Source organism: Macaca fascicularis, chromosome 20 (assembly GCF_037993035.2).
Source record: "Macaca fascicularis isolate 582-1 chromosome 20, T2T-MFA8v1.1".
In the NCBI taxonomy this organism is placed as follows: domain Eukaryota; kingdom Metazoa; phylum Chordata; class Mammalia; order Primates; family Cercopithecidae; genus Macaca; species Macaca fascicularis.
Genome location: NC_088394.1, coordinates 5,980,416 through 6,052,504, shown reverse-complemented (window position 1 = coordinate 6,052,504; position 72,089 = coordinate 5,980,416). Strand labels below are relative to the sequence as shown.

Here is a 72,089-nt window from a genome sequence, read left to right as displayed (position 1 = left end):
CGGCCTCTCGGCGGAGCTGGGGCGTCTGAGCGCGGGCTCGGTGCGTCCGCGCGGCGCGGAGCCGGGCATCGGGGCCGGCGCGGGCTCCTTCGCGGGCCGCTCCTGGCTCTCTGGCGCCCTCTGCTGGACTCTCGCGAGCACCGCGGACACTCCGGGCCCGAGCCTGCGCCGCGCTTACCTGCCCCGGCCCAGGCTGTCGCTGTCCCCTGCCGGTGGTCAGGCCCTGCACCTCCTCCCCGCCCCAGCCAGGTTGCATCCTCATGGTCTCCCTGCCTCAAGGAGGAGGGAAGAGAAGGGACGCCCCGAGAGGGTGGACATCGGCCACAACCACCTTGTCTGCTCTTACCCTGTGTCTTGCATTATTTGGAGGTGGTGGGAAAACCGAGGCTGCTCAAAACTCGTGGAGAATTCCGCCTGCAGGATGACATGAATGCATCTTCAATAGCCTGCCAATAGATATTTTTTGAGCGTCACTGTGGACCAGGCGCGGTGATGGGGGAGGGGATATTGTGGTGAACATGACAGGCATTGCCTTCACCCAGTGGGGCTCAGCGCTGGGTGAGAAGGCATTGAGAATGCACATTGTCAGTTGGGCAAAAGGAGGCCAAGGAGAAGTGCTGGGTGCATGGGAACTGAAAAACACAGGAGGCTCAGCAGGTCTTGGAGCTGGGAGAGAACAGTAGCGGCGGTTGTTCCAAAGGAAGCAACAGCTGAGAAATGTCTCAGAGTTGTTCTCAGCCCAGTGCAGGGTGTTCAGGCAGAGGGAATAGCGTGTGCAAAAGCCCAGAGGCTGGGAAAGAAGCAGAGGGAGGACTGTGAGGCTGCAGCGTGCTGAGCAAGGGGAGAGAGGTGTGGTGGGCAGACAGATTGGCTGGGACCCCACCGTGCGGGGACAGAGGAGATAGGGGATCCTTGCGGGCCCCCAGCCAGGGCTCAGGCACAAAGACAATGCAGGTGGGCAAAGGGAGGAGACGTGGAGAAATATCTTGGAGGCAAGCACCGATGAATGAGCCCAGGATGCACCCTTAGTGTCAGTGTGGAGCTCCTTCCTTGGCTGTGTGATGAGCTGAACCGGGGGTATTTTCTGGACATTGAGGTGCTACACCCAGAGTCCAGGACAGGCTAAGTGGGCACCAGCAGCTCGTGGCCTACCTCAAAAGCAGGAGAGACAGGGGAGGCCGGGGAGGCCAGGGAGCCAGTGGAGGAAGGAGACACTGGGGAGGCTGTGTCCTTTCCACGATTCTGCCCAGGATCCTAGGCCCCTGTACTCCCTGAGCTCTCCCACCCCAATCGCTGGAACCATGTTGCACAATTGTCTCCCCACTAAGCCCCCGATGGCTGCCCCTACCCTGCTGTGCTCCCTATTTCATCCCTAACAGCTCTCACAGTGGGCAGCACATAGTAGGTGCTCAGGACACACTGGTGGGAGAACACATGGATGTGCTCAGCACCTTCCTCTCTCCTCCAGCTCTCCCCTGTCCCGAAATAATTCTGATAATGACACACAGGCTTTGAGACCCTCTTCTATTACTTCTCATATGCTAATCCATCTATACCTCACAGCAGCCCTGGGGGTGGGTGTTATTAGGGTGCCCATTTTACAGAGGAGGAGACTGAGGCATAAAGAGAGTAAATGACATAGGCACACTACAGGGGCTGGGGCCAAGTGACCGCAGCACTCAATCCCCAAAGGCAAGGGGGACGCAATTACCATAAAGGACAGCAGACTCAAAGCTGCAACCCGAATAGCCTGACTCGCAGACCTGCGGTACCCCCTGATCGTGGCGTTCCTAGAAGTGAAATAGATAAGAAGCCTGCCACATTTGTACTCGATCTGTGTTTGCAGAAGCGTTCTAGGTCAGGTGAGCAGAAGTCTAACCTGAATCATAAAAACAGAGCCACAGTCCCCAGTCGATTCCCAGACATAAGCCAGTTCACAGACCCGGAGTCCCTTGTCTGAATGGGAAGCCAGGTCCCCTCCAGAAAGGACTCTGCTCCACTGCCAAAAATTTATACTTTCTCCCAGCCTGCCCTCAAAGGAATATGCAGCCTTTTACCAGGATAACTGAACAGGGGAATAGGAACTAATGAGACCTGTGCAGGATCACTGGACACAAGCTCTGAACTGGCACTAGGGCGAGATGAGGGTCTACCAGTCAGAATAGGCATTTTGGAGGTCAGGTGAATGTTAGTACAAGTTCATGTCATGGTAGATCCATTGGGTCTCCAAACCCATCCTCTGGTTATATACAAAGTGGCAATGCTGACATTGAAATTCAGGGCATCCAACATAGCGGCTGTTCCCTTACTCATGAAACATTCTGACATCTCTGGAAACAGAACCACAATTCAGGGTTCCAGTCCACACCCACGCAGCCTGACCCAATTCCAGTGCCCAAGGTCACAGTGTCAACCCCATCTTTTGCAGCATTTAAACTACGCAGGAAAATTAGGGACAATTAAAAGGACATGGGCCACCAGCTAGTCATAGACTCTCTCTGGTATGTATCATAAATATTTGCCTTCCTGAGGTTCAATTTGGACAGACTTTGTCCCAGTCTGCAGCATACCTTGACATGATCGGCTTATCTATTCGTCTCTTCTTTTTTTTTTTTTTTCCAGACAGGATCTCACTCCCTTGCCCAGGCTGGAGCGCAGTGGCACAATCATGGTTCATTGCAGCCTCAACCTCCTGGACTCCATCAATCATCAATACTCAACCTCCTGAGTACCTGGGACTACAGGCATGCACCACCAAGCCCAGCTAATTTTTGTGGGTTTTGTAGAGGTAGGGTTTCTCTGTGTTGTCCAGGCTGGTCTTGAACTCCTTGGCTCAAGCGATCTGCTCATGTTGGCCTCTGAAAGTGCTGGGATTACAGGTGTGAGCCACTGCACCCAGCCTCCTCTTCCTCTTGATGGTGAATTCTGTAAGGGCAAAGGCTCATTCATTTTTGTTGTTTAATGAATAGGCTTTATTTTTTAGAATAGCTTAAGCTTTACAAAAAAATGAGCGGAAAGTATAGTGCTCCCATATGTGCCCTCAAATCCTCCCATCCCGTTTCCCCTGTTGTTAACATGTGGCTTTAATGTACTACATTTGTTGCAGTTGATGGGTCCATATTGATATATTATTGTGAAGTCCGTAGTTTAGGTTTCTCTCCTGGTGTGTTGCACATTCTTTGGATGGATGTGATCATCCACCATTGTATCCACCATTACAGTGTCACACAGAATAGTCTCAATGCCCTAAAAATCTCCTGTGCTAAGCTGGTTCATTCTTGAATCTCCATTGCTTTTGCATTGTGCCAAGCCCTCAGCTGGGGCATGTGGCTGTTGAAGGGATGGATATTGCAAAAACTGCTGCCAAATGTTTCCATCCTGGACGAGTAAAGGAAAGTGGCCCTGATGTTTTAAAAGGCCTGACATCAAAAGAAAGGGTGTGAGTTTACCAGGCCACTGGGATTAGCCCCCCAAGGGACCATTTCCTCAACTTGATCCGATGATCAAGGCAGCAGAAGGTCCAGAACAAAGGGGATCCCTTTTACTCTGACCTAGGACAAATGTCTGTAAATTCTTCGAGAGCTCAGAAAATGTCAACATCTGGGCCAACAGACAAAAGTGGAAATGTCAGCCGGGCGCGGTGGCTCACGCCTGTAATCTCAACCCTTTGGGAGGCCAAGGCGGGCAGATCATGAGGTCAAGAGATCGAGACCATCCTGGCTAACACGGTGAAACCCTGTCTCTACTAAAAATACAAAAAATTAGCCGGGCGTATTGGCGGGTGCCTGTACTCCCAGCTACTGGGGAGGCTGAGGCAGGAGAATGGTGTGAACCCGGGAGGCGGAGCTTGCAGTGAGCCAAGATCGCGCCACCGCACTTCAGCCTGGGCGACAGAGCGACACTCAGTCTCAGGAAAAAAAAAAAAAAAAAAGTGGAAATGTCTGAGAAAAAAATAGTTCTTTTTCTATCAGTCTAAGAGTAGAATTCTCACCACCTCAGGTGCAGATGTAATAAATAAGTAATAAAGCAGCAAGCAGAAGTGATGGAAACCATGAAAAAGATTGTGGATTATCTGAAGGAAGACACGGCTTCTGCATCAGTGGGGTCTTTAGACTCCCGCCATAACCCCCACACCCACAGAGAAGATGCGTCTGACCCCAGTGAGTACCTGGGTCCCGCCACAAGTAGACCCCAAGATGATTATTCCAGTGCAAGAGGTTTACTTGGGGGTGATGCTGGGAAACCCTGGTGATAGCCTGGGGATATGGGATGAATATGGAGAAGGGAAGACAGCTGTAAAAGGTTAACCTCTCGGTGACTCCTGTGGGCATCCCAGGACTTAATCCAACCGAGAGAGCATGTAGAAGGTGCACCTCAGACATCCCGCCTAGGTCTGCAGGAGCTGGGCCATTCCTACCCGAAAACTCACCAGGCACAACTCAGAGATACTCCTTAGAGGGTCTTAATTTCCAAGTACTTTCAACAAAGTGGCATTGGTGGCCACAGAGAGCTTCAGGCAAAAGTGGCCGGTGTGCACAGGAATAGTAAGGCCACTGAGAACATCTGCTATGGACCCAAACTCAGACATAACCAGGCTGACTCCAGCCAGACACGGAGCAGGGTGGCATCAGAAGGATGGCAGAGCAGTGACAAGGACACTTCTTGGGCAGGTCTCGAGGACGTCTGGATTCTCCCCTTCCACCGTGGAGCTAGAAGGCAGGTAGCTCAGCCAGGGCACTGCAGGCCGAACTCCAATCGAGTCTAGGCTTCAGCCTTTGTAACTGCATTAGCTCAGGCAGGGGCTGGACCTCTAGAAACCTCAGTTTCTTCATCTGTGAAATGGGCATCACGACAGTACCTGGTAGGATTGTTACGAGAATTTAACAAAATTATGCATGTAAAGCTCTAATCCTGACACCTAATAAAGGTTCAAAAATTGTTTGTTTTTAAGTATCATTAACCCAGGTACTTTTTTTTTTTTTTTTTTTTTTTTTTGAGACAGAGTCTCACCCTGTCACCCAGGCTGGAGTGCAATCTCGGCTCACTGTAACCTCTGCTTCCCGGGTTCAAGAGATTCTCCTGCCTCAGCCTCCCGAGTAGCTGGGATTACAGGTTTGCGCCACCACACCCGGCTAATTTTTTGTATCTTTAGTAGAGGTAGGGTTTCACCATGTTGGCCAGGCTGGTCTTGAACTCCTGACCTTGTGATCTGTCCGCCTCGGCCTCCCACAGTGCTAGGATTACAGGCGTGCGCCACCGCGCCCGGCCGGCCCACGTACCTTGCTTACAAAGCAGGTGAGGCTCATCCTGAAGTTGGATGAGATCCTGGGGAAGAGGAGGAGGGAGACTGAATGCTGATGAGGCTGTGCGTCAAGGTTGGGAAGTTGCAGGCAAGGGCCGGGGAACAGCTGCAGCTCACTGTGCAGCCAGATCGGCCATTAGAAGCTTCGAGACCCATATCTTAAGCTGGTCATGAATTAGGGCGTGAGGAAAATAAACCCCAAGGCTTGGCTTCCCCGCTGAAATCCCTCTTGAAAACTTTTAGTCGTTTAGGAGGTGAGGGGAGAAACCCAGCAGTTAGAACTACCCTCTTCCCACAAACGCCTGCCTTAGATTCTCAGTTGAGTCCCCAAGACTATCCGGATGAGACAGTTGCTCTCCCAGAGCTCCCGCCCGTCCACCCTACACAGGTGACCCCATAAGAGTAGACCCCTGAACTCAAAGTGTAGCTGCTTCCTCTCCAATGAGAAATCCCAGTGGGGGTAATGATTTACCCCACACACACACGCCCATAATTTCTTCAGGCAACTGCCCACAATTGACTCCTGATACCATCTGCAAACCACCTCCTGAGTGGTCTTTAGCGGCTGGCCATGACCCCAAAGCCAGCCGTACCCCCAAAATACTGAACTGACAAGTCAGCATTTCTGTGGCCCTGCATGGCTGCTGAGAATTCCATGAGTCCCATCTTACTTTCCATCTTACTGGGGCCAGGGTGCCTCACTCTTCCCAGCCCATACTCCCAGATGCCTGCCTATCTCTGCTTATAGTTTCTCAGCTTTCACCTGATTTGGAACATGTTTGTCTCTGTGTGGCCAGCACCTGTAAATTACACAGGGATTACAGCTTCCCCAGGGTCATCAACAAGCTTTGTGTCAGCCCAACCATGGTGCTGCTGGAAATTGATTGATTGATTGATTTTTTTTTTTTTTTTTTTTTTTTTTAGAGACAGGGTCTCACTCTGTCTGTCGCCCTGTGCCCAGGCTGGAGTGTGCAGTGGTGCAATCTCAGCTCACTGCAGCCCTGCAGTCTCTGCTTCCTAAGGTTTAAGTGATCCTCCTGCCTCAGTCTCCCAAGTAGCTGGGACCACAGAGGCATGTCAAGATGCTTGACTAATTTTTTTTTTATTTTTTGTAAAGACAGGGTCCCTCCCTGTGTTGCCCAGGCTAGTCTGAAACTTCTGGGCTTGAGCAATCCTCCTGCTTCAGCCTCCCAAAGTTCTGGGATTACAGGCATGAGCCACCACACCTGGCCCTATTTTTAATGTTAAATTTTATTGTTAACTATCAAGATGCAAATAACACTCCAGTGTGATTCCAGGTTTGAAAATGTCACTTTTTACCCATTTTACCTTTAAATCTGGGATGTGACTAGAATCTCATGTTTTATTCTTCTCCTCCCAATGATTATTGCAATCTAGCTCTTCATCTACTTAAATGATTCATGTAAAGGGATATCTGAGGGTCTCTCCTGCATCCTAGCACCTAATTTTTTTCCTCCTCAGCTTTAAACCTACTTAGTGAGCAGACATCTGCAGGGACAAGAGAACAAACATCAGACATCAGCATTTATCTAAACCATGGCTGCGAGCCCTTCTGAGAGGCATCTTGGGTATTTGGGCACATGGATATTTGTCTTGATTATCTGAATCTCCCCTCCTCTTGTTCTCCTGAAATGGGCACGATCAGGCCGGGTACGGTGGTTCACGCCTGTAATCCCAGCACTTGGGGAGGCCGAGGCGGGCAGATCACACGAGGTCAGGAGTTCAAGACCAGCCTGGCCAACCTGGTGAAACCCCGTCTCTACTAAAAATACAAAAATTAGCTGGGCGTGGTGGCACACGCCTGTAGTCCCAGCTACTCAGGAGGCTGAGGCAGGAGAATTGCTTGAATCCAGGAGGCAGAGGTTGCAGTGAGCCAAGACCCCGCCATTGTACTCCAGCCTGAGCAACTAGCGTGAAACTGTCTTAATAAAAAGAAGAAGAAGAAGAAGAAGAAGAAGAAGAAGAAGAAGAAGAAGGAGGAGGAGGAGGAGGAGGAGGAGGAGGAGGAGGAGGAGGAGGAGGAGGAGGAGGAGGAGGAGGAGAGGAGGGGGAAGAGGAGGGGGAAGAGGAAGGAGAAGAAGAAAAGAAGAAGAAGAAGAAGGGGGAGGGGGAGGGGGAGGGGGAGGGAATGGGCATGGGCTGTGTCTCATTGTTTCCTGCCGTGGGGTGCTGATTGCTGCAGGAGCCTTTTAATACATGCAACAGCTCTTCCAACAAAGACAAATCCCTGCCTTCTCTCCGATGTCGCTGCACTGTAAATTGCAGTTTAGAGAAGAGAGCGTTAAAGGCAATGCCCACACAGCCAGTGTGTGTATGAGACAGCACTGGGGAAGGAGGAAGGCCCCTTCAACCCAACACCATCCTGTCTTCACCCATCAGACAGCCTCAAATGGGGCCAAGGACAGCCATGGGATGAGAACAGTGAGTCCCAGAACAGGCAGAGATTCTGGGCTCAGAAGCTTCTGTACGGATCCACAACAAAGCACTCTTGGGACTCTCAGACTCTCCACATCTCACCATCACCAGAGTTCAATTTTTTTTTATTTATTTGTAAGAGTCAGGTTCTCACTCTGTCACCCAGGATGGAGTGCAGTGGTGCAAATGTAGCTTACTGAAGCCTTGGACTCCTGGGCTCAAGCGATCCTCCCGCCTTGGCCTCCCAAAGTGCTAGAACTACAGACATGAGTCACTGTGCCTGGCTGGGAGCTTGACTTTTAAGAACCCACTTTTGTGGGTCACATTTTTTCCTAGAAAATTGTATTTAATGTATTGTGTGAAGAAGCCATTAAGATGGGTTGTTCTGGGCAATGAGATAAAAACCCATTATAGTTCACTGAATTATTGAACCCTGAGAGGGAGATGTGATTCTGGACCCATGACCCCTCAAAAAGGCAAGAACCACCAAACTGTGCATTTATGCCAATATTTGATATACCTTGATCTTGGATATGACCAAAGAAAGGAGGAAAGGGAAAATGTCCTATTTTGGGTGCCTACACTGTGTGGGGGCACTTTGTGTGACCTCTCTTATTTCTTTCTTGAGCTACTGAAGTGACTATTATCAACAGCCCCATTTTTCACATAATGAAACTGAGGACAGGAAGCACATATTAGTTCCCAATGCTTTCTAGTTGACAAGAGGCACGGTAATGTAGGGACAGAGGAAAAGTGTCCTTTCTGCCCATGGAAGGCTCACTGAAATGACTGATAAATAAACAATACACAGGAGAAAAAAAAGGCATACCTATTTCTTGGTGTGTATATGGACATGGGAGTCCTGCAAATATGAGGCTCAAAGAGAGACCAGGTCATTGAGGCTTAAATACTATTTTCTTAGGGGGAAGGGAAATAAAGGGCCTGGAGGTAATTTTAGGGACAGTATGTAATTTCTAAGGAAAATTTATGAGCCCAAAGAACAATGGCCTGGGACAACATCCCTCAGAACTCTAGGGGAAGTGGTGGGAAGGTGAGGGGCAGAAGTTCACTGTGAGCAAAGGTTGTCTTATTATGCAGATAAGGTCTCCCAGGTAATCTCTTAGAGCTGCCCTCAGAAGAATAGATGAAAATCTGTCTCAGCATGGTGACGACTTTTAGTCTCTTCTCTTCTCTGGTGGTTATTCGATGAGATTCCCAGGGAGGGGGTCTTAAGACAATTGCATTTCTTTTGGAAAGAAGTTTCTTTAGTCAAATAAAATTTCAGAGAGACTCCCTCCCTGTGTTTGAGAAAAGAAAGAGGATCAGAGATGGGGAGCAGGGGTAAGTCAAAGAGACCTTGGTTCTGAGACTTATTTCTGAGGCCTTCCTATTTCAGTTCAAAGCATTCAGTACGTCAAAGTGCCAAATTTTGAGTTATCATTTCCTGAGCCACAACAGTAATATCAGTAAAATAATAATAGCTGATATTCACTATTTGCAATAGCAAAGACATAGAATCCACCTAAATGCCCATCAATGATAGATTACATAAAGAAAATGTGGTACATATCCACCATGGAATACTATGCAGCCATAAAAAGGAATGAGATTATGTCATTTGCAGGGACATGGTTGGAGCTGGAAGCTGTTATCCTCAGCAAACTAACACAGGAAGAGAAAACCAAACTCCACATGTTCTCACTTATGAGTGGGAACTGAATCATGAGGACACATGAACACTTGGGGGGAACAACACACACTGGGGCCTGTTGGTGGAAGAGGCAGAGCATCAGGAAGAATAGCTAATGGCTGCTGGACTTGATACAAAGGTAATGGAATGATCTGTGCAACAAACCACCATTGCACACATTTACCTATATAACAGACCTGCATGTGTTGCACATGTACCTCTAAACTTCAAATAGAAGTTGAAGAAAAAATAATAGCTGATATTTTTTAAATCTTACTCTGTGTCAGGCACTGTTCTAAACAGTCTATGTATATTATTTCATTTAATCATCCTTATAGGCCAGGCACAGTGGCTCATGCCTGTAATCCCAGAACTTTGGGAGGCCAAGGCAAGTGGATGACATAAGCCCAGGAGTTGGAGTTTGAGACCAGCCTGGGCAATATAATGAGACCTCATCTCTAAAAAATACAAAAATTACACAGGAGTGGTGGCACGCACCTCTGGTCCCACCTACTAGGGAGGCTGAGGCAGGAAGATCACTTGAACCTTGGAGGTGGAGGTTGCAGTGAGTGCTGATTGCATCACTACACTCCAGCCTTGACGACAGTGAGACCCTGTCTCAGTAAGAAATAAAAATAAATAATCTTTTTTACAACCCATTAAGGTGGATATTGTTATTATTCCCATTTTACATATAAGGAAGATGAAGCTCTGAGAAGTTCAACAACTGGTCCAAGGTCACCCAGCTAGTAAAGGATAGAGCTGGGACTCGCATCTCACTGGTCTGCCTCAAGCCCACGCTCATAACCTCTCAAAGACACTTACCTTCCAGAACTTTCTGGGGAATCACTATAAGATCAAGTTGACTGCTTAGGACCAGCAAGGACCATGGTGCATTGTGTAATAATTTCAGGGTGGAGATTAACAAAAAGCCTTACCCTTCATTCTGTCATCTTCCAATACCAGTCACAACCCAGGGTCCTCCACATCTGCATCAGTAACAAAACAAGAAGAAACCTCACCCAAGACCACAGTGAGGGTCAGAAATGACTTCAATGCAGGCATGTCTGGCTCCTGAGCCTGAGCTCTGAGGCACCATGCAGCCACATGCCCATCATCTTCTACTCCTGCATGGAAATCCCTGAGCTTCGTGGAAGCCAGCAAGATCCCAGAAGTCCCTGTGAAGCACAGAAGGCAGACAGCAAACCCTTGGTTACCCCCAGAAGATTAAACTAGAGCAAACCAAATAGGCAACCACGGGGATTCAGGAACACCCTTGATCATCAAAACAGAGTAAAAAATCCCCCATCCCCTTGGGCTGAGCTAGAAGCCAAGGCCTCAGAAGACAGGACAGAAGCATCTTTCATTGTCCCTCCCACAGAGCTACCAGCCTCCTGCACTGCGAGCAAAGCTATGGTGTCCCCATGGGCAAGGCTGCCTATGTCTGTGCCCCAGCTACGCTGCCCTGCTGTTTTATAGGCACAAGTAAGATGATATCCCAAGCAATCCCTCCAACATGGAGTAAAATTCATGTAGTAATAATCCCTGTTCTTATGCATACACATACACACACACATGCACACATAATTTAAGCCTCCTCGGGAAGTGAACAAAAATGCTGGCCAAAAAAAAAAAAAAAAAGCTGTGTGTCTCCCCAACATGAACCTGTAGCATTGGCATTTGACCCCTAATCTAGGCAGGAGTTAGCATCCTATCAGCCACCCCCCCTTCTCTCTCCTTCTCTCTTATCTCTCTCTCTCTCTCTCTCTCTCTCCTTCTCTTTCTCTCGCTTTCTCTTCCTCCCTCCCTCCCTCATCTCTTTCTCTCTCTCTCCCTGCCTCTGCATCTCTGTTTCTCTCTCCCTCCCTTTCTCTCTCTCTCTCTCTCTCCCTCTGTTTCTCTCTCTTCCTTCCTCCCTCCCTCATCTTTCTCTCTCTCTCCCTGCCTCTGCATCTCTGTTTCTCTCTCCCTCCCTTTCTCTTTTTCTCTCACTCTCCGTTTCTCTCTCTTCCTCCCTCCCTGTCTCTCCCTCCCTCCCTCTCTCTTACTCCCTCCTTTTTTCTTTCTCCTTTCCTCCCTCCCTCTCTTTGTCTCCCTCCCTCCATTCCTCTCTCTCTTCCTCTCTCTATCCCTTTTTCCCTCCCTCTCTCCCTCCTTTCTCTTTCTCTCTCTTTCTCTCTCTCTGTTTCTCTCTCCCTCCCTCTCCCCCACCTCTCTCTCTCTCTCTCTCTCTCTCTCTCTCTTTCTCTCTGTGTGTGTGTGTGTGTGTGTGTGTGTGTGTGTGTGTGTGTGTGTGTGTGTGTGTCATATTTCTTGCTGGCTGTGTTGCTGCCTCCAAGTCCTTTGCAGGGCACTTGTACTTCAGCACCACGGCCAGAGCACATTTCCCCTTTCCCTCCCAGGCAGTGGATGATTGCAGATTTCTGAGACTTCCCCTCCTCCCCCTCCATCCCTCTCACTCCCACTTGCTCCCTCCTCTGTACCCCTTCTTCCTTTCTCTCTTTTCCTCCTCTTGCTTTGGTGCTGTTGAACACACCTGTAGTGATGACAAAGGTGTGCCCAAGGCGGGAAGCTTCTATGACAGATACAGGGACACCACCCAGCTGGCCAAGAAAATACAGCTTATGCGGGTCCTAGGCACAAGCACCACCTGGGAACATCTTGTCTGGGTTCTGATGTCTGACTGATTTGGGCACCAAGCCCCTGGAAAAGAGACAAAGAACCAAAAGGGTTCAATACTGAAGTCCACACTGTACACATTGGTCCCAGGCTGCACTAACTCAAAACATGACATGTCCTATCCTAGTCCAGGGCAGGGAAAACACTGGAGAACAAAAAGGCTAGGAAATAAGGACGTGGTTGGGTGCACTGGCTCATGCCTGTAACCCCAGAACTTTGTGGGGGCGGCCAAGGTGGGAAGATCATATGACCCAGGATTTCCAGACAAGCCTGGGTAACATAATACAAAAATTAGCCAGATGTGATGGCATGTGCTTATAGTCCCAGCTACTCAGGAGGCTGAGTGGGGAGGATCACTTGAGCCAGGGAGGTCGAGGCTGCAGTGAGCCATGGCTGCACCACTATACTCCAGCTTGAGTGACAGAGGGAGACCCTGTCTCACCAAAAAAAAAAGAAAAAAAAAAGTAAGGATTCACATTCTTTCTTACTGCCCACATTTTACTTCTCTCTCTTACTCCTACTTGCAACTTGAAAAGGAGAGTCTGTGTTTTGTACACCCAAATGTGCATACTGTGCTGTGTGTGCATATATGCTGAAGGTGAGGGGTGGGGGTTAGACAGAGAGAGGTGTCCATGAACAATCCTAGTAGCAAAATGAGAGGCAGGCCAGGTCAGTCTGCAAGCGGAATACAGAGCAGCAGACATTTATCCAATGGGGAAGAGGCTCATTCATTTCTTCTGTGCAAATAATGAAAAAAGAACTAACATTTGTGAGCAACTGATATGGCCAGGCACTGTTGATTGCTTTGTATGCCTCATGCCATCCAGTCGTGACACCTTGATGAGGCAGGCACTGTTCTCATTACACAGATGAGAATGCTGAGGCTCAGAGTGACTGAGCAACGTGACCAGGGATCAGGATCACACAGCTACTAAGTGGCAGACATATACATGAGGGTACAGAAGGCAAGCGCAACATAAAGAAAAGAAACTCATCCTGTTTGAGAAGTTACACGAATTCGAGTGCAGCAAATGTAGAGATTATTTTTCCCCTCTCTTCTGATCTCAACAAAGAATTTTTATGAAGACAGTGCTGATTGTTTATTCTCTATGAGTGCGAAGTACCAACATAAAGGAAAGTGACTTCAATTAAACCATACATGGGCCGGGCATGGTGGCTCACACCTGTAATCCCAGCACTTTGGGAGGCTGAGGTGGGCGGATCACCTGATGTCAGGAGTTTGAGACAAGCCTGGCCAATATGGCAAAACCCTGTCTCTACTAAAAACATAAAAATTAGCCAGGTGTGGTAGAATGCATCTGTAATCCCAGCTACTGGGGAGGCTAAAGCAGGAGAATTGATTGAACCCTGGAGGCGGAGGTTGCAGTGAGCCGAGATCACGCCATTGCATTCCAGCTTGGGTGACAGAGGGAGACTCTGTCTGAAGAAAAAAAGAAAATTAAAGCATACATGACTTTAGTTGGATAAATGTCAGGCCTTACCATCAGGGTCATTTGGGGTTAGTCGGTTGGTTCATTTTGTTTATAAGCTGGGACATGGCTCCTGTGATGAAAGCAGCACAGGAGAAGGAAGTTGGGAGACTTAAATTTGAATTCTGAGTCTTCCGCTAATTTGAGGGTGACCTTGGGCAAGCTGCTCCAGTTTCTTGGGTTCTAGCCACCCATCCTTCTACTGCCAAAAAGGAGGGGCTCTGAGCAGGTTATCTGATGATCCTTCCAGCTATGACATCAGCTTATGTTCCCAAAAGCTGCTGTACGATGAGGTCTCCTGCCCTTCAGGAGCCAAAACAAAAGACATACTGGACCATTTCATCTCCACCAGGAGCTTAAGGGACGTTGGAGGCCACGTCTAACCTCAGTCCCCCAGGAAAATGCTGTCTGAGCCTGCCCAGAGTGCAAGCGGCCCCCAATCCCTTCGGAAGCCAGCCACACACCGCCCCACTTCAGGTGCCCATCCATCAGCTGGGTTTCCTGGGGAAACAGAGCTCATTCTTAAGCTCTCTTTTATGGCTTTTACCCAGAATTGATTTGAATAAATCAGTCTAATGCTCTCTCTACAATGGAACCAATTGTAAAAGAGCTTTATTTGCTCAGCTTTGAAAGCAGGTTGGAGCTGCCTTCTTCCCACTGCAAGACTGATGGAGAAAAAGGAAGCACACTCAGTGAATTTGACAAAGGAGAATTCCTCGAAAGGGGTGGGAGGGAGCCAAAGCCCCCCACCCAAGGATTCCCCAGCAAAGGGAACCCACACTTGCAGGACCCACGCCTGGAGAAAGAGGCCAGAGGTGACCAAATGGGATTTATCTGCGCCTGATGCTAATACCGATACCTACTATGGTCAGCTACAGGCTTAGGGAAGCAAGTCGTCCCTGACAACGTCTGTTCCCCGCTTCTTCCTCTCTCAAGACACAGCAAGAGCTAAACTCTCCTGAGCTTTTCTGACGCTCCAGGCACTGTGCCAAGTCTCAAGGGCACCTCCAATCCAACGATCCCAAACACAAGGGTTTTCTTTCCACTCTGCAAATGCCCTCAATGTTTTGCTTACCCCAGAGCCTTTGCGAGCCCTGTTCCCTCTGCCTCTCTCCAACTCCTACACATACGCCCGTGTCTGTAAGCCTGGCTCCTCCTCCTTCATACCTCTTCCAATTCCACTTCCTCCTAAGGGCATTTCCCAAACACTGCAGTATAAATGAGGTTCTCACTATTATTCTCTCAATCCTGTTCTTTTGCTCCTGAACCACTTTATAGCACAGAGGCAAGATGGTGTTTTATTCAGAGACACAGGTTTGGGAGCCAGAGGCCTGTGGAGCCCCTGCTACTCCTCTTATTAGCTGAGGACCTTGGACACATACTTAATTTTTCTGTGCCTTAGTTTACTCAGCTGTAAAATGGGGATTATAAAAGCACCCATGTCTTGGGGCTGCAGTAAGGATTAACTGAGCTGACACCCTGTCAAGGGCCCAGAAACGTACCTGGCATGTAGAAAGTCCTCAGTAAACGTTTGTTATTATTTCTGCTGCGACTGTTTGATTTACCTCTACTCCCCACCAGCCTGTGCACATCATGAGCTGACAGCCGGATCCTTCTGTTCATCAAAACAACCCCAGGGCCGAGTTCAGTGCCCGGCACACATAGGTACTAAAAAAAAAAATGTATGTTGAATGAATGGAAATTTCCTTTGTTTTGTTATGTTTGCTTCATACGCACTTCAAAGAGACCAAGTGGAAATGGCATTGATTTTTATCATTTTATAGATGAAAAACACTGAGTCTGGAAACCTCAATGTATCCAAGCCTGGCTGATCGAGCGTCCAAGCAAGGCAAAAGCCCATGCGCAGTGCTTTTCCCACCAGGGGACAAGAAATAGAAACCTCAAACTGCCCCTTCACCCTCAGGGACCACTGGGACTCCGCTGAGGTCACTCCCAGCTTGGCTGAGGCCACCGCACCTCAGCAGTGAAGAGGTTACAGTTCAGCCCAGTGTCTGGGGAATGAGGCTTCTAGGGCTGTCTGCAAACTTGCCCCACCTGCCCTCCCAGGGGATCTTGATGGGTTGCAATGAGCAAACTAAAAGCTCTGGCTGACAGTGCATGAGGTGAGGGCCACGAAGTCAGTGATGCTGAGGCTGAGGACCAAGAGCTCGAAGAGTCCTCTCTCCCTGCAGCAAGAATGAACATATTGACCAGAGGGACCCATTACCCACAAAGGAAGGACAGCCTTGCATCCAGAGGAGCGCACTCAGGAAGCAGCTTGACCCCCATAGGCAAGTAGAGGTGGGGACCACAGAGACTTTTGTGCACTATTATCCCAGTGTTCTTGGCAAAGGGCTGCCCTTGATAGCCATCTCTTGAATGACTGCACGAATACACTGGTGGTTGAATGAATCAAGGGTTGAATACATGGATCACAGCAATAATAAAAAACCTATCTGTTGGCCAGACATGGTGGCTCACGCCTGTAATCTCAGCACTTTGGGAGGCCAAGGCAGGTGGATCGCTTGAGCCCAGGAGTTTGAGACCAGCCTGGGCAACATGGCAAAACCCCATCTCTATTAAAAATACAAAAATTAGCCGGGCACCCACCTGTAATCCCAGGTACTTGGGAGGCTGAGACACGAGAATCGCTTAAGCCTGGGATGCAGAGGTTACAGTGAGCTGAGATCTCACCACTGCACTCCAGCCTGAATGACAGAGCGAGACTCTGTCTAAAAAAAAAAAAAAAAAAAAAAAAAAAAAACCTATCTGTGTCCAGCTTCATCCTTCCTCCTCATCAGAATCCTGATTTTGGGAGTAGTATATCATAATGGCTAACAGGGTAGACTTTGAATCCAGCCTGCCCGAGTTCAAATCCAAGCTTCACCACTCACTATGTGACATTGAACAAGTTATCTAACCCTTCTGTGCCTTGGTTTCCCCACCTGCAAAATGGAGAGGCTAATCCCTTCCTAATGGAATTGTGCGGTTTAGTTGAGTTTATATATAAATTACTTGCAACAGTGTCTGGCATGTAGTAAGTGCTCAAAATATGTGCTAGCTGTTACTGTTGCCATACTGGCTTTTGTCCGTATGTTTATTATTTTCAGCCTTATTTGATTTGCCTCTTGCTATAAGCTTCCTTGAGCCCTTCTGGGGAAGAAGCAGAATACAAATCAATTTAATAAATGAACTATTCAAATATAACATTTACAGGGTGGACTTAATCTAACAGATTTTCTCCTAATAAGACACATTTGCAAATTAAACTGTCTAATTTGGTGATATCTTTCAACACGTTAAGTGCACATGCCCTCTGCCCAGCAATCTCACTTCTGGGGACTGATCCTCGAGACACATCCACATGAGTGAGCCCAAATGGTACACGAGGAAATTTTACTGCAGCACCGTTTAGAAAAGCAAACAACCAAAACAACCGACGTGTCCATGATGGGGGTTCGGCTAAATGAATTTATGACATAGTCATAAAGCAGGATATGCGCAGCTACTAAACACTGGAGCAAGCTTTTATGCGCCAACATAGAGAGATCCTTAGGACATATGGCTTCTGAAAAAAAGAAGCTGCCCAATGTTGTATAGAGCATGACTCATTTGTGCTTCTAAATATATGTGTACTCATACTTAAACCCATACACATATGTACACATGCACACACAGATATGTACCACGGTCATTATATCTACATTTTACAGATGAAGACACTAAGACCTAGATTTTGGATTTTGTTTTTTTAACCCCAACTGACAGTCACTGTCTTTTAATTTAAAAAAAAAAAAAAAAAAAAGTACGGCCGAGCACAGTGGCTCACGCCTGTAATCTCAGCATTTTGGGAGGTGGAGGCGGGCAGATAACTTGAGGTCAGGAGTTCGAAACCAGCCTGGCCAACATGGTGAAACCCCGTCTCTACTGAAATATACAAAAATTATCCAGGTGTGGTGGCAGGAGACTTAATCCCAGCTACTTGGGAGGCAGAGACAGAAGAATCGTTTGAATCCCGGAGGCGGAGGTTTCAGTGAGTTGAGATCCAGCCATTACACTCAAACCTGGGGGATAAGAGCGAGACTTCTCTCAAAAAAAAAAAAAAAAAAAAATACAATCTACTTATATTTAGTGTAAGTGATATGCTTGATTTTGATCCTTTGATACTGCTTCATACTTCTTATTTATTTTCCTTTATTTCCTATTTTCATTTTTCCCTGGTTAGAACAAGCTATTGTTTGCTCCCTTTTCTCTTTAGGAATTGACTTTCCCTTTCCAAGCATTCATAAACATGTTTCTCTATCATTCTATGGGAAAAAGATGCCAACCCCTGCCCTCACCAAATGTTTTCATTCCTTCTTTTTCTGTCCGCCTCTTCTCAATAAGATGAGGTCTTTTTAAGGCTTCCACCAAACTCCTTCCACCACCCTCTTAGTTTTGCTGAGGAATGTTCTAACTGGAGCCGTTGGGTATTTCTGTTTTCATGGAAACAATTCAAGGCCTTGTTTCTGCCTTATGTGTTGAAACCACCCTCTTTCTCCGGATTGAGTAATACATTGAAGCTTTCCAGATTTAACCAATAAGTTAACCTGCAAACAGAAGAAACACAATTCTAAGCCAGTTTACGTTAAAATGCTGGCGACTTATGTACCCCGCAAGTTTGAGGGGATGGTCCTAGCTTCAGGCTTAGCTGCCTCTAGGTTCAAATACTGTCATCAGGGTCCGCTGTATGTCTCTCTCTTTATCCCTCAGCTCCACTTTGCCTTATTATCAGACAATCTTTATCCAGATGGACATAAGACGACAGTTCACGGTCTCAAGGCTGTGTCCTACACAAAGCCCTCAACGCCAACTTAGTAAAACGCATCTTTCCCACAACCTCTGAGAAAAGACTCATGGAAAGCCGTGATTAGCCCATTCTTAAGAGTTATCCATTCCTGGACCAATCAATGTGGCCAGAAGGATTGAGTCCTCTGATTGGATGAGGCTGAGTCATGTGACCTCCCTGAACCACATAAACTGAATCATATTGTTCTGAAAATAGGAGAAAGTGGTTTGCAAAAAAGATGAGGTGTTGGCCTACCTTGTGTACCTCGTGGTCAACAAGCATAATCTGAAGAATCCAGGAACTCACAAAGGATTCTAAGAGGTCACAAAGATTGATGCCATCAGGCCCCAAAACTTCCACAGGAGTGTCAAGAGAAAAAATACCTGGATCACTCAGGTGCCCTCTCCTCAGTTTTCCTCTGTCCAGGCTTGAAGAACTACAGCCATTTCCAAGTTCTAAAAGGACAGCTAGGGGAGTTATTTGTTTGTTTATTTGTTTGCTTTGATTTCAGAAAGATGCGAACTCCAGGATCTCTTGAGAGGCTGCCAGGTAAGAAACCATGTGGTTAAAATTCACTCTTGGAGCCTACGCTCATGATAAATGCAATCATGGCTTCATATATCTGGCATCAAGAAACAGTAATCTTTCAGCAAAAACTCTCACTTGGTGTATTTTTCTCAGGCTTGTCACAAGACCTTCCAATTTAACCCGAAGACACTCCTGAGTTAGTAGGAAGCTCAACAATATTTCTTCCCTGACAAATCCCTGTACTTCAGCTCCAGCTATCTCTGGGAATGCAAGGTGACTCCTTGTTGGGAAAATACTGCATTTGTCCCTTCCACGGTAAAGGGCTGTTGCTCATCGTATATAGTGAGGTTTTTCCAAGAAAGAGAAACATGTCCCATTTGCTCCATAACCTAAGAAGAAAACAAAACCCAGATTCGCACAAATAGAAGAAGGTTGAATTCTGCTTGTTATTCTCAGCTTTGAGACTGCATTGATTACTTCTAGACAAAAAAAAAAAAAAGTTGTTTCTAATATACAGTCACCCTGCATTAGATTTATGTACTTGAGCTTAAAAGAAGCCAAGTAAAGTTATCTGTTCTTGTTGTACCTGATTAACCTCAATACACAAATCATACTAATCAATAGTTAATTAAAAATGTGGCACTACCTCACCCCTATGCAAACGTGACCCATCTTGTATATCACTAAGTTAAAAGCCATGCTGGCCATCCTCTAAAGCAACATAGAATTGTCCAGACAAGAAAATAAACATATTTCCAAAATATTTCTATGTAAGGACCTCAAATGTAATGTTTGACTATACTTGTAACTTGGGGCCATCCCAGAGAAGCCACCTTGCAACGGCTCATTTTAGGTGTCAGTTTGACTGTATTAAGGAACACCTACAGAAAGCATTATTTGGGGGTATGCCTATGAGCACTCTGGAGGTGTTTCCAGAGGCGATTCGTGTGTGAGTCTGCTTGGACTAAGGAGGGAAGATCCACTCTCAGCGTGGGTGGGTACCATCCAATCAGTTGAGGACCCTGACAGGACAAAAACCGAGGAAAAGCAAACGTGTCTCTATCTCCTGGAGCTGGGACACACTCTCCTTCTCCTGCCCTTGGACATCAGAACATCAGGCTTCCTGATTTCCGGACTCTGGGACTTAACACCAGCAGCCCCCTGGGTTCTCAGGCTTTTGGCCTTGGACTGAGAGTTACACCATCATCTTCCCAAGTTCTGAGGCCGTTAGACGCAAGCCAGGCTACCAGCATCCCAAGGTCTCCAGCTTGTAGACAGTTTGTCGTGGGACTTCTCAGCCTTCATACTCACATGAGCCAATTCCCCCAGTAAGTCCATTTTTGTGTATCTGTTTATACATGATGGGTTCTGCCTCTCTGAAGAACCCTGACCAATACACGCCTCATTTGGTACACAGATCTTCCCAGTCTTGGAATCAGTACCTCCTTGACCATGCGGCCTGTATCCTCTGCACAGTTAAGGTTTGTGGAGATGCTCTCATGGTGATTTGAAGTACTGCGTTTCCATTTTCAAATTTTCTCCAGGCTGAGAGCCTGTGAACTCACCCTCACCCTGATCTCATCTTCACTCATGCCTTCAAAACTACAATCAAGAACAATCAGGCAGAACTGATTTATTTAGCATCTCCTGGGTTGCTGGTAACTCTTAGTGAGTCTATTTTAACTTCACACTCATTTCTGCCATAACAAAAGCATATATTTTATTGATAAATGTTTCTGTACCCCGACTTATTCCAAAGAGGACTTGAAATGGCTAGGAAAATAGTACATTGGAAATAGCTTTGTCAGAATTACCCGTTTTATGGATTCAGTTCACGGTGATTTCTTCCAGTGGCCGTGTCTGTGACCCCAACTCCCTCACTTCTTCAGGTAATAGATGCACCGAACCCCACTCTTAGCGGTAGAAGGACTCAAGTTGAGTCCATCGTAGTATCTCAAACCCCCAGTCTAAGGGTAGACAGATAACCCAAGAGAGCCAATTACGACTCTTTCCTGGGAGTTTTCAAACAAAAGCTAGGACAGGGAAGTCCATTTCCTTTCTGGCAACAAAGCCATAGGGATGAATGGCCAGGAGATTTCTGCCAAGATTCTCACCATGTACAAAAATTCCATCTACAGTAGGAGGAAAGAATCCAGGTTATAGAGATGAGAGGAAGAGAAAACGGGCAAAAGAAAGCCACCCCAATGTCTAGTTATGTCAGCCCACATATTCCCCTTTTCTGATGCAATGAGTTAGACACAGGACCCTGGAAGAACACCCCAAGAAGAGATGAAGACAAGATACTCATCACTCTGGCCTTCACTGAAGTCAGCGTTCACATGTTTTAACTGATTTAACTGACTCTCTACACCCTACCTAGCTGACAGACCTCCCTTCTCTCCTAGAGTTTTCCTCTGTAAAAACCAGACTTTCCAAAGAACTTGCTATAATCTAAACAACCAAGAATCTCACCAGCCAAGAAAAAAGGCTGTCAGACCCTGCGGCCACCCATCCTCCCCAGTTGCAGGCACTGAGGAAGCCTCTGTCCCCACTCCTTAGAGGTCTAAGCCAACCCCAGCCCAGGAAACCAGGCCATTGGGAGCACGTGATCACCCCTCTTGGTCTGCCTGGGGTTAGGTGTCTGGAAACATCGGCTTAGCATTGATGGTGGGTGCCATTAGCCAATGGGCTACCTAAAGAGAAGCAGCCCCCTGGGAGTCAGGAAAACAACCTGGGTGTTGTCCAAAGACTCTAGGCAAAAGGAAAGCATCTGAGGATCCCAAAGAAGGGAAATTTCAAAGAAGAACGGGGAGAGTCTGAGGGTGCTGCCGATGAAGATAAGCTGTCACTGCAGCCATTGTAGAAGGAACGTGCAGCCTCTGGCTAGGCATTAAAAATATCCAACCTTTGGGGACAAACAATCCCAGGTGTACCAGATGTGGTTCCCAGACCCCACCTCACTGCTAAAGAATGATTTGTAATGATCCTGGGATCAGCCCGGGGATCCACCTGCATGGCCACCAAGCCACAGCCTCCCCAGTCTCTATTAACAGTGGCTATCATGCTTGGAGTTCTTTCTGGGTGCCAGGAACTGTGCTGAGAGCTCAGCAGGCATCACAGTGTCTAATTCTTGCAATAACCCTGTGAAGTATGGATTCTATTTCTATCTCCATATCACAGATACAACTAAGATTCAGAGAAATAAAGTCACTTTTATCAAGTCAGCAGCACAGCCAGAATCCAAATGAGTTCTTCCTGACTCCAAAGCCAGGATGCTCCTCTTCCCAGATTTTCTCAGCTTCCCCCAAGAGACTGGACTCTGTCATCCACACCCACATCTTCAGGCCCTGATGGAAACATTTCCCCAATTCTCAGACTACCAAAGGTCAGAGATGAGCGCTGTCTGAAATTGTGACTGCCGGTCCCACCCACAAGATTGGACCACCTTGGAGATGATCCCCAGCCCCAAGCTTGCTCTCATCCTCCATGTGCTCTGTGCACAGTAATTCAGAATGCCGGGATTCACCATCATCTCATTAAAGCTGATATCTCAGTTTCCCCAACCCTACTCTGCTTAGTCTCCCTGCCTTTCCCCTTCAGCCCGTCCCAAGGAGGCCCAAAATGCCTCGTGGCCAAACCCACCCACATATTGACAGAGAGTCAGAGTCGCCCATCTTGAGCTCGGAGCCAAGGTCTGTGTGCTGGGCACCAAGAGGAGCACGCTTTGGCTTCCTTCCAACAAAATGTAAATACACAGCAGAGGAGAAATGAGGAGGGCCAACCCTAAGGCTGCACCAGGTCCCATAAATGACAAATGCTGTACACTCATGTCAGGAAGCCAAGGCTATAAAAGCCACAAGTGAATTAGGATGGAGTCCAAAGTGGTGATGTCATGTGAGAACATCTTCACATAGCGTCACTGCCTGGGAATGGGGCTGGAACTTGTGTCCTGGACAGCCAGAGATCTCAGACCCTGATGGAGCCTCCCACTGGGAAAAGAAGACGGAGAACAAAGCAAAAATGAGCTCCAGAGTCCCTGCTTCTCTCAAGAAAATCAGGGTGGCCGGGGAACACGAGGAAGCCACGGTGGCATGTGTTGGTCTAGGACTGACATCCCCATTAGCATCCTGATCTGTCTTGGAGAAGTCTTTGGCAGGGTGCAAATCCAAAGCCCATTCTCCATCGCCAACTCTACTCCCCAGATATTCGTGAAACCAAAGGGACCAGATCTTTCCTGGTACCGCAGGAGGGCACAGAAGACCTGGGCTCAGCCAGTCAGATGTTTGCTACCAGGGTTTTGACTCTCAAAAGACAGTTGCAAAGATGGAGTCAGCTCTGTCCCTGCTTGGATAGCTCCCACCAGCTGGTTCCAACCCTCCCACATTCCTCCTGCCCATTCCTCAAGCCTGATCTTGCAGCTGATCATCTGTGACCCCCCAAAAACCTTCTAGGAAACTCTCTCCTTCCTTCATAAATAGGATTAGCTGCTGTGGCTTTCAGCCAAGAATCCTGACTGATATACACTTCCTTTTATTCTTTGTGTTTTGTTTTCAGAGCCAGCAGCCCCAAGGATACTTCAAACAGTGGGCATTGGTGCAATTCTATAAAAAGAAACCAGAAACCATTTAAATGTGTGTCAGGAAGAAGCACTTCCAGATGTTTGAGGAAAGATGTAAGATAGCAAGGTATCGCCTGAAGCCCAGATTTGGGATCTAAGTCCTGTATTTCATACCTCAGGGCCTTTGCATATATTTTTCCCTGGTCTTTTCACTGGACTAAACCCCACCCATCATCCAGGTCTCGGTCTAAATGTCACTTCCTCTGAACAGTTATCATAATGGATCATGATACATTGATTTGTCTATTTGTTTAATGTCCTTATACCCCCATTACACTGTAAGCACCAGGAGGGAGGGAACAGGGCTGTTTTGCTCACTTGTCACTCCGCAGTGCCTGGCATAGCCTGGCATGTAATTGGCATTCCATAAGTATTTGTAAAGGAATTCACAATCCAGGGGACGCAACCACCCATCCAGTGAGTATCTTCATGGCACCCATGAGGTGGACACTATTATTATCATCCCTGTTTTACAGGTAAGAATGTGAGAAACAAGGAGTTTAAGGAATTTGCCATAAGTCACCCAGAGAAGGCAGGGTGAAGAAGGGATTTGAACCTGAGCATACTGACTCCAGAGCCCTCTTAGCTGCTCCATGGAGCGGGGGCTTTATGCAAAGTAGAGGTTCTGATCCTCTACTGTTGCAAAACAAAACAAAATTTAGTGGTTTAAAAAATACATCATTCGTTCTGCTAATAAATCTGTGCTTTGGACAGGGTTCAAAGGAAAGGGTTCATTTCTGTTCTTCCCAGGGCTTGGAGGAACCACTCTCAAGGTGAAGGTGAATCTTTTTTTTTTTTTTTTTTTTTGAGATGGAGTCTCACGCTGTTGCCCAGGCTGGAGTGCAGTGGCGCGATCTCGGCTCACTGCAAGCTCCGCCTCCTGGGTTCACGCCATTCTCCTGCCTCAGCCTCCTGAGTAGCTAGGACTACAGGCGCCCGCCACCGCGCCCGGCTAATTTTTTGTATTTTTAGTAGAGACGGGGTTTCACTGTGGTCTCGATCTCCTGACCTTGTGATCCGCCCGCCTCGGCCTCCCAAAGTGCTGGGATTACAGGCGTGAGCCACCGCGCCCGGCCTGAATCTTTTTTTTTGAGATGGAGTCTCGCTCTGTCACCTAGGCTGGAGTGCAGTGGAGCGATCTTGGCTCATTGCAGCCTCCACCTGCCAGGTTCAAGCAATACTGGATACTTCTGTGCCTCAGCCTCCTGGTTAGCTGGGATTACAGGTGCCTGCCACCAAGCCTGGCTAATTTTTGTATTTTTGTAGAGACAGGGTTTCACCATATTGGCCAGGCTGGTCTCAAACTCCCGACCTCAAGTGATCCACCAACGTTGGCCTCCCAAAGTGCTGGGATTATGGGTGTGAGCCACCACGCCCAGCCAAGGTGAATCTTTCATATGGCTGGAGAGTTGATGCTGGTGTCAGCTGAAAGCTTAGCCAGGGCTGTGCACCAGAGGGCCTTGGTTCCTCTCCACCTGGGTCTTGCCTTGTGCTGCTTGGGCTTCCTCACAGCATGGTGGCTATGTGCCAAGAATGAGAGAACCAGGAAAACATTGCACAACCTCTTCTAACCTGGCCTTTGAAGTCTCATAAAGCCACTGCCACTACATCCTATTTGTGCGAACAGTCTCAATCATGCTCAGGTTCAAGAGGAGATTGGTACTTTGCCTCTTGATGGGTGTGAGACAAGCTTCTAAAAGGACCCACAGGATGGGAGATGATATTTTGGCCATCTTCAGAGAATACAATCTGCCTCAGCAAACAGCATATTGTATGACTTCACCAGTCTGTCCTAACTTACAAACCCCACTTCAAAATTACCACCCCTGGGAACCCCACTGCAAGTTTAGAAAAATCTCTGGACTCACGAGATCAGGAGATCAAGACCATCCCGGCTAATAGGGTGAAACCCTGCCTCTATTAAAACTGCAAAAAATTAGCCGGGTATGGTGGCAAGCACCTGTAGTCTCAGCTACTCGAGAGGCTGAAGCAGGAGAATCACTTGAACCCAGGAGGGGGAAGTTGCAGTGAGCGGAGACTGCGCCACTGCACTCCAGCCTGGGTGACAGCGTGAAATTCCTTCTCAAAAAAAAAAAAGAAAGAAAGAAAAAAATCACCGGACTCAAAGAAAAGATGCTAGGAAAAGTAAATGCCACTAGAGGGGCAGGCAAGGTCGGGGGAGTCTTCCCCCACAATATTTGCATATTTTCACTTCATTTCCTTACAATGCCTGAAGCTCTACTAATTAGAAACTCATTTGAGATAACTAGTTACCAATTTAAAAATGCAAACACCTCCTAGGGCTAGCCAGAGTCCTCCAAACAGTCATGTAAATTGGTTCTGTCAAGGATTTCCTACCACCCCCTGCTGAGAGCCAGTTGCAAGGAGGGAAGGGCATTGGGTAACTTTGTTGGTAAAACCTCTTCTGGAAGAGACATTTGGGAAAAGAAGCAAATAGAGTTCAGCAGAAGAGGTAAGAAAGTAAGTTTATGTTTGGCCAGGCACCGTGGCTCACACCTGTAATCCCAGCACTTTGGGAGGCCGAGTCGGGCAGATCACGAGGTCAAGAGGTCGGACCATCCTGGCCAACATGGCGAAGCCCCGTCTCTAGTAAAACTTCAAGAATTAGCTGGGCATGATTCACACCTGTAGTCCCAGCTACTCTGGAGCCTGAGGCAGGAAAATCGCTTGAACCCGGGAGGCAGAGGTTGCAGTGGGCCGAGATCATGCCACTGCATTCCAACCCAGCGACAGAGCAAGACTCCATCTCATAAAGAAAAAAAAAAAGTAAGCTTATTTTTAAGCCTGAACAAGTGTAGTGGTTTAGGGGCTCTGCAAATATGGCCCCAATCAGGCTACAAGATGTTGTGGCAGCAACATTTACACCCAGTCACTCCTGGCCGGCTGAGCCACTTTTCAAAACACCCTTGTACAGCTGTGCAGAGCGGCTGGCCCCACCGGCAGCCGACAGAGCCATAACTCACACTGTCACCACTCCCCTCAAACCCCTTTGGTAAGCACTTTTAATCAGTGCAACAGGAATAAACATTTTCTGCAGAGCGGCAATGTGCAGGGAGGAACATGGTTCCACTCAGGCTCAGAAAGCAAAACCTCCTGGCTGTTTGCATCTATGTGAGAGCTCGCGGGAAAAGCCCTCTGTGTGGCTGCCAGCCTCACGCACTCCCCTCAACGGGTGAGTTTCTCTTTCCACGTTCATCTATGCTCTGACATGCCATCTGTCAACCACCACACCACTCTCAGTTGACATTTCAAAGCATCTTTGCCCTGTGAATGGTAACCAGCCCTGCCCTGCAAGCCCCCCGGTGACACTGAACTTAAATGAGAGAGAAAACAGGCTTCAGGGTGGATTTCAGTTCAGCATCTTGGAGTCTCTGTGTGGACATGAAATCTGTCTCCCCCGCTGTGGCCTGCATCCTTGTTTGTCATCTGGTTTCGTTGTTGGGGGCTTGGAAACTCATGGGCGCCTTTGCAATTTGTGGAGAAGCTGCACGGCCCTTCCAACAAAAGCAAGCAATAGGAACAGAAGCCCAAGGCTTCAGATCAAGGTGCAACTTAAAACAGCCTCAGTGTAAAAGCAAACAGGAGTCAGAGGGAAGCCTAAGGCAGAGTCTAGCCCCCGGGGCAGCTATAAGGCAAAGAGAAAGACAAAAAAAGAGAGAGAGAGATAGGAGGAGACATGAGGCACCCAGGCCTCTGCACCAAAATCCCTAGAAGAGAGGCTTCCTAACAATGCAGGAGGCTGAGGTGGGCACACAAAGAAGTTCAAGACTAGCCTGGGCAACATAGCGAGACCCTGTCTTTACAAAAAGTACAAAAATTAGCTGGGTGTGGTGATGCATGCCTGTGGTCCCAGCTACCCAGGAGGCTGAGGTGGGAGGATGGCTTGAACCCAGGAGGTAGAGGCTGCAGTGAGCTGAGATAGCACCACTGCACTCTAGCATGGGCAACAGAACGAGACTTCATCTCAAAAAAACTTTTTTAAATTTTGGAAAAGGATCACCCTGGCTACTTGAATGGATGATAAGAAGGTAAGAGCAGAAGCAAGGAGACCAGCAGGGAGATTCTGCTGGTGGGAGTCCACAGTGGCTCAGACCAGGCTGGCGCTGAAGACCAGCTGGATTCTATATATATTTTGACAAGGTAGTAACTCACTGACTCTTAAAGAGTGGGCTTTAGGAGACTGTATTTTTTACAACCTCTCAGAGGATTCCAGTGCAGTCTGAAGTTGAAGAACTCCTGATTCAGGTGAAGCTCCTGTTTCATCCTTGGGGAAGTACCTACTGACTTTTCTCCAAGTCACCTCAAAAGAGGTGCTAGACAAGATGTGCTCCAACGTCTGAACATGTGTGCACAGCTCTAGAGCAGACCTCAGGACACTGAGTCAAAGGTTAGGGGCAGGGAGTACAACAGTGAACAACCACCATCCTCTTTTCAATGAGCTTTGGACTTGATGAGGGAAATAAAAAGCAAAAAAAAAAAAAAAAAAAGATCATTTTCAACTCAAAATGGTAAGAGTTATGGTGACAGTATGCCTGGGGCAGTGGGAGCACATAGAAGGGGTGCGCAATTGGCCAGGTGTGGTGGCTCACGCCTGTAAGCCCAGCACTTTGGGACGCCAAGGTGGGTGGATCTCTTGAGGCCAGGAGTTCAAAACCAGCCTGGCCAACATGGTGAAATCCTGCCTTTACTAAAAATACAAAAAAATTAGCCGGGCATGGTAGTGGCCGCCTGTAATTCCAGCTACTCGGAAGGCTGAGGTGGGAGAATTTCTTGAACCCAGGAAGGGGAGATTGCAGTGAACCTAGATAGCGCCACTGCACTCCAGCCTGGGTGGTCAGAGCGAAACTCCATCTCAAAAAAAAAAAAAAAAAAAGCCGGAGGGTGGGTGGGCATCCAATCTATTTCAGGTGGTCAGAAATACTTCCCCATCAGAGGACTCCTAAGTTGAAGACTAGAAAATGGTAGGAATTAGCCAGGTCATTAGGAGAGGTGTGGAAGATCATTCCCAACAGAGGGAAGAGCATGTGCAAAAATCGAAAAGTGAGAGGGTGAGGAGCTGAGAGATGTTCATATAATTGTAAAAAGTGACTAATGTAGAGGTAAGTTGGAGCCAAATCTTAAAGGCTCTTTGTCATGTTTATCCTGAAGACAAAGGGAGACAGTAGATGTTTTTAGGCGGGGGAGTAATGATCCACTTTGTGCTATAAAAAGAGCAGTCTGGCTGTAGGAGAGTGGGAGGTGAGTAGACCGGATAGGAGGCTGCAATACACCAAGTGAGACAAGATGGTTGGCTGGACCAAGGCTGTGGCAGTGTGGATGGAGAGGAGAGGGTAGACTAACTTGACTGAGAAAGAGGGAGGAATGCAGGATGAGGCCCAGGTGTTTTAGAAGCTGGGTGGATGGTGGTGTGAATCTGACATAGTGAGCCCAGGCAGAAGAGAAATCAGGAGAGGAAAGGTAAGGTGAGGTCAATGCAAGACAGACAGCGAAGTGGAGATAACCAGTGGGTAGTTGGATTCATCAGCCTAAAGTTACACAGAGAGCTCTGGAATGGAAATAAATAGGAAAGGACTTTGGGAATAGGTGAATCCTCCCTGAATAATGTGTAGACAAAGGAGGATAGAACACAGGGGACAGAAAAAGTGAAGAGATTTGTGATTAAAACCAACCATCCGGGCCGGGCGCGGTGGCTCAAGCCTGTAATCCCAGCACTTTGGGAGGCCGAGACGGGCGGATCACGAGGTCAGGAGATCGAGACCATCCTGGTTAACACGGTGAAACCCCGTCTCTACTAAAAAATACAAAAAACTAGCCGGCCGAGGTGGCGGGCGCCTGTAGTCCCAGCTACTCGGGAGGCGGAGGCAGGAGAATGGCGTGAACCCGGGAGGCGGAGCTTGCAGTGAGCTGAGATCCGGCCACTGCACTCCAGCCTGGGTGACAGCGCGAGACTCCGTCTCAAAAAAAAAAAAAAAACCAACCATCCGTCAGACATCTTCCAATAAAACACTTGTTAGAGGTTTCCTCGGTGTGAGTTATCTAGGACCAGAACTAAAGACTATATTCACAATAAAATAACTGCTGGGAAGGTCTTAATGAAAACACTTAATGCTGCTTTTAAAGCAACAACAACAACAAAAAAAAGGTTTTAGCTACTGCACAGACCCTGGAGCAATTTTTCGGCAAGAGTCTATCAAACACGAATCTGATCTGACTCAAGGAGGTGTCATATCAAGTGTAAAAATCCAATTCCAATGTCCGTAAGAGCCTTTCCGCCAGGTACAAGACCCTAATCCAGTTGAAGTGATTCTCTATTGATTAATAGGCTGGGAATACACAGGTTGTTGGTTTTTGAGATTTCTCTCCCTGTGTCTTCATACCAGCTGTGAAAGAGTCAAAAGGCTCCCAACTGTCAAAATAAAAATGACATTTGGTCATAGAGGACACAGATTATAGGTCAATCACCTTGATGACTTTTTAACTATGAGGAGCCATTAATGTTACTGAATAAGCAAATCTGTTTGCATAACCAGATTTTTATAGGCTACTGGGAATAAAGGTTTTCCTAAGTGGGTGATTTGTACAACGATAGCCTTTGGGTCTCTGATGGAACAGCTCTGATGAGGAAATGTTCCTTTAATTATGTGGAAGGCCAATTACCACGTTATAGCCACATTGTTTTGCAGATTGCATATAATTTCACCATTTCCATAGCTTCAGCACTATAATTCTGGAGAAAATGCAGGCACCAAGAAGACACTTGAGGCACATTATGCTGGAGATAAAGATGTTTTAGAGAATTCAATTTAAGCTACAACATTAAAGTTATTTTGTTGAATAAAACATAATGCAATAATGAGCTTGTGTATGTCAACTCTATGGTGGAGGTAATAATAGCTAGAGAGAGCATGTCCCCTCTCCTCTTTTTCATGCTCATTAGAGTAATAGATAATGCTATAGAGAGAACCTTTCTCTAATATGTGCTTCATCTCAGGTTAAGCGTGTGTTGTGCAACTGTGCTTCATGAAAAAAAAAAATGGTAAAGGAACTAATTTGGGAGCCATTCACAAAAGTGCTACCACTTGATGTTATTTTATACTCTGAGATTTCTTATTCCCAGTGCCAACCAGGAATGGACTTTCTGGAGAAGCTCAGATTAATCACTCCTTATATACTTGGCACTGGGAGGTCTGTATGGAGCAAGTGAAGAAATCAGCAGAGTGAAGACAGAGGGGGAACAACATGATCAGGGAAAGGCAAAGTTACTGCAATGTTGGTTTCAATCCTGTCAGTCATGAGTGAGACCCATGACTTCCTCTCTCTAGGACTCAGTGGTTCTTATCTGTAAAGTGGAGGAATAGAAAGGCCCTTTAAAGTATTAACATTCTCTGACCTATCTGTAAAACACTTTCATTCATACTGATGGGAATCTTAACTACTTTGCCAAGAGGACATAATAATCATCAAGCTGAATGCACCAAACGACATTGCTTAAAACTATCTAAGCAAAAACTGAGAAAGTTACACAAGACAGACAAACCTCCTATAAGTGTAAGAACTCTTTAGCACATGTTTAGTGTGTCAGAGACAATGCTGTGTTCACACCATTCCTCTTCCTGGACATGCAGAAAGACTACATTTCCCAGCCTCCCTCGCAGTTAGTTTGGAACCATGGGACTGCATTTCCACCAATAGGAATGTAAGAAATCACTTCCAGGCCAAGGTATCAAAGGCAGGTGCAAGCTATGTTCCCTCTCTTCTCATCCACATGGCTACAAGTGGAAAAACTCTGAGACGGCAGAATTAAAAGATGGAAACCTCCAGGATCTCTGAATCACTGTTGGACAAGGGCCCCCAAGGAGAACCCCTGCCCTGCACCAGACTATGATACGGATGCCAACACACTGAGAGTTCAGGGTTTATTTGTTTCAGCAGCATTGTCTAGTGTTACACTAACATCCTAAGGTTTGAGAGATCTAGCATATTGTTAATTGAAGCTAGATTTCAATTACATTGAGAACCTTGATTATCTATTTAAAAATAAAAACTCTCCTAAAAAACAAATAATCCACATTCCTTTTAACCACGTGTGGCACATTTGCAAAAAAAAAAAAAAAAAACAACTGGCCACATATTAGGCCACAAAGAAGTCTCAACAAAATCCACTATACGATTGACACTGTCCAGACCACATTTTCCTGACCATAATGCAACAAAATTAGAACAGCAAGAAGATAGCTAAACACAAGCATACATTTGGAAATTAAAAATATCTTTTCATGAGTTAAAGGAGAAATCAGAATATAAATTACTAAATATTTACAACTGAATGAAAACAAAACTTTTTATATTTTTAAGTTTGATACATCGAGCTACTTGGCTTCTGCTTTCATCACATCATTGAGGAAAGCGGTGGTTGCTTATTGTACCCCTGCTTGTACTGCAGCCTGTAATGGATGAGAACCTCCCTGTTCCAGAGAGCTAAACACTGAACTAAATTGTGCTGTAACACAGCCCTGTGTTGGGGAATTGGGAGTGATCATGCAAACTCTTGCAAATTTGCACAGTGACAGAGGCAATTGTTTGGGCAGCTATTCACTACATGAAAAGTCAATTGACCAAAAGTCAGTCACTGAGCTATCTCAATACTTTCATTTTATTTTCTTTTGGTAGCAGGTTGCAATTAAAGGAGAGAAAGAAAACAAAGTGGTAAGAGTGTAAGATAATGTACACCCATGTGTAAAAGAAAATGACAAGACTGGATGACTTGTCTTCTCTTGGTTAGCTCCTTGGGCTGCATGTCTCCCTCCTCAGAGAACCTCGTTTGCCTTTGTCCAGATTCGTTAGGGCAGATAATCCAGGCACCTGCTCCCCCATGATGGAAGCCAAAGATGTCCCTGAAGCCACCTCCAGCTGCACCCTTTCCTGCATTGCCCACATGGTCACAACTCGGCCGATTACACTCCCTCTCAGAACTTTGGTCTTGAGCAAAGGGATTCGAGGGTGAAGGGACTGAAGGTCTGTCCTTCCAAAGTGGTATGTGAGCAAATGACTAAAGTTTACCTAGCCCTTCCAAGCACTTTTTTTCTTAATTTTTATTTATTTTTTTATTTTTTGAGACAGAGTCTCCGCTCTGTTGCCTAGGCTGGAGTGCAGTGGCATGATCTTGGTTCACTACAACTTCCACCTCCCGGGTTCAAGGGATTCTCCTGCCTCAGCCTCCCCAGTAGCTGAGATAACAGGCATACACCACCATGTCTGGCTAATTTTTTTGTATTTTTAGTAGAGATGGGGTTTCACCATGTTGGCCAGGCTGGTCTCGAACTCCTGGCCTCAAGGAATCCACCTGCCTCGGCCTCCCAAAGTGCTGGGATTACACGTGTGAGCCACTGTGCCCGGCCCCAAGTACTTGTTACACATCAACTCATTTAAACTTCACAGTAATACTGAGATGAGTGATATCATCGCCATCTTACAGATCAGAAAACTGAGGCAGAAAGCTGTTAAATAGCCTTCCCTACGTAGCAGAGTCAAAGATATGAACCCAGGCCAACTCCTGCACCTAACCTCCACATTGCACTTCCATCAAGGTCCTCTGGAACTGCCTGACTCCTGTCTGCTGCAAGCCTACTTCTTCAGGAGAACCTTATTTCTACAAGTTCCCCAACAGCCTTCCAATAAAGTCCCTTTTGCTTCAAATACACAGGTATTTTTCTATTGTCTACGTCCAAAAAACTTTCAATGATATATTAAGGGAGTATCAGACTGGGTATACTTGTAAATATGTGTGCTTGAAAGTGTAATTTGAAAGTGGAAGTAGAGACTTAGAGCTCCCCAACGGCTATGGGTTAGTACACGTATTAAGGTGATATGGGTTGGCTGTGTCCCTGCCCAAATCTCATCTTGTAGCTCCCACAATTCCCATGTGTCATGGGAAGGACTCGGCGGGAGATAACTGGATCATGGGGTGGGTCTTTCCCATGCTGTTCTCATGATAGTGAATAAGTCTCACGAGGTCTGACGGATTTATAAAGAGGAGTTCCTTTGCACAATTTATCTCTTACCCACCACCGTGTAAGAAGCCCCTTTGCTCTTCCTTCATCTTCTGCCATGATTGTGAGGCCTCCCCAGCTATGTGGAACCCATCCTGAAAATGCCACTAAACCTCCTTTTCTTTATAAATTACCCAGTCTCCAGTATGTCCTTATTAGCAGTGTGGGAACAGGCTATTAAATAGGGTGAATAACAAAAACAAGATGCTGTAAAAAATGACCCCAAAATTTCAGAGGCCTAACTTAATCGAGATCTGTTGATTGCTGATGTCATGGGTGGTATGCATGGGGGAGGGGCAGGGACCTCTGCTCTGCTCCATGCAGTCATTTAGGGATCAATGCTTCTTCCAGGACAGGACTTCACCGTCTTCAACACGTGGCTTCTGAGGCTGGTATGGAAGAATAAAGTGCAGAGGATCCTGGAGGAGAGATTTTTTTTATAGTCAAGTTTAAAGGTAGCATTTATTGCTTCTCACTCATATTCCACTAGCCAAAATATAATCCCATGGCCCCAGACTGAACACAAGAGGACTGGGATGTATAATCTAGCTGATGGCCCAGGAGCAAAATGAAACAGATTTGGCACACTTGACCTCTTCCCACTACAGCAAGAAAATGTATTCAGTGTTCACCATATGCCCAACACAATATTAGGCACCATGCAGGAACTTTAAGCAAATCTCTGTATGTAAAAATTTATGATTTACTTGAAAAGACAGAATACACATTTCTGAAACACATGAGAATTACCCTAAACCAACAGAACATCCAAAATCATCTAGAGGAATAATAGAAGAAATCTCCATGAAACAAGAGATAACCTTTTCATGTATTAAATTTTAAAATATGTTTAAATGCTAATACAAAATTTCTCCCCAGGGTGAGGTGAAGCCGATATACTCATACATGGCTTATGATTATATAAAATAATACAACTCTTACAGAAAGTCATCCTGAGCCATGTGCAGTGGCTCACGCCTGTAATCCCAGCACTTTGGGAGACCGAGGCAGACAGATCACTTGAGGTCAGAAGTTTGAGACCAGCCTGGCCAACATGGTAAAACCCCATCTCTACTAAAAATACCAAAATTATCCAGGCATGGTGGTGGGTGCCTGTCATTCCAGCTACTCAGGAGGCTGAGGCACAAGAATCGCTTGAACCCAGGAAGCAGAGGTTGCAGCGAGCGGAGATCATACCACTGCACTCCAGCTTCAGTGAGCAAGCAAGAACTCTGTTTCAGTGACTCACCCCTCCAATCCCAGCACTTTGGGAGGCAGAGGCGGGCTGATCCCCTGAGGTCAGGAGATCAAGACCATCCTGGCTAACACGGTGAAACCCTGTCTCTAGTAAAAATACAAAAATTAGCCGGGCGTGGTGGCGGGTGCCTGTAGTCGCAGCTACTCGGGAGGCTGAGGCAGGAGAATGATGTGAACCTGGGAGGCAGAGCTTTCAGTGAGCCGAGATCACGCCACTGCACTCCAGCATGGGCGACAGAGCGAGACTCCGTCTCAAAAAAAAAAAAATAAATAAATAAATAAATAAATAAATAAAATAATAATAATAATAATAATGTTAGATAAAAAAGTATTGAAAAAATTTTCATTGCTAATGATTTAATTATCACATTGATCCTTGAAAATTGTTGTGATGCCCTGAATTTTAGTTTATTTTCTAGAATTTTTGTCATTAAAATTTCTACAAGATAATAGCAAAGAAAATCTGTAGACTAGATTTTCTATGAAAAATTATATGAATCAGTTTTTGTATATGACAAGTGTTTCCTGAACTTATTTAATAGGTCACAGTTCAGTTCTAAATTAAATTTCACAGACCAAGTTTTAAAGTTGGCTTCTATAAAAGTAGGCAGTTAAAAAAAATTACCTTCATGTTACTTGCTGGATGTGGTAAGTAAAGATATTTATTACTGCATTATTTAAAATAGCAAAACATGGAAGCAATTTATATGTCCAACTATAGGGGAATGGTTGAATAAATAATGGCACATTCATTAAATTAAATCTAATGCAGTTATGAAAAGTCATAAGTATGAAAACCAGGGAGAATATGGAAAAAATAAGTGTAGTGTTAAGCAAAAAAAGAACTGAGAATTATGAGTAGCCTTGGATTATGATTACATCAGATAAACAACAACAAAATTATTTACAGTGAGATGGAAAGTCTTACTATCTTTCAAATATTTGTAATGGTTTCATATTACTTTTATTTTATTATTTTATTTTATTTTATTTTATTTTATTTTATTTTATTTTATTTTGAGGTGGAGTCTTGTTCTGTCACCCAGGCTGGAGTGCAGAGGTATGATCTCGGCTCACTGCAACCTGTGCCCCCCGGGTTCAAGCAATTCTTATGCCTCAGCCTCCCGACTAGCTGGGACTACAGGCACATGCCACCAAGCCCAGTTAATTTTTTGTATTTTTAGTAGAGACGGGGTTTCACCATGTTGGCCAAGCTGGTCTCTAACTTCTGACCTCAGGTGATCCACCCACCTCGGCCTCCCAAAGTGCTGGGATTACAGGCATGAGCCACCACACTGGCACCATATTACCTTTAAATAATGTTTTAGGATGCAAGGTGGCATTGTTTTAACATATAAGTAAAGGAATCACCAGGATGCACTGGGTCAGTCCCTATAGATGAGCACCAGGGTGATATGCACACACCCAAGTGTGAGGCTCCTGCTATACACTGTGTATGTGTGTGTGCGTAAAACCTTGAGGAAAATACCATTTGCCTCATCCATTTTTCCAAAGATGGTTCAAAGACAGTATTTATCACTAAATTCCTCCAAAACCTTAAAACCACATGTGTACATTTGCACTTGTGAGTCACTGAAATCCAGTTTGAGATCATTAGCAACACTGGACAGGGTGACCCAGCCTGTCAAATCATGGGGACAGGTGGGGATGTTACAGGTGGAAATGGACTGACTCACACTCAGGCTGTCACAGCCTGGTCTCAGCCTGCAGGGCTTATGCTGAGAATGGTACAGGCAGGGGAGCCAGGGACTAGTGTCCAGATGAGACATCAGGCTCCATCACCCACTGGCTGAGTCACCCAGGCAGGAGAGCTCACCTGTCTCCCTGGGCCTCTATTTCTCCATCTGCACAGCAAGTATCACAGTCACTACGGTCAAAATGTGTCCTCTAGAATTCATGTGTTAGAAACAACCCCCAAGGCAACCATGTTAGGAGGTGGGGCCTAATGGGAGGTGTTGAGGTTGTGATGGCCCCACCCTCATGAATGGATTAATGCCATTATAAAAAGGGCTTGCAGAAGTGGGTTCACTCTCAGGTGCTTTTGTCCTCATGTCTTCCATCATGTGATGATGCAGCAAGAAGGCCCTTGCCAGACACTAGTGCCTCAATCTTGGGCTTCCCAGTTTCCAGAAAAATTTCTGTCTATTATATATTACCCAGTCTTAGGTCTTCGGTTATAGAAGCAAAAAATGGACTAAGACAACAGTCCTGCCTATGGGCTCCTTGAGAATTAAAGGGAATGCAGGAGGCCCACCTATCCTTGGATTGGATCCACACATCCTGAACACATGGTAATTTCTACTGTGATGGTCTGGAGGGGTGTGACGAGTGGGTTGTTTTTCTTTTTCAAGTGTTCTGTGGTGCTTGTATACAGCTTTTCATGAAAATGTACAAGGCACAAGTCACCCATTTATCCCACTCTTTGACCTGGGGTAAATTCTGTACCCTCTCTCGGCCTCAGTGTTCTCATCTGTAGAATGGGAATGGTGGTGCGTCCCTCACAGGTTTATTGTAAGGCTAAATGAGCTAACTCATGTAGACATCTAGCACAGAGTCTGGCTCATTCTAAGTGCAAAATAAAGGCTGCTAGCTGTTGGTTTTTGCTAGGATCAAAATAATCAACTTCTACTCATTTCTATTCAGATGAATTGGCGCTTAGAAGCCAGCTTTCTACAAGATCGGGCTGGGTCAGGAAAAACAGTAAAAAGAGCAGCTAAATGCATTGAGTTCCTATGGCATGTCAGGCACTCCTATGAGTGCGCAGTGGCTCCCCCCGTCAAAGGATGGGGGAACAGAGGAATGGCCTTTGCCCAGCTCTGGCTGAGAGCTCTTGGATCAAGAATAACTGATACAGAGACATCTCACCCCTTTGCCCTGACCAGCGCCAAGAGGCCCATTGCCTATGAGACGATGACACCTATGACCCGGTTCACAGATCCAGAGCCAGTGAGGAGCTCTTGGAGCCAGATCAGGTGAAAACTAAACAGAGATGAGCAGGTGCTAGAGTAATTTTCACTGCAGGTCATAGAAACTGGCTGAAGGTAGCTCATGACAGATAAAAAGGATGTTTACTGGATAAACATCAGAGTGTCTCATGAAACCTAAGAGTGACAGTAGGGTAACCAACCATCCCAGCTTGCCCAGGACTCTCTGTTTTATTCTTGCATTTTCAGAAGCCCCTCAGTCCCAGGCAGACTGAAGCTGTTGGCGGCCCTGGAATCAGGTGCCACAGAAGTGGGACCCCTGTGGGATTCTCACCACGTCTCTCCTCCCTGCTTCCCTTTGCATGCCTCTTCTCTTTTGCCCCCAAGCATCCACCCTGCCCAGCCTCCTCTCACATGCGGTGCAAGGTGGCAGCCCCAGGCTTTGAGCCTTTCCCTTTCCCGCAGGCACTGCCAAGACAGGCTGAGAATCTCTCACCCCTAACACCAGATTTCCAGAGGAGGGAAGCGGATCGGCCAAGCCAGGCCAGGTATCCACCCAGATCTTCATCCACTGTGGCCAAGAAGAGGACCCTATGGTGGGAACTGCAGCACCTATTACCTGCTGAACACTGCTCCAGAAAACATAAGAAATGCTACCAAAAAAATGAAACAGAATAAATGGTGCCATAAATTGAATGTTTGTATCCCCATTCCATTTTTTTTTTTTTTTTTTTTTTGAAACGGAGTCACGCTCTGTCACCCAGGCTGGAGTGCAGTGGCATGATCTCGGCTCACTGCAAGCTCTGCCTCCCAGGTTCATGCCATTCTCCTGCCTCAGCCTCCCAGGTGCCCGCCACCTATCCCCGCTAATTTTTTGTATATTTAGTAGAGATAGGGTTTCACCATGTTAGCCAGGATGGTCTTGATCTCCTGACCTCGTGATCCGCCCACCTCAGCCTCCCAAAGTGCTGGGACTACAGGCGTGAGCCACTGTGCCAGGCCCCCACTCCAATTTTATATGTTGAAATCCTAACCCCAAGGTGATGGTAGGAGGTGGAGCCTTTGCGAGGGGATTAGGTCATGAGGGTGGGGCCCTCATGAATGGGATTAGTGCACTTGTCAAAGGGACCTGAGAAAGCTGCCTTGCCCCTTTCACTACTTGAGAGCATGGTGAGAAGGCACCATCTGTGAACCAGGAAGCCAGCCCTCACCAGATACCAAATCAGCTGGTGCCTTGATATTAGAATTTCCAGCCTCTAGAACCATCAGCAATAATTTATTGTTTCAGCCAGTCAGTGTACAGTATTTTTGTCATAGCAGCCTAAACTGACCAAGACAGAGAGATACAGAAAGATGGGACGTGACAGTCAAGGACAGCCTTTCCAAGGAGGCATATGTTAGTTTCCTATGGCTGCTGTGACAATTATCACAAACTGGGTGGCTTAAACAACGCACATTTATTTCCTTGTAGTTCTGTAGGCTAGAAATCCAAGATGGGCTAAAATCAAGAGGCAGGACTCTGCTCTGGGGAGAAGCCCTTTCCTTGCCTTTTACATCTTCTAGAGGCCACCCACATTCCTTGGCTCATGGTCCCTTCCTCCACCTTCAAGCCAGCAGTCATGGGTTGAGTCTTTCTCACATTGCATCTCTCTGATTCTGACTCCTCTGTCTCCCTCTTCCAACTTTCAAGCGTCCTGTGATTACACTGGGCCCACCAGAATAACCCTATTTCAAAGTCAGCTGATTAGCAACTTTAATCCATGTGCAATATGAGTTCTCTTTGCCAAGCACCGTAACATAGCCACAGGTTCTAGAGATTAGGATGTGGACATCTTCAGGGGAGAAGGGCATTACATCACCTACTACAAGGTAATACTTGAACAGAGACCCTGGAACAAGCCTGCACTGTGAAGGCTGAGTCCAAATACACCTGCCACAGTCCATCTGTGCAAGAGGCAGGGAGGGGAGAGAGGGCACAGAGAACACAGATCATTCTGAGCAGGACGGGCTTCTCCAGAGGTGTCTCCATACAGCTCCATATGGCTTCTTGGCTATGACTGGAGGTGAAGTTAACATCTGCCTCTACAGCAAACAGCACATGTCTTATCGTACGCCAAGAGGCAAAGCACAAACTCCTTCCAGGGTCCAGGGTCCCAGATGTGGTTTCTAACTCCAGACCCTTCCTAGAAGCCATTGTCAGGGGGTTAGCCCTGTGCGGCACTCATGCCCTCAGACAGAGGTGTGCAGGAAGGAGCTGTGGGCAGTGGTTCTCCCAGGAGGGAGGTAAGGAAGTAGGGAGATGTGAATGTGATGGAGAGCAGTGGTTTAGAGGTATCTGTGATGATGTTTCTTAAGAAACCCAAAAAGATCTGAAGCAAATACTGCACAATTATGTTGCTAATTGGGAAGGTGGGGTCTTTTCTTATTTTCTGCTCATTAAAAAAAAAAAAATTTAAGAGATGGTGTCCTGCTTTGTTGCATAGGCTGGTCCTGAACTCCCCTGATCCTCAGGGGATCCTCCTGCCTTCACCTCTCAAAGTGCGGGGATTACAGGCATGAGCCATAACACCCAGCCAGTCCTTTTCTATAGGTTTGAAATATTGCACAATCAAAAAGAAACTAATAAATTATCAGGGAAACACTTACAGAACACCTAAACCTCCTTCAAGGCAACATCCGGTCTGATTTTGACATTACTGAAAAGCTAAAAGCGCACCCCACTGGGAACGCAGCTGAAAATTAGACTAAGAACTCCTCAAAGAAGAGGCTTCCACGGAGACACCTTATGCAGCCCCACCCGTCCTGCTGCAGGTACACCCAGTGCCCATGGCTCCCACATCTGGCCAAGAGTTAAACTCTAGAATAGAGGTGAAGTCTGGAGGGTCTGGTTTGATATGTGTTTTTAAATTCCGTGACTCATGATACAACCAAAGGTTCTTCTCATATGAAGCACAAAAGGGAGATGAAATATGGACCCAGAAGGATGACAGCAGCTTCACTGTGCCCCACTGCAGGATGCCAGGCACACCCAGCTGCCCTGGAATAACGGCACCCTGAGGGAGGCCCTCTGCACACCTCCACCCACCCCTGTTTCATCCTGGGTTGCGGGGAGCATGCCTGAAGCCCCTATCCTTGTATCAACCCTGGAAATTAGCAGAGCCAATCTCTGATCCTTCTTGGACATCAGAAAAGCTCAAGAACCTTCCCCTCTGACATCTGAAACTCCAAAGTTCATCACAGATTTCAACCTGAATTTGGAATCTTTCAAGGCAAGTACTATCATTCCAGCCTTAAAACTAGTCATTAGCTTACTCAACAAATGGTTATTAAGCACCTACCATGTGCCGGGTGTGGCTTCATGCGCTCAGAATACAGCAGTGAGCCAAAAAGACAAAAATCACAGGTCTCATGGAGCCTATGGTATAGTTGGAGACAGATGACAAACAAGGAAAACAAGGCAATATATTAAAACACGTCAGTCAGGCACAGTGGCTCACACCTGTAATCCTAACACTTTGGAGGCCAAGGCAGGAGCATTGAGTCCCAGGAGACTGAGACCAGCCTGGGCAACATAGCGAAACCCTATCTCTACAAAAGATTAGCCAGATGTAGTGGCACACATCTACAATCCCGGCCACTCAGGAGGCTGAGATGGGAGGATCACCTGAGCCCAGGAGGTCAAGGTTGCAGTGAGCTGTGACTGCAACACTGTGCTTCAATGATAGAATAAGACCCTGTCTCAAAAAAGTATATATACACATGTATTTCAATCTATATATTTAAATCTATTTTAAATACATATAAACATATTAACATATCATTATATAATGTGTTACTATATTGTTACAGCTAATTAATATACAGTAATGTGTATATATACATATATAACTGTACATTAACACATTACATATATATGTTAGTTGGTTATTAGTTACAACTGCTAAGCGGGGAAAGTAAAGCAAGGAAGGAAAACGAGGTGGGGGAGCGAGGGGTGGTTTACAGTCCCAGCTGGGTGGCCTTTAAAGGTGACACTGAAGAAGACCAGACTGGGTGCAGTGGCTCATGCCTGTAATCCCAGCACTTTGAGGGGCAGAAGTAGGAGGACCCCCTGAGGCCAGGCGTTTGAGATCAGCCTAGGCAATACAGCAAGACTCTGTCTCTACAAAATAAAAATAAAATAAATGAGTTGAGCGTGACAGTACATGCCTGTAGTCCCAGCTACTCAGGAGACCAAGATGGGAGGATCGCTTGAGCTTAGGAGTTTGAGGCTGCAGTGAGCTATGATTGTGCCACTGCACTCCAGCCTGGGCAACAGAGTGAGACCTTATCTCAGGGGAAAAAAAAAAAAAAGAGTGAGACGGGAACCACTGGTGGCATCTGAGCGCCCGAGTGACATACCCTGATTGCTGCGTGAAGAGGAAGCACAGAAGCAGGAAGCTGGCCAGAAGTGGCTCAATAATCCCTCACGGAGAGCTGAGGGTCACAGCGTGGTGTAGCCAGGGGGCACCAGGCCGGGAGGACCACTGGGTTATGGAGGCTGGGTCATCACAGTAAAGCCCTCAGTAAACACTGGTGCAAACTGCAGCTAAGATGGGGGCTGAAGGGCGTTAGAATTTTTAGAGTGATGTTTACATTTTTGCTTTGTCCCTTCACATCCCTGTGCCTCCTTTTTCTCCATCTTGAAATGGAGCATAACATGAGCCACCCCTGAGTGATGGTCTGTGCACTCAGCTGCCCACTTCCCTAGGATGTGTTGTTAGATTCCACGACTTAAAAAGCAGGTGAGACTCAAAGAGGAGGAGTTAACTCTGCTGACCTTGACGAGGAGGGCAGCTTATCTTTCCAGGTGATACTGTCATCAATGCTGTACCCTCAGATTCAATAACAGAGAATAAATCCTTTATCAAGATATGAGTGTTGAAAAAATCACCACCTCCCCCAAAGAGCCCATCTTCCAAGAAAGCCCATCCCCACTTGGATCCTTTTTTATTACTCTCGGAAAGGTGGTGTGAAAATTTGATAAGGCAAGATATCAAAGTTCTGGCGTGTCACAGAGAGGGCTCTCGCTTGCTGATAACGTGCAGATACGGCAAGTCGAAAAGTACTTTTTTATTGCTTTGGGGCTCTCAATTTGTACCAGAGTTCCACAACTGCTGGCTGAGTCAGCCCGTTCCTAACCACTCAACCTTCCAGAACATCATCTCCGCAAACCTGCAGTGCAGCGCTAATTTCTGAGATTATCCTCTGGGTAAAAACGAACTGTCTCCTGGTGGCAGGGTGGGGTGGGTCACTACCTCCACCAAAAAAAAAAAAAGAATGGTGGCAAACAGCAGGTGCTCAGGCTCTCCTGGGTGCAGGGTTGCTGTCCCCCAAGGAACACAAGTGTTCCAAATGCAACACTCTGGGAAGGATTCTTCTCTTTGTTCACTCCTGCCCCAGGAATGTCGTTCACAGATGCTGCCATGTTTAAAAATTTTAAGTCTCTCCCTTGGAACATAGGATGTCTGAGTTTTCTTCCTCAGTAGCCAAGGTACTGCAAAGAACCCATGGAGACGTAGATGAAACACGATACCCATGAGTTGGTTGTCGTCCTCACTGGAGCTGAATGATGGGTACACAGCATGCATCGAATGAGTCTCTGCTTTCCATATATTTGAATTTTTTTTCTTTTTTTTTTTTTTGAGATGGAGTCTCACTCTGCTGCTCAGGCTGGAGTGCAGTGGTGAAATCTAGGCTCACTGCAAGCTCCACCTCCCGGGTTCACACCATTTTCCTGCCTCAGCCTCCCAAGTAGGTGGGACTACAGGCGCCAACCACCACACTCAGATAATTTTTTGTATTTTTAGTAGAGACGGGGTTTCATCATGTTAGCCAGGATGGTCTCGATCTCCTGACCTCGTGATCCACCCGCCTCAGCCTCCCAAAGTGCTGGGATTGCAGGCATGAGCCACCACGCCCGCCCATATTTGAAATTTTCTATAATTAAAAAACATTTAGGCCGGGTGCAGTGGCTCACGCCTGTAATCCTAGCACTTTGGGAGGCCAAGGCAGGTGGATCACCTGGGGTCAGGAGTTCGAGACCAGCCTGACCAACGTGGTGTAATATATATATATAAAATATATATAATATATATACACACACACACATGCACACACACACACATATACATACACATATATATTTAACCATCCTCAGAGCAAGTTCGCAATAGCTAATAAAATGACAAGTGTGCATACCCTTGGACTCAGCAATTCCACTTCTTCAGATTCATCCTGCAGACACACCAGCAAAAGTGCCACATGAAGCATTGTTCCTACCACACTCATAAGAGCAAAAGGCTGGAAACAAGCTAAATGTTCAACAAGGGGGGATTGGCTAAGTAAACGATGGCACAGAGGAATCGCGTGTGTGCCGCTGATAAAAGGAAAAGGACACTCTATGGCCTGACATGGGACAACCTCCAAGGTAGATTGAAGTGGGCAGAATCCTGGTCCCCTAAAGATCTCTGTATTCCTGTGAATATGTCACCTTATGTTACAAAAGGGACTCTGCAGATGTGATCAAGTCAAGGGTGTTAAGATGAGGACATCACCCTTGATTATCCAGTTTAACCCAATGTAATCACAAGAGTCTCTAAAAAGGGAGAAGGATCAGAATCAGAGAGAGACTTGAAGATGTCAACCTACTGGCTTCAGAGAGAAGAGGCCATGAGTCAAGCAATGCAGGCAGCCTCCAGGACTGTAAAAGGCAAGGGAACATCTTGATGTCACAGTGAGACCTATTTTAGACTTCTGGCCTCCAGAACTGTGGGGAAAAAATTAATTTGCATTGTTTTAAGACATTACATTTGTAGTAACTTGTTATTGCAGGAATAAGAAACTGACACGTAATTAAAAAGAAAAAGCAGTATGCAAAAATCTTTATCAGCTGGGTGTGGTACTTCATGCCTATAATCCCAGCACTTTGGGAGGCTGAGATGGGAGGACTGATTGACCTCAGGAGGTTGAGGCTGTGGTGAACTGTTGTGTTAGCCTGTTCTCACAATGCAAATAAAGACCTACCAGAGACTGAGTCATTCATAAAGGATAGAGGTTTCACGGACTTACAGTTCCACATGGCTAGGGAGGCCTCACAATTGTAGCAGACGGTAAAAGAGAAGCAAAGACACGTCTTACATGGCGGCAGGCAAGACAGCTTGTGCAGGGGAACTCCCATTTATAAAACCATTAGATCTCCTGAGATGTATTCACTATCATGAGAACAGTATGGAGGAAACTGCCCCCATGATTCAGTTTCCACCTGGCCCCACCCTGGACACGTGGGAATTATTACAATTCAAGGTGAGATTGAGCCAAACTATATCAACTGTGATGGCATCACTGCACTCCAGCCTGGGTGACAGAGTGAGACTCTGTCTCAAATGATTTTTTCTTTTTTTCCTGAGACAGAGAGTCTCGCTCTGTCACCCAGGCTGGAGTACAATGGCGTAATCCCGGCTCACTGCAACTTCCACCTCCTGGGTTCAAGCAATTTTCCTGCCTCAGCCTCCTGAGTAGCTTGGATTACAGGTCCCCACCACCACTCTTGGCTATTTTTTGTATTTTTAGTAGAGACAGGGTTTCACCATATTGGCCAGGCTGGTCTCGAACTCCTGACCTCAGATGATCCACCCACCTCAGCCTCCCAAAGTGCTGGGATTACAGGCATGAGCCGCCATGCCCAGCCACAAGTTTGTTTAAAAAGTGTTTATCATAAGCTATCATTTACAGGAGATGGATAGATATAAACACAGATATAGATGCTGCTACAGATACAGATGTAGATGTATGAATATACTCTGCAGAAGGAGACAAGAAACTGGCAATACTGGTGACCTGCAGAGACGAGAGCTGGCAGAGGGAGTAAAGGAGTGTAAGAATGTCTTTTCCAATGTGTACCTCTTCGCATCTTTTGATTTTTGCATCATGTGAATATTCTGGCTAGTGAAAACAGTAAAATTCCAATGACAATATTCCTTCCTCCATTACCATGACATACATATTTTCAAGACTCTTATTTAAAATGCATAGGCCTTTGGCCAGACGTGTTAGCTTATGTGTGTAATCCTAGCACTTTGGGAGGTTGAGGCAGGTGGATCACTTGAGGTCAGGAGTTCAAGACCAGCCTGGCCAATATGGTTAAACCCTATCTCTACTAAAAATACAAAAAGACAAATTAGCTGGGCATGGTGGCAGACATCTGTAATCCCAGCTACTTGGGAGGCTGAGGCAGGAGAAGCACTTGAACTCAGGAGGCAGAGGTTATAGCGAGCCAAGGTCATGCCACTGCACTCTAGCCTGGGTCTCAGAGACAGATTCTGTCTCAAAAAAAAAAAAAAAAAACAAAAACAATGTATAGCTCTGGATGCAGGGGCTCATGCCTGTAATACCAGCACTCTGGGAGACCGAGGCAGGAGGATCACTTGAGTCCAGGTGTTCAAGATCAACCTGAACAACAAAGCAAGACCCTCAACTCTACAAAAATCAAAAAATAACCAGGTGTAGGCCAGGTGCGGTGGCTCACACCTGTAATCCCAGCACTTTGGTAGGCCAAAGAGGGTGGATCACCTGAGGTCAGGAGTTCGAGACCAGTTTGGCCAACATGGTGAAACCCTGTCTCTACTAAAAATACAAAACTTTTCCGGGCGTGGTGGTGTGTGCCTGTAATCCCAGCTACCCAGGAGGCTGAGGCAGGAGAATTTGGCAGCTGAAACCCAGGAGGTGGAGGTTGTAGTGAGCCAAGATCACACCATTGCACTCTGGCCTGGGCAACAAGAGCGAAACTCCATCTCAATAAATAAATAAATAAATAAATAGCCAGGTGTGGTGGCATGCACCTGGGGTCCTACCTACTCAGGACACTGAGGCAGGAGGATCGCTTGAGCTCAGGAGGTCAAGGTTAGAGTAAGCTGTGTTCATACCACTGCACTCCAGCCTGGAGGACACAGCATGACCCTGTCTCAAAAAATTAATTAATTAATTAATTAAAATAAAATGTCTAAACTGGAGTAGCATGGAAATAGAGTTGTCAATACGACTGCTCTCCAGTGGTTGGGCTCCTGGGAAACTTGGGACACCTGGGAAGGAGAAACAAAAATTGTCTAGAAAACCTTCCTGGATTTCACTAGCTACGTGGCGTTCACCAACCCAAAGGGCTTCAGCCAGTGCCCCCTTTCAAGGCAGACTCAGAGGGGAAGCTTCTCCCCATCAATATGGAAGCCTCTCTAGTCCTCTCTGGATTCCACCCCCTCACCCAGCACATCCCAAAACGGCAGGAGGAACAGGTTCCAAAGCAGCCTCATTCTGAAGCCTGGTCTGTCCTGTAATTCTCCAAATAGGCCAGGGCTAGACTCTTCAACAGTCCTTCCTCTACCAAAAAAAACCTCTCAATTATTCCATTTTATGTATCGCCTAAGGAAGCAGAAGAGGACTAGAACAGCCCCAGGCAAAAATGCTCCCAGACCTAAAGTGATTAGCTTTATGCAAGCCATTATGCAAATTTATGGCCATTTCAAAGCTATTCAGCCTTGAGGAGACCAAGCAGAGAATGGAGAGTAGAATTCAAAAGTTGTTGATTATCCAAGTTCACTCAGATTCTAATTTGAATATTAAAACTCACAGTGATTACTATGTGGCCCGTATACCATCAGACCTTTTAAAGCTTTAGTTACACTTTGCCCAAAATCAGGGATGTAAAGAATTCAAAACACCGGCAGGAGGAACAAAGGTTGATCTCAGTGTCATCAGTCCAGGGAAGCGTTTTCTTTTCTCACCTTTGAACGCAGAGCACAGCATCAGCCAGGTCTCACCACTTATCTCCAGGATAACCAGGTGAAGGAGCCCAGACCCACCTGAGCTCAAAGGGGGTGAACCAGGGTCCACATCCAGGCCACTGAGAACTAGTGAAACGGTTGTGGGATAGGATGAGGTTTCTCTTTAAATAGCCTGATCGATTCTTTATTTTTTAATTCATAGTACCCCCTCCACCCCGTTTTCCTTTTTCTCTTCCTTTCTGGTTTTGTTATATGCCTAGACACGCCACAGTACCAGGCGTTATCAGTACCAGCTCACATTCCTTTCCTTATTTGGAAAGAAGACTAGCTCTCTAGCTCATTGCAGCCACCCCTTCCCTTTCCCTCTCTCCCTTGCGTGCCCACCTTATCTAAAAAAGTTTAAATGTTCAGCCAACCGGGATTAGTTTAGACTGTACAACCCGACCCCGGCCAGTGGGGAAAGGGTACGGGGCAGGACTTGCGTCAGGAATAAAGGCTTTCGTGCCTCTTTGTTCAGGTGTGCTCTCATTGCGACTGGCCAAGGAGAAGCATCCATTTGCGCAGAAAATCCCTTTGCTAAAAAATCCTTTGAGTGTTCAAATTTCCTTAGGATTTTGAACATTATTACCAACACCACTATTACAGAAGTTTAGAAATTATTTAGGCAGATAGTAAGGGTAACAAAGTCCTTGGTAACGTTTCCCTTTTAATAAAAAGCAGTCCTAAAATCATTTTCTTTTTTTTCTTTTTTCTTTTTCCGTTTTTTTTTGTTTGTTTTTGTTTTTTTTGAGACAGAGTCTCCCTCTGTCGCCCAGGCTGGAGTGCAGTGGCACAATCTCGGCTCACTGCAACCTCTGCCCCCCGGGTTCAAGTCATTCTCCTGCCTCAGCCTCACGTCTGGCTAATTTTTGTATTTTTAGTAGAGTCGGTTTCACCATGTTGGCGGCTAGTCTCGCACTCTTGACCTCAGGTGATCCATCCGCCTTGGCCTCCCAAAATGCTGGGATTACCGGTGTGAGCCACCGCGCTCGGCCCCAAAATCATTTTCTTTTCTAACAAAGAGCAGCCTGTAAAATCAGGCTACAGACATAGAAAGGCAAGCTAGAAGCTTGTGCGGGTGAATGCCGGCAGTTGTGCCAACAGGGAAGAGGTTACCTGGGGACTAGGCATGTTCAAAATGGCGGCTCCATTTTCCCTTTTCTTTGTAAACCACGTGTACACAGTAAGGAGCAGGCAACATGGCTGTGGCCGGGCAAAGACTCCATCTGCATAACAGAAGATCAGGGTGAGGCGGCCAGCTTCCTCAAGTGCTATGCAAATATCACATCTGGTCCAACCAATCTTTGGGCCCTATGTAAATGAGACGCCGCCTCCTCCAACCGGTCTATAAAAACCCGTGCCCTGCACCACAAAACCGGAAGTCCCGCTAGGGCGCCCCCTCTCTCTTGCAGGAGATAGGGCTATTCTCATTTCTTTTTCTTTTCTTTTTATTTTTATTTTTTGAGATGGAGACACGCTCTGTTGCCCAAACTGGAGTGGAATGGCACGACCTCGGCTCACTGCAACCTCCACCTCCCAGGTTCAAGCAACTCTTCTGCCTCAGCCTCACAAATAGCTGGGACTACAGGCACGCGCCACCACACCCAGCTAATTTTTGTATCTTTAGTAGACATGGGGTTTCACCATGTTGGCCAAGATGGTCTTGATCTCTTGACCTCGTGATCAACCCGCCTCGGCCTCCCAAAGTGATGGGATTACAGGCATGAGCCACTGCCCGGCCTCTCTCTCTTTTGCCTATTAAACCTTCTCTCCTCTGCCAGTCGTGGTGGCTCATGCCTGTAATCCTAGCACTCTGGGAGGCTGAGGCAGATGGATCACCTGAGGTCAGAAGTTCAAGACCAGCCCAGCCAACATGGCGAAATCCTGTCTCTACTAAAAATACAAAAATTAGCCAGGCATGGTGACCTGCGCCTGTAGTCCCAGCTACCTGAGAGGCTGAGGCAGGAGAACTCCTTGAACCCGAGAAGCGGAAGTTGCAGTGAGTGGAGATTGCACCACTGCACTCCAGCATGGGCGACACAGTGAGATTCAGCTTAAAAACAAAACAAAAAAAAAAACCCATCCAGCCCTAAACCCACTTCTCATGTGTCCGTGTACTCGGTTTCTGTGACATAAGACAACGTACCTTGAAAATTTGCCCTGGGCAAGGACACACTTCAAAACCACCTTTTCAAAAATTATAACTGAGGAAATTGTGACAGTTAAAGAGATCAGACCTGACTGACCTCATCTTGCTTCTAACCTTTAAGCTGTCCTTCTTCAGTTCTGGGTATAGGAAAGAATTCAATTTATAGTTTGACTCTGAAACAAAATTGATAATAGCCCTTTCCTGAAAAGACCCCCTTCTTCCCTGGGGCCGAGTCTGCCTTTGCAGGACTAACAAATTTGCTACAAGATTAGAAATTACAGTTTAGGGGTCATGCAGCCTTTGCCTCCAAGAGTCTGAACTTCCCCAGATTGCTCCTGGCCATAATATCACTATTGTAAAAACTAAAATCAGTGCTTGAGATATTTTGCAGACCCTGCACAGGATGGATCAGCTGATAGCACCCAGACAGGTAATCTGGATCAAACAGTTCTGTCATCGTGCCCAGGAACAAAAGACAGCATGAAAACCTCACTTCAATCTCCTATGATTCCATCTCCAACCTGACCAATCAGCACTCCCCACTTCCCAAGCCTTTACCGGCCAAATGATCTTTAAAAACTTTGATCTTCAAATACTTGGGGAGACTGATTTGAATAATAATAAAACCCCAGTCTCCTGCACAACTGGCTCTGAGTGAATTACTCTTTCACCATTGCAACTCCCATCTTGATAAATCGGCTCTGTCTAAGCAGCAGGCAAGGTAAACCCATTGGGAGGTTACATTAGGACTCAGGAAAGCACTTGCTGAGCTCTCGCTATCGGCTAGACACACTTCAAAATATGTTGCGTGTGTTAACTAATTTACTCCTCAGAGCCACCCTTCGAGAGAGATACTATTACGGTCAACCACAGATGACAAATTGGGAAACCAAGGCACAACTAATGAGAGGCAGATAAGGGATTCCATCCAGCAATTCGATCACATTGTCACACCCACGTGGGATCAGTGTGTGATCCTGTGGGATCACTATGCTTTCCCCTCTAAAGCATAGAAAACTGGAAATTTTGGATTTCTTAGGAAGGACATAGACAAGGAGGTCCATGAATGAGCAAGCACCTGGACAGGTTGGGATCCAGAGCCTGGGCACTGGGGGTAGCAGACAGCCTGGGTTTGACCTTGGACTGGACCGTGGTCCTTGTGTCATTATGGATGAGAGACTCTAAAAATTATTGGGGTTTGTTATTGCTGTTGTTGTTGGGTTTTTTTGTTTGTTTTGGTTTTTTGTTTTTGTTTTTGAGATGGAGTCTTACTCTGTCGCCCAGGCTGGAGTGTAGTCGTATGATCTCAGCTCACTGCAACCTCCACCTCCTCGGTTCAAGTGATTCTCCTGTCTCAGCCTCCTGAGTAGCTGGGATTACAGGCATGCGTCACCACAGCCGGCTAATTTTTGTATTTTTAGTACAGACAGGGTTTCGCCATGTTGTCCAGGCTGGTCTCGAACTCCTGACCTCAGGTGATCCACCCGCCTTGGCCTCCCAAAGTGCTAGGATTACAGGCGTGAGTCACTACACCTGGCCCCCAAAATCCTTTTTTTTCTAACAAAGAGCTGCCTGTCAAATCAACCTGCAGACATAGAAAGGCAAGTTATGTCAAATCACCATGCCTGGCTAATTTTTGTACTTTTAGTAGAGACAGGATTTCGCTGTGTTGGCCAGGCTGGTCTTGAACTCCTAACCTCAGGCGATCCGACTGCCTTGGCCTCCCAAAGTGGTGGGATTACAGGCGTGAGCCACTGCACCCGGCCTATATTATTTTTAAGATAGGACTCACATGCCATGCCGTACCATTTGTCTTCCTAAGTATACAGCTCGGTGGTTTTTAGTGTATTCACCAAGTTGCACAACTGTCACTGCTATCTAATTTCAGAATATTTCTTTAACCCCAAAAAAGAAATCCCATCCCCATTAGCAGTCACTTTCTAATCCTTCCCCCAAGTCTCAAACAACCACTGATCTACTTTCTGTCTCTATGGATTTGCTTATCTTTCACAATAATGGAATCATACAATATGTCACCTTTCGTCCCTGCCTTCTTTCTTGAAGATCTTGTCTTTTAAAGATTCATCCATGTTGTAGCATGTGTCAGTATAGTTGTCCTTTGGTATCCACGGGGGGATTGGTTCAAGGACCCTCCTCAGATCAAAAATCACTGCTCTCAAATCCCGGATATTAAATGTCACAGTATTTGTATACAACCTACAAACATCCTGTATACTTTAAATCTCTAGATTACTTAGAATACCTAATATAATAGAAGTATTATGTAAATAGTTGTTACACTGTATTGTTTAGGGATTAATGACGAGAAACACAAGTATGTACATGTTCAATACAGGTGCAAACAATTTTTTTCTGAATATTTTCAGTCCAAGGTTGGTTGAATCCAAGCATGCAGAACCCATGAATATGTAGGGCTGGCTGTCCTTCATTCCTTTTTATGGCCAAATAATATTCCATTGTATGAATAGGCCACATTTTATTTGTCCATTTGTCAGCTGATGAACATTTTGAGGTGTCTCTACTTTGGGCTATTATGAATAATGCTGCTATAAACATGGGTGTGCACGTTTTTCTGTGGATGTAAGTTTTCACTTCTCTTGGACTTACAGCTAGGAGTGAAATTATGGGTCATATGATAACTCCATGGCTAACTTTTTCTTTTTCTTTTTTTTTTTTGAGACAGAGTCTTGCTCAGTCACCCAGGCTGGAGTGCAACGGCACAATCTTGGTTCACTACAACCTCCACCTCCCCAGTTCAAGGTATTCTCCAGCCTCATCCTCCTGAGTAGCTGGGATTACAGGTGCCCACCACCACGCCTGGCTAATTTTTGTATTTTTAGTTGAGACAGGATTTCACCATGTTGACCAGGCTTATCTCAAATTCCTGACCCCAAGTGATCCACCCACCTTGGCCTCCCAAAGTGCTGGGATTACAGGTGTGAGCCACCGCGCCCAGCCATATGGCTAACTTTTTGAGAAACTGCAGGACTGTTTTCCATAGGGGCTGCACTATTTTACATTCCCACCAGCAGTGCATAAGCGTTCTGATTTCTCGACACTATCGCCAACACTTGTTATTGTCTGTGTTTTGACTACAGTCATCCTCATGGGCATGAAATAGTACTTTTTTTAAGAATATTCACAAGTTGTGTAACCATTACCCCTATCTAATTCCAGAATATTTACTCCCCCCACAAATAAACCCCATGTCTATTTTAGTCATTCCCCATCCACCCTTTCTGCATCCCCTGGAAACTGCTGACCTACCTTGGGATGGACGAGATCTTTTTTTTTTTTTTTTTTTGAGACTAAGTTTTGCTCTTGGTGCCAAGGCTGAAGTACAATGGCGCAATCTTGGCTCATCACAATCTCCGCCTCCTGGGTTCAAGCGATTCTCCTGCCTCAGCCTCCCGAGTAGCTGGGATTACAGGCAGGTGCCACCATGCCCAGCTAATTTTTTTTGTATTTTAGTAGACAGGGGGTTTCTCCATGTTGGTCGGGCTAGTCTTGAACTTCCGACCTCAGGTGACCTGCCCGCCTCGGCCTCCCAAAGTGCTGGGATTACAGGCGTGAGCCACCGCGCCCGGCTGGGATGGACAAGATTCTTATCTTACCTTCCTCGCCTGCAGAGAGGAGCTGATAGTAGTGCCTGCCTCACTGGGTTGGGTGAGAACGAGATGAGATCATGTCTATAAACTTGCAGTGGCACACACTATGCATATATGTATTTCCATATGTATGTGCTATGTTTGTATGATACACACTGGTACACACTAGGTACTCAGATCTAAATTTAGGCAGGGGGCTTATAGGCACCCCTCCTCTCTACTCCTCATCCTCAGAGTTGCATCAAGAGAGACCCCAGCTCCCCAGCCGTACCTGAAATATGGGAGCATGAACCCTGAAAATTTGAGACTCAGTTAATTTAGAAAGTTTATTTTGCCAAGGTTGAGGATACGCACTGGAGACACAGCCTCAGGAGGCCCTGATAACATGGGCCCAAGGTAGTCAGAGCACAGCTTGGTTTTATACATTTTAGGGAGACATGAGACATCCATTGACATATGTAAACTGAACATTGGTTCGGTCCAGAAAGACAAGACAACTCGAAGCAGAAAAATGGGACAACTCAAAGGAGGGTGAGGGGCTTCCAGGTCACAGGTAGGTGAGAGATTGCATTCTTTTGAATTTCTGATGAGCCTCTCCAAAGGAGGCAATCAGGTGTGCATTTATCTCAGTGAGCAGAGAGATGACTTTGAATAGAATGGGAGGCAGTTTGGCCCTTCGCAGTTCCCAGCTTGACTTTTCCCTTTAGTTTAGTGATTTGAGGGGCCCAATATATTTTCCTTTCATAGGAGATCGGTCTAAACTCTCTCTCCTTTCCCAAATAAATGACAATTTTTTTTTTTTTTTTTTTTGAGGAGTTTCGCTTGGTTGCCCAGGCTGGAATGGTGCAATGGCACGATCTTGGCTCACTGCAACCTCCACCTCTTGGGTTCAAGTGATTCTCCTGCCTCAGCCCCCTGAGTAGCTGGGACTATAGGTGCGTGCCACTCTGCCCAGCTAATTTTTGTATTTTTAGTACAGATGGGGTTTCTCCATGTTGGCCAGGCTGGTCTCAAACTCCTGACCTCAAGTGATCCACCTGCCTCGGCCTCTCAAACTGCTGGGATTACAGGTGTGAGCCACCGCGCCTGGCCTAAGCAACGATTTTTAAAGGAATTCTGTGGGTGAGTAAAAACTCCACTTCAATCCCACATCCAGCAAAGAGCTTGGATGGAGCAGCCTCCAACAAGTCTGATCATGCCACTGCCTTTCTTAAGAGCCTTTGGTGGCTCCCTGTTCTCCAAAGATGAAAAATGTTTGCATGATTCTCCACCATCTGGCTTCAGCCTATTTGTACCATTGTTAGAGTAACTGCAGTTAGTCTGGAGAAAGTCCTTTCGGCCGGGCGCGGTGGCTCCAGCCTGTAATCCCAGCACTTTGGGAGGCCGAGGCGGGTGGATCACGAGGTCAGGAGATCGAGACTATCCTTGCTAACATGGTGAAACCCCGTCTCTACTAAAAATATAAAAAACTAGCCGGGCGTGGTGGCGGGCGCCTGTAGTCTCAGCTACTTGGGAGGCTGAGGCGGGAGAATGGCGTGAACCCGGGAGGCGGAGCTTGCAGTGAGCCGAGATCACGCCGCTGCACTCCAGCCTGGGAGACACAGCGAGACTCCGTCTCAAAAAAAAAAAAAAAAAAGAAAGTCCTTTCAACTCAGACAGACCTCACTCCTCTCATTGACTGTGTGACCTTGGCAAATGTTCACCTCTCTGAGCCTGAAGATCCTTGTCTGTAAAGTAGGGGCAATCATGGCTCCCTGCAGGGTTGCTGTGGTTATTACCTGGGAATATAACTGAAGAGCACCCAGCATAGCTTCTTGAAATACGCTGGACCAGCAGTCAATAGACTTTTGCATAAAGGCAGGTGCAATGGACTAAATAATTGTATTCTCCCAAGATTCATTCATTAAAATCTTGACCTCCCGTGTGATGGTATTCAAAAGTGCGGCTTTCAAGAGACAATTTGGTCATAAGGGAGGTGTTCTCATGAATGGGATTAGTACCCCTATAAAAGAGACCCCAAAGAGCTTTCTCCTCCTCTTCCCACCATGTGAGGATATGATGAGAAGATGGCGGTTTGTGACCCAGAAGACGACCATCTCCAGAACACAACCATGATCTCAAACTTTCAGCCTCCAGAACTGTGAGAAACACATTTCTGTTGTTCGTAAGCTCCCCAGTCTACAGTACTTTATTATAGCAGCTCAAACGGACTAAGATAGCCAAATAGTAAATGTTTTGGGCTTTGTGAGCCATAGGGTCTCTGTCACAATTACTCAACACTGTCATTAAAAAGCAACCACAGGTGTGCCAGGCTCAGTGGCTCACGCCTGTAATCCCAGCACTTTGGGAGGCTGAGGTGGGCAGATCACCTGAGGTCAGGAGTTTGAGACCAGCCTGGACAACATGGCAAAACCCCGCCTCTACTAAAAATACAAAAACTAGCTGGGTGTGGTGGCGCTCGCCTGTAGTCTCAGCTACTGAGGAGACTGAGGCAGGAGAATCACTTGAATCCAGGAGGCGGAGATTGCAGTGAGCTGAGATTGCTCCATCGCACGATAGCCTGAACAAAAAGAGCACATATAAAGGAAGGTGCATGGTTGTGCTCCAATAAAACTTTATTGTATAAAAACAGGTAGTGAGCCAGATTTGGCCGGTGGGCTTATTCCCAAGCCACACAGACTCCTTGTGGCTCCCCTGCAGACAACCTTGCACCCCCACACCTCCAGGCTAGTGTATAGCTACCATGACTTGAGTCTATAGCTAGACTCAAGCTAGTCTATTCTCCCAGAACTGCCAGCACGAACATCCTGCCTCATTTGTGAAGACTGGCCTGACTTCCCCAGGCTCTGCAGGCTCCCACAGCCTGCAGCTGTATCAGTTCATGTCTACACCATCTCATGGTGAGTGGTTTTGATACCAGTGGGCTGTGGAAGGTCCCAAACATGCCGGTGTCCAGGTTCTTACCACCATTGTGAGAAGGAATTCAAGGATGAGTCAGAAAATAGTGAAAGTACAGAGATTTATTACAAAGCAAAAAGTACACACTCCAGAAAGAGGAGAGCAGGTGCACTCAAGAGAGATGTGCCATGAGGTTTGGGGTTCTCATCTTTAGGGGTTTATTTAACCCATGGGTGGGATATTCATGGAAATTCCTGGAAAGAAATGGAGATTTCTTGAAACTGTAGTGCCACCCATTTTTATACCACATATGGGCGTTCTCGGAACTGTCATGGTGCTGGTGGGCGTGTGCTTTAGGATGTTAATGCATGCATCATGAGGTCCCAGGTAAAACCTAGGCCGAATCCAACACCATGTTGGGTCCATTTGGTCTCAGCCAGCTTGGCCCACAACCTGGTTTTCAGGGTTTTAGCCCATAGCCTCTAGTCATGTGAAACTGCTGCCTGGAATTTTCTATTCTCCTGCAACCTCCCTGTAGTATTCCTGTCTCATTTTACCATCTTCTCTTCCAAACTGGACAGGGGACCCCTAGATCCTCTGTGTCCCCAGGGCCTGGCACCATACCTACACATCCAGGTGATTAATCAATGTTTATGGAAAAAAGTCAACAGTAATCTGGCACACGCAACACAAGGAAGGAATCTCATCTGGGATATTGATCAAAGATGCCAGGGACAGAGGAGTTCCCACTGGATGATTTCAGTTATGTGGTGCTCAAGATTACACAAGAGCCATCAGTGAAGATAGAAACCAGAACAGTTAGTGACTTCGGGTGGGAAAGGAGCTGTCATGGGGAAGGGGCCCAAGGGAGCTGTCCAGCTTCTGAAAGGTTCCACGTGTGCATCTCAGCACTGGTTACATGGGCGTATTCACACAGGTAACAAAGTACTACAAGAGAGGTGGCTTAAGCCAACAGACATTTACGATCTCACAGTTCTAGAAGCTAAAAGTCTGAAGTCAAGGCATTGGCAAAGGCATGCTGACTCAGAGGGCTCTAGGGGAGAAGTTCTTCCTGGCGTCTTCTAGCTTCTGGTGATGATGTCCAGCAACCTTTAGGGTTTCTGGACTTGTAAATGAGTGACCTCTATCTCTGCCTTCATCTTCACAGTGCATTGTCCCTGTGCATGTGACTGTGTCCTACTCTCCTCTTCGTATAAGGACACCAGTTTTGCTAAGCCAGGGGCCCACCCTAATCCAGTATGATCTCATTTTTCTTTTCTTTTTTCATTTTTTTTTTTCTTTTTTAGAGACATGGTCTTGCTCTGTCATCCAGACTGGAGTGCAGTGGCAAGATCATAGCTCATTGCAGCCTCAAACTCCTGGGCTCAAGTGATCCTCCTGCTTCAGCCTCTCAAGTAGCTGGGACTACAGATGTGCATCACACACCTGGCTAATTTTTTGTAGAGATGGGGTCTCACTTTGTTGCCCAGGCTGGTCTCAGGTGATCATCCTGACTTAGCCTCCCAAAGTGCTGGGATTACAGACGTGAGCCACCAAGCCTGGATGACCTCATCTTAACTAATTATGTCTGCAATTATCCTATTTTGGAATAAGTCACATTCTGAAGCACTGGGTTAGGACTTCAACATGTTTTGGGGGGACAAATTCCACCCACAACAACAGGTGTATACAGAGGTTAAAAAAAAAAATCAAATTGCACCTTTAAGATGAATATATTTTACTGAATAAAGGTTATACCTGAAACAAAAAATAAAACAAAATGGGAGGAAAAGATAAATAAGCAATAACCACCAAGTTCCTCCTCCTTTCAGCTTCTAAAAGACAGAGCCAGAAATAATTCCCCCCAACTTATTGAAGCAGTATAATGCATTAAAAATTTTTTTTCTCTCCCTTGTGGCATTAGATACACACTCCTTCCCTCACAAAATCTGCCAGGGCTCCTGGGATCTGCTCTTTCCAGGGGTTGGGGAGAGGCTGGTGGTGAAGCAGCCATGATTTTCGGAGCAAAGCCGCCTCTAAATTAGCAGGACCGGCCAGCTGCTCATTCCCCACCCCCACGTGCTGCTCTTGGCAGACGAGAAGGAATTTTTAAAGACTGATTACACATTCTTTTTTATTGGTGCCATGTTTGTAGTATTTGTTGGCCCCAGCTGGTGCCCCAGTAGGTGATATAAAAAGACATATGAATAATGTATACAACAGCCCAAGAGTCATCAGAGAACCTCACTGCCAAAACAGGGATGGCGCGGCGGGCCGAGATAGTGGATTACAGGGGGAAGGGAAAGAAATGCACATTCCTGCCCAGTTTTGCCTGAAAACTGTAAGCTACAGTCAGCTTGAAGATCAGCAAGTGGGATCTTCACACCACCCTAGAGAAAGCTCCCAACAAGCATATATGGGGTTTTCAAACATAGCCATCCCACATCCAGAAAGTCCAACCTACCAGAGTATAGACATGGATGTACAAATAGTTACGGACCAGGTTGTTCATTTCAGCATTGCTGTAATTGTGCAGTGGGGACTGGGACTGGGGAGGGATAAAGGATTTAATAGGATTTCTCTAGAAAAGTCTCTCATGGGGCACAAGCCCTCCAAACAAATGCTGCCTCGAAATGAGACTGTCCCTGGCATTAGTTGATGCACTTAGGTCTTGAATGATAAACGAGATAATGAGACTTGGCAGTGCAAGGGTTTGAATGTAATGAAATGGAAGAGCATAATGGATCATTTGGGATGGACGGGGGAGAGTTGGAGGGCTATTTGTCCATGGGTGATTGAAGCCCCTTCCTCCTGAGCTCTTTCATTCCCTCTCACTGGCCTGTACAGAGGCTGAACAAAAGAGATGCTTGTTTTCCCAGCCTCCCTTGCAGCTAGGGGTGGCCATGTGACCCAGTCTTGACCAGTGAGACACAGAGGAAGGACTCCTGGGAACTTCTGGGAAATATGTCTCCTTCCTCATAGGAATCTCTCTCTCTCTCTCTCTCTCTCTCTCTCTCTCTCTCACACACACACACACACACACACACACACACACACACACACACACACAAACACCACCACAACCAATGACAACAAACACCCTGGCCATCTCCAGACGCCTTTGGCTAGAGATGGGTAATGATTCGCTGCTTAGATCTCAGCAGCCATTTTGCAACCATGAAGGAAAAACCAAGAGAATTGTAGAGTCCACAACCCAGAGCCCTGATCCCATGCAGTTACTGAACCAACCCCAGAAACACCACCCGCTCTTCAGGCTTCCTGTGGACCATCCCATTCTTCACCCACTGAGAGTTGTGTTCCCAGTCACTTACAGGTGAATGTGCTGTAACTTCTCCATGGCCTACATGGTGACTGCCTGGCTGCCACAGCTACACACATTCAGCCTCAGAAAAAGAAAGGAAGCCCTGGCCTTTTGCCTGGGGCAACTGGAAGTACCAGGACGCTCCCAGTGTGGGTTGAATAGTGTCCTCCAAAAATCTATGTCCACCTCTAGCCTCGGAATGTGGCCTTATTTGAAAACAGGGTCTTTGTAAATGTAATTAGTTAAGGATGGAGATGGGATCATGCTGGATTAGGTGGGTCCTAAGTCCAATGACGAGTATCCTTGTAAGAGACAGAAAGGCAACCACAGAGACACAGGGCAGAAAGCCACGTCAAGGTGGAGGCAGAGGTTGGCATCATACTGCCACAAGTCAAGGAATGCCAGGAGCTGGAAGGGGCAAGGAAGCCTCCTCCCCTAGAGCCATCAGGGGGTGTATAACCTCACCAACATCTTGACTTCAGACTCCTTGTCTCCAAAACAATGAGAATGTATTTCTATTGTTTTAAGCCATCAAGTTATGATCATTGTCACAACACCCCTAGGAAATGAAGTCATCATTCCAGCCTGTTCTGTGGCCCTTAGGCTTGCTGAAACCCTCCTATAAAACAACTGTGCCTCCCTGACCAGACAGTCTGACTTGCCCTCCTTCTGGGGCCTCTTGGGCTGCGGAGATGACCACCCTACCCCAACCCATGGACAGCAAATCCCATCCCCCTCCTGCCTGGTCCAGAGACCCATCCCTTTCTTCCCACTGGGACTAGAAGTGACAGACAGCGGCAGTGAAGCAGGCTTTCATTTCACTCAAGTCTAGAGAGTTGGTGTCCTCAGTACAAAGGTCTCCTTGAGGGAGAAAAAATTTAGTTATGCCTTTACAGTTAGGAAGTGCCATCTTTACCCATATATATATATACACATATATATGTGTGTGTGTGTGTATATATATACACATATATATGTGTGTGTGTGTGTTTGTGTGTGTGTGTATATATATATATATATATATTTTTTTTTTTTTTTTTTTTTTTGAGACAGAGTCTCGCTCTGTCGCCCAGGCTGGAGTGCAGTGGCGCGATCTCCACTCACTGCAAGCTCCATTGCCTCCCGGGTTCACGCCATTCTCCTGCCTCAGTCTCCCGAGTAGCTGGGACTACAGGCGCCCGCCACCATGCCCGGCTAATTTTTTTGTATTTTTAGTAGAGACGGGGTTTCACCAGGTTAGCCAGGATGGTCTCGATCTCCTGGCCTTGTGATCTGCCTGCCTCGGCCTCCCAAAGTGCTGGGATTACAGGCGTGAGCCACCGCGCCCGGCCTCACACATGTATTTTAATTAATATATGAATGTAAGTACAGAGAATAATCTAGAAGACTGTACAACAAACCAAAAGCATGATTATAAGATTTGGCCTGCTGTTCTTCTCTCCTATCCCCATTTATTATTCACAATACACTTCCCACACTTGCAATCACACATTCCCAGGCCTGTGCATATTAATCACTCAGTAAATATTTGCCAGGCACACGTTAGACTTCACTTCTTCCTGCCTACAGAACCCAAGAACTCTCTGCATTTACCAGATGAACAAGTGAGAGACTGGACCTAAGGAGACTACGAAGTTATCACTGTTCCAGAGTGGTTTACGACTTCTTCTTTTAAAAGAGAAATTCTGCTCTTGGCAGAATGGCCTGTGGGTACAAGTGCAACTCTATAACATTAAGGCAACGCAAACTAGATCACAGACTTGAAATTAATCAACATAAAAACCCTGGAAGGCCGGGCGCGGTGGCTCAAGCCTGTAATCCCAGCACTTTGGGAGGCCGAGATGGGCGGATCACGAGGTCAGGAGATCGAGACCATCCTGGCGAATACGGTGAAACCCCGTCTCTACTAAAAAATACAAAACACTAGCCGGGCGAGGTGGCGGGTGCCTGTAGTCCCAGCTACTCGGGAGGCTGAGGCAGGAGAATGGCGTGAACCCGGGAGGCGGAGCTTGCAGTGAGCTGAGATCCGGCCACTGCACTCCAGCCCGGGTGACAGAGCGAGACTCCGTCTCAAAAAAAAAAAAAAAAAAAACCCTGGAAGGCTTTCCCATCAGGAAAAGTCCAAGAAAAAGGCATTTTGCTGGGACTGAGAGGTCGGCTTACATGGGGCTTTGCTTAGGTCTGGGCCAGTGGGGGACGGGCGGTGGGGCAAGGAGGCTCCATCCAAAAGCATCTCTCCTAGCTGGGGTTCACCTTGCCAAGTTTATCTGAGGTTGCTGTCAAGTCTTGTTCACAAGCCAGCCAGGCCTGGAGGTGTGCGCTCTGGCTCAGCATAGAAAGCAGAGGCTAAGATCTTGGGCACTGGCACCAGCAGACCTAGGTTCTAGTCTTTTTTTGGCTCTTAAGTTTGGCCAAATGTCTTCTATTCTCCAAGGCTCCCTTTTTAAATCTATACAATGGGGCTGTTGAGGTTTCCTACGGGGCCAGGCTGATGCGAAGATTGAATGAGATGAGCTCCAGAGAAGTTAAACATGTTATATCCCAGGAGAGCCCCTGAGATAAGGGTTTGGGTACACGTGGACTTGGGAGGGGATCCTAAGAGGCTCCAACAGGGGAGAGGAGCAGTGAAACAGTGACAAGAGGAACCCAGTACCAGAGGCGGGATAGGGAGGTCTGTGCTCTGGGCGACTGGGGCTCAACCCCACAGGGAAACACAGAGAGATCACACAGAGCATGTCTCAGCCCAGGAGCCCCAGATGAAAATGGGGGCTGTTGGCAGAACATGAGTACATGAGTGTACCATTTTCACGCTGCTGATAAAAACATACCCAAGACTGGGCAATTTACAAAAGATATGTATAATGCACTTAACAGTTCCACATGACTGGGGAAGCCTCACAATCATGGCAAGGCAAGGACAGAGCTTGTGCAGGGAAACTCCCCTTTATAAAACCATCAGATCTTGTGAGACTTATTCACTATCACAAGAAGAGCACAGGAAAAATCTGGCCCCATGATTCAATTGCCTCCCACCAGGTCCCTCCCACAACATGTGGGAATTCAAGATGAGATTTGACAGGGGACACAGCCAAACCATATCAATGGGGAAACAGGTGAGCAGCAAACATCACCGCACTGGGCCATGATCATCATTTAAAATGCCAGCCCGGGCCAAGTGTGTTGGCTCATACCTGTAATCCCAGCTACTTGGAAGGTGGGAGAATTGCTTGAGACCAGGGTTTCGAGACCAGTCTGGGCAACATAGCAAGACACCCATCTCTACAAAAAAGTATAAAAATTAGCCAGGTGTGGTGCGGCATACCTGAAGTCCCAGCTCCTCAGGAGGCTGAGGCAGGAGAGTTGCTTGATCCCAGGAGTTTGAGACTGCAGTGAGCTATGATTGCACCACTGCACTCCAGCCTGGGCAATAGAGCGAGACCCTATCTTTAAAAGATAAATAAATTAAAATAAAATGTCAACCAGTGGTGCCGGAGAAGCAGGAGTACTTTGTGATATAAATTCAACTAGATTCTATCAACAACGCAACAACTCAAAGACAGGCGGGATGGCCCAGTTAACAAGCAGAAAGGACTCTGTGAGCCACGTCCACAGCAATGGCTCCTCATGTTCCTAAGCATCAGGGTCACCATGGAGAGTTAATGAAAACACAGGATCCTGGGCCCCAGTTCCAGGGATTCTAATAAAGCAAGTGCACGGCGGGACCCAGAGAGCTGCATTTTAACAAGTTCTCCACGTGATTTGATGTAGGTGGCCAAAAGATCACACATTGAAAAACATGGGTCTTACAAAACCCAAGACACTGGTTTTGCAGGTCTTTTGGCAATACTAGGTGGGTAAGAGACACCCTCAAGGAGAGGTTTTGGAACAAGTCAGCATTTAAAATGGGTGCACATGAACACTCACACAATACACACACACGCACGTAACAATACCAACAAGGAGGGCTTGGAACATCAACTATGTTTACACAATGAAATAAATGACTGTGTCTCTAACATACTCCAGAAATCATCCAAGAATAATTCATAACCTCTACCACCACCACAACCAGCTCCCTCCCCTGACCAAAAAAAAAATTAAAAAAAAACTCTTGAGAATGAGCCAAGGTTAATGAGGCTGGTGGTTATCTGCTGAGTAAGTGCTGGCCATGCAAGTTAAACTGCCTGAAGGTAGATTCAATTTATGGGTCCAATTTTTCCAGGAGTGCAAAGAAAACTGTGTGCACGAGATGGGAGGCCAGATGCCGCGGGCCTGGGTGAGGAGAGATGGCAGAGCTCTACCAGGTGGAGCTTATAATTTGGTGGGGAGAGAGCAGCTGGTTCTTCAGAAGCCTTTGTTTCCTTTCAGTCATTTTCCCACTCCGCACTGAGCCAAAGACTTCAAGAGGGACCTTTCCCAAATCCTTCTGTGCCCTGGAGTGGGGCTGTTTCCAGCTTCTAAAGGTGAAGGTCAGTGGGGCTCCCAGCTCTCCTTTTTAGCTTCCCCCATCCATTCCCAGATACTGGACAGATAGGCTGGGTGCAATCAGTGTCAGGACTGGGTAAATTTTATTCTGATGTGCTCAGAGGTATCACAGATCCTTGGACACCTTGCTGCTCAAAGCGAGGCCCTCAGGCCAGCAGCATCGGCAACTCGGGAGCTTGTTGGAAATGAGGAGGCTGGCAGGGTGTGGTGGCTCACACCTATAATCCCAGCACTTTGGGAGGTCGATCCAGGCAGATCACGTGAGGTCAGGAGTTCAAGACCAGCCTGGCCAACATGGCGAAACCCTGTCTCTACTAAAAATACAAAAATTAGTTGGGCATGGTGGCTCATGCGTGTAATCCCAGCTGATTACAGGGGAGGCTGAGGTAGGGGAATTGCTTGAACCGGGAGGCAGAGGTTGCAGTGAGCCAAGATCACACCACTGCACTCCAGCCTGGGTGACAGAGTAAGACTCTGTCTTAAAAAAAAAAAAAAAAAGAAAGAAAAAGAATGATATAATGGACTTTGGGGACTAAGTGGCAGGAAGAGGTTGGGATGGGGGTGAGGGATAAAAGACTACATACTGGGTACCGCGTACACCGCTTGGGTGACAGGTGCAATAAACTCTCAGAAATCCCCGCTAAAAAACATCCATGTAGCCAAAAACTACTTGGACCCCAAACTATTACAATTTAAATTTTAAAAAGTCTCCCTCTTCTTTGCCTTATAAAGGCACCCATCATCACATTTAGGGCCATCCCAATCCATGAACTTGTTTCACGTGAGTATGACCTCATCTTAACTTGAGTGCATCTGCAAAGACCTGATTCCTGAATCCGGTCACATGCATGAGTACAGGGATTAGGACCTGAACATGTGTCTCAGGGGGACACGATTTAATCTACAACATCCCCACCACTCTTACCTCCAGCCTCATTTCTTCCTCTTCTCTCCGCCCCTCACCCACTGCCCATGCCACAGCCCTAGAAGCTCTACTTTTCCCCCCACTGCCCTCGCAGGGATACTGTTTAGCTCACACGGGACCGTCTTCTTCCTGGCCCCGTCTGGTTGCTGTTCATCCTTCAGTCTCAGCCCAGCCATCACTTCCCCAGGGAAGCCTCCCCTCCCCCTACCCCCACCAGGAGGTCCTTGTCTTTTGCCACATCTAACTCCATACCTTGAAACTGCTTTATTTATTTATTTATGAGACTGGACTCAAACTCCTGAGCTCAAGTGATCATCCCACCTGAGCCTCCCCAGTAGCTGGGACCTCAGGCAGGCACCTCCATGCCCAGCTGAAGATACCTTTCAAAGCCTCTCCTAGAACCGAGTAGGGAAACTCTGAGAGGAAAACAACTGTGTCTCATTACACCCAAGTTTAACTCTGGTGCCCAGTTCTGTGTGGGTATGCAGTGGGCACTCAAACACTTGGTGAATGAATGAATGAATGAATGAATGCATGAACAAATGAGCAGAAGAATTAGTGCATGGAAGGGGGAGAGGAAAGAAAGGAGAAAACAGCATATTTCACACCCGAGATTTATTAGGACGCACGCTCTAGCAAGAGATACTTAAAACACAACGCAGTCATCGCTTTGATTGTGAAGAACAGTTCAGCTCATTTTATTTCTGCTCATAATCAATACTGCCCAATCTCAATGCCTGCTCCTGTCTCATTAACATTTATCAACAACACTCAGTGGCACACAGTCTTTTACAATTGTTTACTAACTCTCCATTTCAGTTCATCTCCCCAGCAGCCCACCCAGCCTTGGGTGAGAACAAAGGGTTCCTTCTCGCCGTATCCCATTGACTATCTGTGGGTTGATTGATATCATTCCAAACCCAGGCTAGCCAGAGCATCCCCTCCCCTTTTGGAATTAGATCGATTCTAAGAATCCTCAATAATCCAAACGAATACTCCAGCTTATGCTGTCACGCTGGCCTTTTTGTTGCCGGAGGAGGGCTCTTCACTGTCCCGCCTGACAGTGATGTACAGACAGGAGGCTGCTTTCCCTTCTGCAGGGCAGATGTTGATAGGTATGGGGAGCAAAGTGCACCTGCAGAATGCAGCATCATTGCTGGGGGTGTGACCTCCCCAGGTGCTTCCTCCACTGCAGTCCCATTAAGACAGCTGTGGGCAACCCCTCTGAAAGGAACCTCACAGTGACCCTCTCCGTTCACTCCCCGGGAGGGACCTGTTATGCTCAAGGCTTTGCTGAATTAGACCAAGAGACCTCAGGATTAGTGGCTTTGTGTCTCTGGCTGACCTTAACTTCTATCTTGCTTCTTATCAAGTGTACCCAACAGCCCCGTAAATAAGAAGAGGCTGTTTTCCTGCACAAGTGTTCGGTAAGTGGAATCTCGGCACATCACAGCAACCTCCCTGGGCCTCCCTCTGCAGAGCGGAGACAGCACTCGTTTTGTTTCAAAGAGCCTCTAACAGCTGGCAGATTCCGACAAAAAACATCACCCCTTAAAATTCGCTTTCTCCCTAGGGTTGATTTTATTGGAGGTTTGTTTTCCTCTGCCTGCATCTGCAGAGCTACAGGAAGAATCATCCTGGGTATTGTTCTGCTCCTGTAACTCCCACACCAACTGCTCACCTGTATCTCTGACAGTGGCACCAGGTGATTCCAACTCACAGCTGGTGGGTCTCAAGCTGAGAGAGCTGAGGGCCCACAGGCACTGTCTCAGGAGACAAAGAATCCAAATGTCCTGGTCTTACCCAGGTCTTGGCTGATCGCGAAGGCACAGCCCCAACAGAAGCACAAAATGGACGAGCTTTTGTTTTTTGGTTTTTGTTTTTTGTTTCGAGACGGAGTCTCACTCTGTCACCCGGGCTGGAGTGCAGTGGCACGATCTCAGCTAACTACAACCTCTGCCCCCCAGGTTCAAGAAATTCTCCTGCCTCAGACTGGCAAGTAGCTGGGACTACAGGCATGCACCACCACGACCACCTAATTTTTGTATTTTTAGTAGAGACAGGGATTCACCAAGTTGGTTGGCCAGGATAGTCTCGATCTCTTGACCTGGTGATCTGCCCACCTCGGCCTCCCAAAGTGCTGGGATTACAGGTGTGAGCCACTGTGACCCGCCCAGAGGAAGGCTTTTCATACTTGCTTTGCAGCCTCCTGCATCCTACCCCAGCACCAGGCACTCACCACCTTTGGGCTGCGCTCATCCATGATCATCTCTCCCCAGGCCTGCTGTTCCTTGAGAAAGAAAGTCGTAATGGGCAGAATTCTAGGACAGCCCCCAAGAGACCCACTCCCTTATATCTGCTCCCTGTATCATCTCCTGTTCTTGAGTGTGTGCAGAGCTTGTGATTTGGCCAAGGGGAAGGAATTTTGCACGTGTGATTAAGGTCACACTTGCTTTGTTAAGCACATATGCTCAGCTGACTTTGAGTTCATCCAAAGCAGGATGATCTTATGTGGGCCAGACCAGACCTAATCAGGTGAGCCTTTTAAAGGTGAAGTTTCAGAGATTCAACCCTCAGCCTCTAAGGAGACACAAATGGTCATGCTGTGAGCTGTCTTTGGAGGTGGCAGCTCTAGGAGCTGAGGGCCTTCTTTCAACAATTCCAAAAAATTGAATTCAGTCCACAAACTGAACAAGCTTGGAAGAAGACATTGAACATCCTATGAGATCCCAGCTCCAGCTGACACTCTGGTTGCAGTTTTGTCAGACCCTGAACAGAGGACCCAGTTAAACCATGCCCAGACCCTTGGCCCATGAAAAAAGATAATAACCGGTGGTGTCGGGTTTTTTTTTTTTTTTTTTTTTTTTTGAGAGGGAGTCTCGCTCTGTCGCCCGGGCTGGAGTGCAGTGGCCGGATCTCAGCTCACTGCAAGCTCCGCCTCCCGGGTTTACGCCATTCTCCTGCCTCAGCCTCCCGAGTAGGTGGGACTACAGGTGCCCACCACCTCACCAGGCTAGTTTTTTGTATTTTTTTTTTTTTAGTAGAGACGGGGTTTCACCGTATTAGCCAGGATGGTCTTGATCTCCTGACCTCATAATCCGCCCGTCTCGGCCTCCCAGAGTGCTGGGATTACAGGCTTGAGCCACCGCGCCCGGCCCCGGTGGTGTTTTAAGCTGCTCAGTTTGTGCTGGTAAATCCACCAACAGAAAAGTAATATGGAAGTTAAATGGGCCAGGCGTGGTGGCTCACACCTGTAATCCCAGCACTTTGGGAGACTGAGACAGGCAGATCACGAGGTCAGGAGTTTGAGACCAGCCTGGCCAACATGGAGAAACCCCATCTCTACTAAAAATATAAAAATTAGCCAGGCGTGGTGGCAGGCACCTGTAGTCCCAGCTACTCGGGGGGCTGAGGCAGGAGAATGGCCTGAACCCGGGAGGCGGAGCTTGCAGTGAGCCGAGATCGCGCCACTGCACTTCAGCCTGGGCAACAGAGAGAGACTCCATCTCAAAAAAAAAAAAAAAAAAAGGAAGTTAAATGAACACTTTTGACCACTGATGGAAGTTACTTTCACTCCCTTTTACTTAATCATCTTTATCTTAGCCCTGAAAGAGGGATGCTTTAACCCCATTTGTAACAAGTGAATCTGAGGCCCAGAAAAGTGATAGAATTTAGCAAAGTCCACCTTGCTGCCTGGTGGCCCCAGCTAGAACTCAGCCCCAGGTCCATATACCTAAAGTCATTACAACTCCCACTAAAATTTTGCCCCTCTCTCCGTGCCTTCCTCTACAGAAGCCTGTTCCTTCAGGGATAGATCCCAACCCAGTGTGACAAGGTATTGAACTTTTATTTTGACAAAATGTAGTAACTACCCCCCAAAATTAATAATAGTATTTTTGAGCCAGGCGCGGGGGCTCACACCTGTAATCCCAACACTCTGGGAGGCCTAGCTGGGCAGATCATGAGGTCAAGAGATTGAGAGCATCATGGGCAACATGGTGAAATCCCATCTCTACTAAAAATACAAAAATTAGCTGGGCGTGGTGGCACCTGTAATCCCAGCTACTCGGGAGGCTGAGGTAGCAGAATTTCTTGAACCCAGGAGGTGGACGTTGCAGTGAGCCGAGATTGCACCACTGCACTCCAGCCTGGGCAACAGAGCAAGACTCCATCTCAAAAAAAAAAAACACAAAAAACTATTTTTGAGTCCTTATGTGTCAACCACCAGGCTATTCCAACAGCAATAGATATTATGATTATGATTATTTTTTCCATTTTATTGATGAGGAAATCAACACAGAGAAAGGTAAAGGGACTTGCCAAAGGTCAGGGACACACAGCCAAAGAGCAGTAGAAGCAGCACAGGAATCCCAGCAAACTCATAGCCAAGCTCTGCTTTTCACCTTCACATCATACTGTCCTCAAACTAAAACCCTAAATCTGACCTTCTGAATCAAAAATCATATTCAAGGCCAGACGTGGCAGCTCACGCCTGTCAGTCCAGCACTTTGGGATGCCAAGGCAGGTGGATCACCTGAGGTCAGGAGTTTGAGACCAGCCTGGCCAACATGGTGAAACCCTGTCTCTACTAAAAACACAAAAATTAGCCAGGCATGGTGGTGGATACCTGTAATCCCAGCACTTTAGGAGGCTGAGGCACAAAAATCACTTGAAGCCAGAAGGCAGAAGTTGCAGTGATCCAAGATCATGCCACTATACTCCAGCCTGGGCAAGAGAGTGAGACTCTGTCTCAAAAAACAAAAAAAAAAATGTGCTCAATAATAGCTTGGAAGTGCACATATCTTCTGTGAAGGTTGATGGACTACAATTAGCTTCAAAACACAAATAAGTAACTGTGTTTAAATGAGGCCTTCTGTGTAACAGCTACGGAAAATCAATGTAGCTATTCACATTTTGGTTCCCTTTCCAGGCACAGAGAAGTTGCCCGTGACTCTGTGATCCATTTTGTCCAATGAACCATGAGCAGGAGCGACTTGAGTCACCTCCAGGTGGAAGTGTTAAGAGGTTGTGTGATCCACCACATTCCCTTTCCCCTGAAGTGGTGATCAAGGATCTCTGAGTGACATTACATATTGGTAGGACTGTGATGTCCCCTGAGTCTCAGACCAGCAAGTTTTTATTAAGGGTTTCAAAGGGGCAAGGGGTGTAAGAACAGGGAGCAGAGGTGCAGAGATGGGCCTTTTGTCAGCCTGGATCCCTGAGTGAACACAATGAACAGACCACCCCACAATGTCCTAACACAGCCCAGACATGCAACGTGACCAAGAATAAGCCTCACCATGGCCAGGCACGGTGGCTTATGCCTGTCATCCCAGCACTTTGGGAGGCCAAGGTGGGTGGATCATTTGAGGTCATGAGTTCAAGACCAGTCTGGCTAACATGGTGAAATCCTGTCTCTACTAAAAGAACAAAAATTAATCAGACAGTAGTGGCATAGACCTGTAATCCCAGCTACTCGGGAGACAGGAGAATCACTTGAGCCTGGGAGGCAGAGGTTGCAGTGAGCTGAGATTGCGCCACTGCACTCTAGTCTAGATGACAGAGTGAGACCCTATCTCAAAAACAAACAAACAAACAAATACCTCACAGCATGCAGCCACTGAGATTTGGGGATTGTTGTTACTGCAGCAGAACCCAAATCATCCTGACTACTAGACTGTCCTAACTAGGGTTTCTTACCAAAAGCAAAGGCATTTTTAGAGTTCGTGACATTTAAACAAAAGAGCAAATACCAATGTCTGCCACTTTGTCAGGCTAACAAATGCAAACAAAGCCAACAGCCAGAAGTTAAAAGAAACAGATCATTAGGTTGAAAACAGAACTGTCAAAACAGGCACAATTGACTCATTTAGTGATTGCAAAGAACATCAGGCAAGACACAGGTGTGGTCATCATATCATTCATCACATGCTTAATTGCACATGTTTGACTAAGAAAAACACAAAGTATTTAAGCTCATCTGTAGTTCCAAGTGACTATCCGTGTATTTATCCATTCATCTTGGATTTATTTATTAAGCAACTCTTTTGTGCCAGGCACTGTGCTGGGTGCTGGTAATGCAATGATAAAGATGGCAGGCATGGCTCTGCCCTCCAGGAGTTTCTGTGATATGGAGGGAGACAAAAAAAAAATAACTAAATCCATGAAAGAAGTATTGGTGGAACTTGCCCCCAGTATTTCAACATAGGTTCTTTCTATTTTTCGTAAGTGTCAGCTGGCTGAGAAATAAAGAGAGACACTACAAAGATGGGAACTTTACAGCTGGGCCGCCAGGGGTGACATTACATATCAGTAGGACTGTGATGTCCCCTGAGTCTCAGACCAGCAAGCTTTTATTAAGGGTTTCAAAAGGGGAAGGGGTGCAAGAACGGGGAGTAGGTACAAAGATCACATGCTTCAAAGGGCAAAAAGCAGAACTACTAACAAGGGTCTAACAAAGATCACATGCTTCTGAGGGAACAGGACAAAGGGCAAAAGCAGAACTACTGACAAGGGTCCAACAAAGATCACAAGGCAAAGGGCAAAAGCAGAACCACTGAAAAGGGTCTATGTTCAGCAGTGCACATATTGTCTTGATAAACATCTCAAACAACAGAAAACAGGGTTCGAGAGCAGAGAACCCGTCTGACCACAAACTTACCAGGGTGTAAGTCAGCCTGAGGGTACTGCAGAAGACCAAGGTGTATCTCAGTCCTTATCTCAACCGCATAAGACACACATTCCCAGAGCAGCCGTTCATAGACCTCCCCCCGAGGAATGCATTCCTTTCTCAGGGTATTAATATTAATATTCCTTGCTAGGAAAAGAATTTAGCGACATCTGTCCTACTTGCACGTCCGTTTATAGGCTCTCTGCAAGAAGAAAAATATGACTCTTTTTGCCCGACCCCGCAGGCACTGAGACCTTATGGTTGTCTTCCCTTGTTCCCTAAAAATTGCTGTTATTCTCTTCTTTTTCAAGGTGCAC

The 72,089-nt window shown here is 46.7% G+C and overlaps 1 protein-coding gene and 1 long non-coding RNA gene across 2 annotated transcripts in view; both read right to left on the bottom strand.

Moving 5' to 3' along the window:
- RBFOX1 (RNA binding fox-1 homolog 1) overlaps nucleotides 1–383 on the bottom strand; it is a 2,485,336-nt gene extending 2,484,953 nt beyond the window's left edge. Inside the window, 3 exon segments of the mRNA XM_074028822.1 lie at nucleotides 1–17; nucleotides 20–278; nucleotides 280–383. The exon segment at nucleotides 1–17 is cut by the window's left edge and continues 261 nt beyond it. Of these exon segments, the coding sequence (XP_073884923.1) occupies nucleotides 1–17; nucleotides 20–278; nucleotides 280–318 (315 nt within the window). The 5' untranslated portion in view covers nucleotides 319–383.
- A 31,848-nt stretch (nucleotides 384–32,231) lies between these two features.
- Nucleotides 32,232–47,896, bottom strand: LOC141409366 (uncharacterized). Its single transcript, XR_012429728.1, has 2 exons — nucleotides 47,656–47,896; nucleotides 32,232–34,060 (listed from the first exon to the last, which is right to left on the bottom strand). It is a non-coding gene; the product is annotated as an uncharacterized lncRNA (long non-coding RNA).
- Nucleotides 47,897–72,089: the final 24,193 nt, after the last annotated feature.